This window comes from Pocillopora damicornis, chromosome 13 (assembly GCF_964200805.1).
Source record: "Pocillopora damicornis chromosome 13, jaPocDami1.2, whole genome shotgun sequence".
Classification (NCBI taxonomy): Eukaryota; Metazoa; Cnidaria; class Anthozoa; order Scleractinia; family Pocilloporidae; genus Pocillopora; species Pocillopora damicornis.
Window position 1 is genome coordinate 16,490,085 of NC_142682.1, and position 65,663 is coordinate 16,555,747.

General features: G+C 38.9%; 8 protein-coding genes and 2 pseudogenes across 11 annotated transcripts in view; 6 read left to right on the forward strand and 4 right to left on the reverse strand.

Moving 5' to 3' along the window:
• Nucleotides 1-11,243, forward strand: part of LOC113681080 (cyclic nucleotide-binding domain-containing protein 2) — a 12,138-nt gene extending 895 nt beyond the window's left edge. The window contains exons 1-17 of the mRNA XM_089192197.1: nt 1-651; nt 2,189-2,259; nt 2,804-2,978; nt 3,418-3,492; nt 3,907-3,995; nt 4,318-4,391; nt 4,993-5,075; nt 5,808-5,891; nt 5,997-6,064; nt 6,474-6,551; nt 7,355-7,415; nt 7,889-8,075; nt 8,784-8,836; nt 9,030-9,125; nt 9,234-9,299; nt 9,882-9,971; nt 11,024-11,243. The exon at nt 1-651 is cut by the window's left edge and continues 895 nt beyond it. Of these exons, the coding sequence (XP_089048323.1) occupies nt 280-651; nt 2,189-2,259; nt 2,804-2,978; nt 3,418-3,492; nt 3,907-3,995; nt 4,318-4,391; nt 4,993-5,075; nt 5,808-5,891; nt 5,997-6,064; nt 6,474-6,551; nt 7,355-7,415; nt 7,889-8,075; nt 8,784-8,836; nt 9,030-9,125; nt 9,234-9,299; nt 9,882-9,971; nt 11,024-11,128 (1,827 nt within the window). The 5' untranslated portion in view covers nt 1-279 and the 3' untranslated portion in view covers nt 11,129-11,243. The remainder of the gene's footprint in view (nt 652-2,188; nt 2,260-2,803; nt 2,979-3,417; nt 3,493-3,906; nt 3,996-4,317; nt 4,392-4,992; nt 5,076-5,807; nt 5,892-5,996; nt 6,065-6,473; nt 6,552-7,354; nt 7,416-7,888; nt 8,076-8,783; nt 8,837-9,029; nt 9,126-9,233; nt 9,300-9,881; nt 9,972-11,023) is intronic.
• Nucleotides 11,244-15,966: 4,723 nt separating this feature from the next.
• LOC113681100 (TBC1 domain family member 19) lies at nt 15,967-33,850 on the forward strand. Its single transcript, XM_027198169.2, has 23 exons — nt 15,967-16,142; nt 16,833-16,951; nt 17,454-17,529; nt 17,875-17,949; nt 18,272-18,341; nt 18,531-18,577; nt 19,144-19,196; nt 19,540-19,600; nt 19,814-19,892; nt 20,540-20,578; nt 21,145-21,257; nt 25,160-25,234; nt 28,419-28,481; nt 28,572-28,656; nt 28,852-28,896; nt 29,217-29,249; nt 29,798-29,867; nt 30,058-30,097; nt 30,433-30,524; nt 30,622-30,682; nt 31,787-31,841; nt 32,479-32,549; nt 33,131-33,850. Exons 1-23 carry the CDS (start codon nt 16,047-16,049, stop codon nt 33,197-33,199), a joined length of 1,587 nt encoding a protein of 528 aa, XP_027053970.2. The 5' UTR covers nt 15,967-16,046; the 3' UTR covers nt 33,200-33,850.
• Nucleotides 22,859-24,519, reverse strand: LOC149035719 (uncharacterized; annotated as a pseudogene).
• Nucleotides 25,547-27,440, reverse strand: LOC149035720 (uncharacterized). The gene is made up of 2 exons (XM_089192201.1): nt 27,289-27,440; nt 25,547-26,535 (listed from the first exon to the last, which is right to left on the reverse strand). The coding sequence occupies exon 2, from the start codon at nt 26,517-26,519 to the stop codon at nt 25,983-25,985; it is 537 nt and encodes a 178-aa protein (XP_089048327.1). The 5' UTR covers nt 26,520-26,535; nt 27,289-27,440; the 3' UTR covers nt 25,547-25,982.
• Nucleotides 33,851-34,407: 557 nt separating the features above from the next.
• On the forward strand, nt 34,408-36,839 carry LOC149035721 (uncharacterized). Of its 2 annotated transcripts, none has more exons than XM_089192202.1 (5): nt 34,408-34,711; nt 35,380-35,491; nt 35,868-36,048; nt 36,376-36,523; nt 36,679-36,839. In XM_089192202.1, the coding sequence occupies exons 1-5, from the start codon at nt 34,684-34,686 to the stop codon at nt 36,732-36,734; spliced, it is 525 nt and encodes a 174-aa protein (XP_089048328.1). In that variant the 5' UTR covers nt 34,408-34,683; the 3' UTR covers nt 36,735-36,839. The 2 variants fall into 2 exon arrangements, with proteins under 2 accessions (XP_089048328.1, XP_089048329.1); XM_089192203.1 differs by having other exon boundaries at nt 34,423-34,705.
• Nucleotides 36,840-38,691: 1,852 nt separating this feature from the next.
• Nucleotides 38,692-41,812, forward strand: LOC113681079 (uncharacterized). The gene is made up of 7 exons (XM_089192204.1): nt 38,692-38,782; nt 39,011-39,180; nt 39,645-39,762; nt 40,043-40,135; nt 40,357-40,453; nt 40,784-40,952; nt 41,567-41,812. Exons 3-7 carry the CDS (start codon nt 39,726-39,728, stop codon nt 41,609-41,611), a joined length of 441 nt encoding a protein of 146 aa, XP_089048330.1. The 5' UTR covers nt 38,692-38,782; nt 39,011-39,180; nt 39,645-39,725; the 3' UTR covers nt 41,612-41,812.
• A 4,669-nt stretch (nt 41,813-46,481) lies between these two features.
• Nucleotides 46,482-47,323, reverse strand: LOC149035722 (uncharacterized; annotated as a pseudogene).
• A 3,563-nt stretch (nt 47,324-50,886) lies between these two features.
• LOC113681093 (uncharacterized) lies at nt 50,887-54,557 on the forward strand. Its single transcript, XM_027198159.2, has 5 exons — nt 50,887-51,187; nt 51,330-51,423; nt 52,099-52,231; nt 52,570-52,771; nt 52,920-54,557. The coding sequence occupies exons 1-5, from the start codon at nt 51,118-51,120 to the stop codon at nt 52,988-52,990; spliced, it is 570 nt and encodes a 189-aa protein (XP_027053960.2). The 5' UTR covers nt 50,887-51,117; the 3' UTR covers nt 52,991-54,557.
• LOC113681092 (uncharacterized) lies at nt 54,365-60,742 on the reverse strand. 3 transcript variants are annotated; one of them, XM_027198157.2, is made up of 3 exons: nt 60,602-60,742; nt 58,439-58,936; nt 54,365-56,539 (listed from the first exon to the last, which is right to left on the reverse strand). In XM_027198157.2, exons 2-3 carry the CDS (start codon nt 58,934-58,936, stop codon nt 55,841-55,843), a joined length of 1,197 nt encoding a protein of 398 aa, XP_027053958.2. In that variant the 5' UTR covers nt 60,602-60,742; the 3' UTR covers nt 54,365-55,840. The 3 variants fall into 3 exon arrangements, with proteins under 3 accessions (XP_027053958.2, XP_089048326.1, XP_089048325.1); XM_089192200.1 differs by having other exon boundaries at nt 58,439-58,942; nt 60,602-60,721; XM_089192199.1 differs by lacking the exon at nt 60,602-60,742 and having other exon boundaries at nt 58,439-59,079.
• Nucleotides 60,743-61,675: 933 nt separating this feature from the next.
• Nucleotides 61,676-65,143, forward strand: LOC113681133 (transcription factor AP-4). Its single transcript, XM_027198201.2, has 3 exons — nt 61,676-61,922; nt 62,035-62,191; nt 62,311-65,143. Exons 1-3 carry the CDS (start codon nt 61,846-61,848, stop codon nt 62,857-62,859), a joined length of 783 nt encoding a protein of 260 aa, XP_027054002.2. The 5' UTR covers nt 61,676-61,845; the 3' UTR covers nt 62,860-65,143.
• Nucleotides 65,144-65,663: the final 520 nt, after the last annotated feature.

Consider the following 65,663-nt stretch of genomic DNA (forward strand, 5'->3'; position numbering starts at 1 on the left):
AGTTTCTAATTCAAATTAAAGAAAAGGTTGTTCTCGGTAACTGTTTGTTTTATTTAGATTTGAAACAAATTATTGTTATCACGAAAACACTCAAAAATCGAGAAGGGTTTTTATTGAAGGGTCAAAGGTATTTAACCTCTCTACTCGGATTTCTCTGGCGTGTCAGCTCAAAATTATATCCAAGGCGACATGTGATCCAGTTGATGTACTTGCCTCTTAGTCATATTCCCCCTGTTTTGAGACTTTTCAAGGGTTTATCCTTTCCTTTCAACGACGTCAATGCTTCCATCGTTTGAAAAGAGACCGTATTTGTTTTCAAAGCGAGATACAAATCCGAACTGGCGAGAATTAAGTGCAGTTAAGAACGTCATCAACGTTACAGATTTCGAGTGTTCAGTAACCGAGCGTGAACGCGCTAAAAACACTAAATCGCGATTACATTCTCGATCAAGTCATAGACACGATAGCCTTCCTACGATAAAAGAACCGTCAGCCCCAGATTTAACACGAACTTCGACACCAAGCACAGCAGCGGTAAGCGATGAAGGCGGTCAGTTGCTTGGATCGAAAAACGAAAACGTCCGTTTGTGCATCAAACGATGGAGGAAAATGGGCCTGAGCAGATCGAATGCGTCCACCTTTCATTTCGAGGTAAGTATTCATCAAACAGGCTATAACCGCAAAGATAAGGTTCTAAACAATTTTATTCCGTCGTATTCATTTAATAAGCTTTTTCCTTGTCCTAAAAACAATTGTTATGGCTCATGTCTAATACAACGGCTAGGAGAACGGCTGGGTGTATCAGTATGCCACTTGGAAGTTATCAGGAAATTGAGTTTATCATTGTCAAGGCAATAATTGTTTAAATTTTTAGGTTAAAGGATTTCTCAAGCTCGTAAGTGGTTAACGTAACTGCTTCCTTCTTCAGACGTAAAAAGAGTTTGTCTCGAACGATACGATTAGTTCGCAACAATATATTTAGGCCGGGGTAACAGAAAGCCGTGGCACATGTCAAAACTTAACGATTGCAGTAAAGATCTACCTCAACTCAGGTTTATACGTTGTGTTTGTTTTAATGTCATCTCCTTTCTCGTATTGTCGGTCTCTCATTTCCCAAGTATACTTCGATTTAAAATATTGAAATTATGATATCTTACTAAGGTGCTGAAAATAACGTATAGCGTATGTACGTGCCCCTTGATTTTGAAGCCGAACTAACTGTCAGTCTCGGTGTGAAATGAGGGGAAATGAACTCTGAGGTTGTTGGTGATGATCGCGCCGAAATTTTATAAGCGCTTTGCATTGCCGAAGAGTATTTCCTTTCAAATGAATCAAGAATAATAGAACAGGAAAAGCATGAACGTTAAGCACAGTGTGGATTCATTTTAAAAGCGCTTGGGTCTTAAAGTTTGAAACGGTAAACCGCAGTTGAGTGACTATAATTCAATGTAAAACATGGTGCGACCGAAGAGAAATCAAATGGCGCGGCGACTTTCCGGTTACTACGGTCAGACTGTCTCAGGATATTATCCACCGAATAAGCTGGGAATTTTGAACAAATAGAGAGCGCTCCGGGCCTGAAGCGCTCTTAAAAATAAAGCATGCAAGTAGGGTATGAAGATTACCTCAGTTTTCTTCATTCTCCTAATTTTGGTGTCCCAGCTGCAGCGGCGTGGAGCCCATCCGGGCTCGTTATGCCGAGCAATACGAGTTTATTGGTTATCAAATGCTACATGACGTAGGCCTTTTATTTGCATGGGGCCGATTATTTATCATCAAAGTTTAGCCGTTGTCTAACAAAACGGCGTTCCAAACTATTTTGAATTTAGCCGAATCTTATATCTGAACATTCATTTTTGTAAACAGTGTCAAGCGAGCCAAAGGATAGTAGTGAAAGGAAATTTATTTAGTGAAAAAAACCCTCTTAAGGGGAATACATAGGGCACACTGCTTGCGTAACGCTGCGGTTTCGGTTAGACCTAGTAAAAATAACCGGCCCTTAATGTCCAGGATTTAAATGGTAAACTTACAGTACTTCTTTCAGCACTGACACAGTTAAGTTTGTATCTGGCAAATACTACCGTATTACTACACTTTTTCTGGCAGATGTGCGCACGAAATAATCTCTGATCTGTATGTATATTTAGTCTTTATTCAATTAGTTAAATAGTTTGCTTTATTTCCACAGCCCCTGCAGAGTTTCAAAAAATTAGCAAGAATAGTGTTGATTGTGATTAGACTTGGAAATGCTCTTAAAAGGTGGGTTGCCATTTATTTTCTTTAGGAGAGTCAATCTCGAGGCGTGACATACGATGAATGTACCAAGTAAATCTAAAACAAAACTGAGTGCTATGAAATATCGGCGCTGAGGAGATTTTGTGTATTTTCCGAACGCTGATCTTAAATCCGAAATAACACGGTTACTACTTGCGCGATCTCATTGTTTAATAACATCATTAGCTTTTATTAACAAGCGCATTATTTTTCCATCTAATAATCGAGTGAGAGCAACGCGAGGCAAGCACGGAAACGCGAATGACGCACGACACAAGGAGCAATTTTCTCCTTTTTTTGCCCTCCTTTACCCAGGCGTCGCCCAATCTTCACGCTCTTTTGGAGAACGCATCGTTCTCTCCCCGTTCTCGCCCCTCAATCAACTTGACATGGATTGACAACAATAACAAATGATGCCCGTTTTTCAAGCTATATTATTAGTCTCCTCTCAGTCTTTCGTTGAGCATAGGTGAATATCTGAAGGTATAATATACAGATTAAAATGGATTCATGTGCCTTTTTTGTTCAGTGACCCCAAAGCCATTTTCCGCGAGGATGGAATTTCTAAGTCGTTACTGGAGATCATGGAAGGCTACATGACAACAAGAGAAAAACACTTAAAGGGTGACAATAAACAGAACATTGCTGGTTTATCTACATCTGCTCTTGTGTTTGACCCAAAACAATTCAAGGCCAATAAAGAGGTACACACTAAATGCGCTTTAAATCATTTAGTTTAAATAAGCAAAGATTAATGTTTTATGTCGGACTCCCTCTACAGATGACACCACCCTTCAAGGGACTCAAATTGTTTAACCCCAAATCAAAAAAAGTGTTTAAAAACGATTTTGTATCTATATCATTGAAAAGGGACATCTCTATTCAGGGAACACTTTTTCTATGTCCCCAAGGCGTTCTGTAAATGAAAATTCGCTTTTGATGGTTTGGAAAGAATGCCAGCTATTTAAGAGGCCAATCTCACGCTTCCTCTTTATTCAAACACTATTAATTAAGAATCGACAGGTAATAAATGTAGGCAATGCATTAGAAAATCGCTGTCATTAAAACATCAGCCGATGGTCAAAAGCCGGTGTCCACATTTGCAAGTTTACATTTTCAAGTTTTTACTGGTTTTATTGACAGGTAAAGATTAGCAAGGAAGTCAAACAGTTGTTAACCACCCGGCCAGATGTGCGCACAAGCGACCAACTTCAAACTGTGAGTTACCTTTACATTACTGAAAGTTGAATTGAATCGCTGTTATTCGAGAAGTAGGCTTAGGGGAACACGACCTATTTGAAGGGGATAGAAAAAACATTGAAAAGAATTCAATTGTTTGGATAGACAACGACACATGCAGGGGAAAATGTCTGTCTCAAGAATACTATTGGACTCACCCGCCGAAAAAACAATGGGGTCCCTTAAGAGAGAACTGCAGGGTAACTTGTGTATGCTTCAACTGATGAACTTTACACCGAATCAGTGGGCTCCTACTGAATGTCGAAAACATGTTATCGCTTGTAAGGCGCTTTAAAGTCGCAAATTTAACAAAATAAGTAAAAATGATCTCGTAGTAGGTCACACTTCTTTCCTTAAGACGTTTGTTCATGTCATCTCGGTTTGTTCCAACAGGTGTTGTACGCTCTTCAAACCTTGGAATCTTTCTCTGAGCTCCCTCTCCATATGCAACAAGATGTGTGCAAAGTTGCCTGGTTACAAAGGTATAAAAAAAATCATATAATCGTTTTTTTTCTTCTTTAAAAATGTCGTGGTTCCCTCGTTTTGATTCGTTCAGAAGTCATGTTATTTGAGGTTACATACCGTGAACAACTTGAAGCCTTTGTCGCGGAATAAACAAGGCATTTTGTCGCAATTTCTGTAGCACGCTTTGGAAGTTTTTCGAAACTTGGCGTTAAATCAATGAGAAATTTCTGTGATGGTTAAATTATTTGTTGGCTTTTTTGTTCCTCAGAGCCGTGATCGACTTCTTTCGTTAATAACCAATCCTTTTACATTTGGTTTGTTTTTTTGCTTTCTTTCAAGCCTTCCCCCGAATAAAGTTATCATAAAACAAGATCACGTGGCCGAAAACTTTTATTTCATCATCAATGGAACGGGTAAGTAACTGATGTTAAATCCTCGTAACGCTCTACAAAGTCAGTACACCCACAGCTCATTCTGAAGGTTAACCTCTCGCAGGTTTCATTTCACACTCCTCAGACTGCCTCCATACATCTTACCAAATCTCATACCTATTTTCATTTTACAACCTCGATAAAGATAATTTATGCGTTGCTTTATTGGCCATAACGGCTAAGGAATATTTCACTAGCAGGTTCCTTAAAACATAAAGCTTTGATGGTAGCTCCTCGAGCTCGTTGAGTAATCAATATGGCATGAGTTGAAATCGCATGCGTTGAGGAGAAGATATGTGAGTAATATTTACTTAGTGATCGACTGAGTGGGGGACGGTACTGCTAGCCGGAGTGAAGCTTATTCCGGAAACACAAGAAGAGGTCGTGAGAGAGGAAATGTGAAATCATCGGTAAAGAAGAGATACATAAGACACGATGAAGAGTGTTCTTCAAGGCTTTGCACTTTTGCTCCCTTGGGTGTTTGACTCTCGACAATCATCTCCTCTTGCTTCAGATGCGATTTACCCAAACTCGAATCATTTGTTGTCCTGTTGTGTTTTTTAATTTCCGTATCACAATGTAGTAACTGTGCTATCCGAAAATGATCCAACAAAGGACTCGCCATTTACGTCTTTGGCAACACTGAAGAGAGGATCCAGTTTTGGAGTGAGTAGAAAATTCAGTTTATCTAATTGTCAACAGGTTTTCATCTGAACCAAAACCAGCCATTGTTTGGTTAACACCCCCGTTTCAAAAAATACGACTGCATGTGCATCAAACGTTATTAAGCAAACTGTCTTATCATCCACGTATCCGCTGTCATATAGTGAGGTGTGGAGAAGTGACAACTGTGCTAAGAGCCACTATCTTGCTGAAAAAAATTTACAAACTTTGGTGACCCACCAACCACCACTCAGTACTCATACTGAGGCTTACTTTTTTCATCACCAAAGTGAACTATTGATTTCTTGAGAGCAATTTTTGTGATGCGTCGGCGGGCGTGTAACATTTTCCGATTAACAAATATTTGCAAGCTTGCTATGACCTTCTATTCTAGAAAACTCGCTGTGGCTATGTAATGACCGCAAGTCGCGATCAAGAAACAGCAACTTCACTGCGAATTAAAACAACGCATTACTGCACTGCGAACTGAAACAGTTGCCATCTGCCAAAGTACGTCCCTGTTGCCAGGAGGAAGAGAAGCTAGAGTTGGTGAAAAAAGTGTTGGTATCATTACAGGAGGCTCATCAGATAATTTCCTAGCACTGACCTTTCTGGAGTCCCCTCCAATCAGTGCCGCATTATCACTCTTGTTACCTAAATACTAAGAATTCTACCTACCCTTCCTTTCATGAACACCAACATTAAATATTTCAAGATCATTTCAATTTTTTTTAGGAGACTGCCATTATGAACAACGTCCGCAGGACAGCATCTGTGGTCAGCAACGATCCTGTTCAGCTCTTAGTAATAGGAAAGGAGGTAGAATCTTATTACAAGATCACAGTTACACAGAAAAAAAACCTTATTTAGTTAACAAAGATCAATGGTAGGAAAAAGAAAGTCGGTTTTCGTTGTTTCTTGTAGGATTATAAGAGAATTTTTATGGGTCAGACCAAATCAGGAGAAGAGCCTGCGCATCTCAAATTTTGCAGGTAGGCAAATCTTTTTCATGTAGAACATCATTTCTCATTTCCCTCGATTGGTTTGCTTTTTCCATTTTCGTCCCAGGAGTTCTCTTTCGCTCTTTTGCATCCTTTTTCGAAATGATTCCCCTCCCCCCCCTCTTGAATTCACCAGTAGAAACCTTTTCCTGGGACTTGCTGTCTCAACTCTTTTCCTTCCTTAGATGCCTTCGCCAGTGGAACAATGCCATATGGCGGGAAATCGTAATAAAAGCGCTTGGAGAAGCCCCTCATATTCACACTGGGCACCAATCATCCAAAAAATGGAACTTTTTGTTCACGTCGTTCATTTTGGCGTAAAATCCATAGTATACCACTTGTTAAACGTGCAGTTCTGAAAATATCCACAGATTTCAATCTTTTCATGTTGACTTTTCAGAAATCTAGACTTTCTAGCCGACTGGCCGGTTGATCTACTACTTGCACACCCGGAAAACTGCCTTTTTCATTACTTCAGGTATGCTACGCAAACTGTGTACAGTGGTTACTTGTGAAACAGTCTCTAAGGATAGCTCCTTAATTTTTTTTCACATATATGGATTACAATAACTGAACACACGCCAGCTCCCTGATTGGCTGGCTGACCGAATGACTGCCTGAGCGAGTCACTCACTCAGTCAGTCACCCACTTACTTGCTCTCTGAATCACTGAATGACGTCCCAAATTACGGATTGGCTGGCCTCACTAAGAGACTGAATGCTTGAATGATTAAACTAACGTACGGACTGGTTTGGCAGACTACGAACCGACGGACCATCCGGTTTATCCCTGACTGACTAACTTAGCGACTTGGTGACCATTTGAGTAACTGATCTGACTTACCGACTGGACGAGATCAACTAGCCAATTAACTTATCCATGCACGCGCTGACTCACTGACTAATAAACCGTCAGACCGACCGATGGACTGACGGATCAGCGGACGGACGGAGGAACCGGCTGACTGACCGACTGACTACTTGGTGCACTTTCTATCTGCTTTCTTGCCAGCTTCTTTGATAAATCAGTGACAGTTTGGTGGAGAGCTCGCTTTGTCAACCGATCGATGAAACTGGCCGTTTCTGTGATTGAAACATCGACTATCTTTTCATTTTTTTATGCTGCATTTAAGCTTCGGTTCGTCAATTTTCTTTTACTCCTTTCTGACTAATAGAATTCTTAATCCCATTTTTCTCTGTTACTTTGATTTTTTTTTGTTTGTGCGTCCTGTAATTTTTCCTATATTGTCAACTTACCGACTTTTTTTGTTTCATGAAAAGAAGAGGAACAGTGATTGTAAAAGACAGTAACAAATCTGACTGGCTATACGTCATTGTCTCGGTGAGTCATCGTGGGGGGGGAGGGGGGGGGAACATGTTATGACTGATCTGCAAAATTTTACACCGCCGCAATTATTTTCCTCCAGACGGGAAATTTAAATCGGGTGAACGTCGTATACCCTCATTAACCCTACATTCACAATCATGATGATGCGTCACTGACAGAAGATATCGAGGACAATTTACCCCAACTACGCCATCGGCTAATTTACCGCTTAAGGTTTTCTACTCTTGATATTCGATGGTCGACTGCTAGCGTCATCGATATCCTCTTACAAATTCCTGGAGCTTATGCAGCGAAGCCCCACGGGGGGGGGGGGGGGATGTAAAGAACTACTTGAACGACATTTTGGTAAATGTATGTAGGCATGTACGTTTGGTTTGATGTACGACGAGCCCCAAAAGGTTGCAAAACGTTCCCCCGCCGACAATGAAGGTTGGTTAGCTAGGATCACTATTTGTTTTTGTTTTTAGGGAGTTTGCCAGATTCTTCTGAGACTTGAAATATCCAAACCAAAGTTGTGTGGAAAAAAGCATTATCGATATAGCGAAGACATAACCGCAGCAGAAAAATTGGCGCATTTAACAGAGGAACGTCACAGGAAAACTAATTACTCCGCTTCCAGATTAAGAAGAATGCCAAAGAACATGAACAAACTAGGTGGGTGGAACGGTGAGAGATATGAGGCAAAATTCCATGCTACCTCTTACAGTCATCATCATTGTTCCCTTCTCTTCTTAGGAGGGGAAGATAGTGCTGCCTCCACTCTATCTCCAGGGTTCCCCCCTCTGTCTCCAGACTGTTCGTTCTTTCCCCTTGGGAGGGGGGAGGAGGAGATGGTGCTGCCTCCTCTCTATCTCCAGGATCCTCCCTCTGTCTCCTATTTGTCTAGACTTCTCTTTCTATGTCTTTAGGCTTCCCCTCTCCGTCTCCAGACTGCTTTTTCTTTCCCCGCTGCTGCTTGCTCTTTATACCTTAGGCTGCTCCCTTTCTCTCCCCAAGATGCTTCCTCCCTGTCTCCAGGCTGCTCTTCTTCTGTCTTTAGGCTGTTCGCTCGCTCTCTTCAGGTTTCCCTATTCCCTGCATCTGAGCCTTGCTACTTCTACTGCTCAATCTCCTCTTGAACCCGTTCATGCCTATTTCTCATTTTAGAACGGCATGATAGTACAGGGCTTTGTATGGTGTCCGCTTGAAAAAGATTTTAGTGCGATCAGCCAGATATAACTTCTGCTTGAGTTTTGTTTTGTTTTAAGTCAGGTCACAGTCGCACACCAAGCAAGAGTCTAAAGCAGTGATGTGAGAGAGATGACAAGCTTAAAGAAAAATTGATTTTTAGTGTAGTAATTTGGTTTTTTTTCTTATCACCAGCTTTTTCAAGATACCATGTGGAAGGACGTCGCACAAAATCCCTTCCACCTGTGGTATGAAAAAGACTTCATAACTCCATGCAGGCGCACGTTTTTTGAAATGATGTTTGCAGATTAAGAGAGAAACTAGAGACTGAAAAAATGTCATTTCCCAATTCTAATGAGCACATGTTTAAACGAATTCAAAGGCAGCTATGTCTGTTATCTTGTTTATGACATTTTCGCTTTGCTTCTTTTATATCAACAGTTCCCCGTCACTGAAGTGTCGTCCACTAACAACAGTCAACTTAGAAAACAAACAGCCTTTGTCCAGTTGGGTCTTCTTCATCCTAGGAGTGTTTTCGTGAGTATTGTCATTTCCAAACTGCTGACTGATGGATCCCTTCCTTTACTCATATGCCCTCTTATTCCACTAAAACGTATTTGTGTTTGTTCGTGTTCCTGTTTCAAGGGTTTATCGACGCTTCCTAATTTTGATGAAGACTCTCAACTCCTTCAACAAGCCAGTGTCAGCCTTGTGAGTAGCTATGACATAGTTTGTAATTATTGGCCAATCTATGGGTGAATATTAACAAACAAACATTCTGGTAGATCCTTCCTCCACCTCTGTCTTAAATTTCTTAATTCTCAAAAGCTGAGAGAGGAATAGAATTAGTCGCTTGTTGATGATGAACTTTGCCGAAATTTCTAATCAAAATTTTCGTTTCCGCAACTAAACTTCGCCTGCGAGGCGAGTCACAGAATTCGAACTATTCAGAGTAATGAAACGGTGATGGCAAGGAAATGAGAAAATGAGCCGGAAAGACCTGTTTTGGAAACAGTCCACTGATCAGTAAGACTTGCCACAACAACTGACCGCCCACTATGACTGAGTAGCACATGATAAGTATCATGATTATATTCCTCCACTCAACTCCTTTTTTTCCAATTGCAATGCATGGCAATTATAATTCCTCCCCTACCTCACTGATATGCTCCCTAACAAGCTTTCCAAGCCCAGGGTTTGATACTGGAATGGAACATTAAAAGCACTTCTTAGTTTTCATTCTGCGAACTCAAACAGAAAATTGTAGACAATACTTTCTGTCTCTGATTTCAGGTCAGTCGAGGAGCTGAATGTGTTATGATTTCTAAGAAGTTCTTCATAAGCCAAGCAAGCGAGCTAACCAAAAAATGGATCCGACATAATGTAATTATAGACTACTATTTTACCTTTATCTTCAAACGTCGTCTATCTAATTATCACTCCCGTTGGAACCTTAAATGGTGGAGTATCTTACGTGCCTCGGTCGAGTCTCAAAATAAAAAATCCACAGTAAACGTGACCTTTCAAACTAAAGGTTTACAACTCTGAGGCCATTAAAACTGAGCTCACTGTAAGATTGTATAACCTGCCTTAATCCTTTAACTCCCAGAAGTGATTGACATGTTACTTCTCCCTGTAATATTCATACGTTATCCAGCATACAGTTAATGAGAATTTTCAAACTTATCAAGTAGAAGTCGATATCGTGATCTAACACCAAATTCTCAAAACTGAATTACAAGGAAATGTGTAACAGCTAGAGGAAAGAATAAGCTGTGATAGGATGTTGGGAATGAAAAGGTTTAAAGCCGAAGAGGCACCAAAGACTGGGACTGAAATGATGGCGGAGGTTTTCTAAACCAAGGACAGAGTACATTTCGGCAAAATTGGTGTAATCCTGGATCTAATCTCGTACCCACATCCTACCGTGTAATTTAACTGGAGTGTTTAGCCATGGAGGGTCTGGGTATGAGATTATCCCGCATCACCTTTCGACTCTGAGATCAAAAATGCCTTTGAAGACAAGTTTTGTTCTAAGATAGAAATTCCGAAACATTGGTTGTCATTGGTGTTAATTCTGCAGTTCTGATTATGAAATGAACAGATCTAATATCTTAAGCATTAAAGGACTATCACTTACTTCGTAAACTTCAGTTTTAAGAAGGGAGTAAATTTCTAAAGAAATCGTGGTGTTGCGTCGGTGGGAGAGTATAAGAAGATAATTTGGTATTTTCAACTGAGTTGATAACGTAAATTGGCCATCGTAGAGAGTTTTAGCTGACGATTCGAGCGTTATCCCTTCGTCTGAGCGAATGACGAAGGGCTAACGCTCGAAACATCAGCTTTGAAACTCTTTACAGGGGCAAATTGGCATTATCAACTTAGTTTATAATACTAAATTACCCTGTACGCTTTTTTACTTTGTCTCATTTAAGGTGCGTTCTTACCCGTCAAGAGAGACGCTTCAAAGAAATCTTCAAGAAAGGATCAACTGGGATGCTTACAAACAAGACGTGATACAAACTGTTATAGCTAGATGATATTCATTTTGGATATGGAAGATCATTGTGAGCCTACCCAGTTACAGAAAATCTTGTAATCTTCAAAAATTGTTCCATTTTTAGTTTCAAAAAACGAAATGTTGACCTCCTTCAATTTGTTTTGATCTGTTTCGTTTTTAATTACGGCAGTATTATTATTTCTCTTAGTTAGAGCGTGCGCTTTTATTGGCCAATTTAGCGCGCCGAATTTCACTGTAGGGTCCACTAAATTCAAAGGTTTGTCTGAATTCAAATCCTCCCCCTCCATTTGAACTTTACAGGTATAGTTAATACTTTACTACCCTAGTTTATCGGTCCGTACTGTAAGTTACGGAACCTCATATTTTCCGCTTGGATTTATGGCCCTAGCGCTTCGCGCGCGGGCCATGAATACGTGCGGAAAAAAACTCGGTCCGCAACTTACAGTTTGGTTACTCTGTTAGTTAGAGGTATGTTTGATATACTTGACTTCGCCTTATCTTCGAATTCTCACGCAGGATTGGTTCTTAGTTTTGGCTGAGTCGTGCTTGACGCTTTGAGTTTTAAAATAGCTCTGTAGCATACTTTGTTCCTGAATGATCTCTTCTTAAAATTATGGCTAGAAGCAAAACAAACAAAGCGACCGTCCGTTTTCATAAGATTACATTTTATTCAAGCCGAATGTTAACTGAATGATGAGCTTAATAGTGCTGAAACACACTGTTACCATGACACCCCATGAGACACAACGAAAATACTTGTGCACACAATTACAATTACTTCGATCGCCTTGAAATTATCGTTCCTTTTCATCGAAAAGCATCAAAAATAGCGGACGTTGGCAGCACTGTGAGAAAAAGAAAAATGACGAAAATCAACGTAAAAAAAAATTGATTTCATTGTTTGTTCCATATCATAAAAACCCCTTCCCCATCTCTCCTCCCCATCCCCACTCCCCACCCCCCAACTTGGATTCAGGGGTAAGCGTCTCATTGATAAATTAACCCTTTACACCCTAACACCAGTATACATTTCACCACACTGTTCTCTACACATTCCCTCTGATACTGACAAGGATAATTTTTTTGACAATCGGGAGCTTCTTGAATCAATGATCGTTTCATGACCTTTTGCGTTGGATTCAAGAGTGAAACTGAAAGGAGAAATTAGAAGTTGGTCACTCTTGGGGATTAAAGGGTTAATTTCGTGTGTCATATATGCATTATGCTAGGCCAGCGGTATCTCTTCGAGGACGATGTTGTCCAAAGACTTTGCGTGTAGAAGCAAGTGCGCGTACTTTCACTCTTGGGGATTAAAGGGTTAATTTCGTATACAATAATGCTGAAAAGGACGTTATTGTAATAGAACTTAACGGAAAGATGACGTCATATGCAAATATTCTATCTCTCATCTGTTATTCTCAAAACGTAAAGCGCGTTTATATTACTTAACTACCTTTGACAAATCAGTCCTCTTCCTTGTTCAAGATGCCACTGTAGACTCGGCGTTGTTCTTTTCCCTCTGTTTCCTCTTCTTTTTCTTCATCCACCGGCACTGCCACAATTGGTTGATAGCAAAAGTTGTTATAACTGTTAAAAAATGGGAAAAAGCAATATGAAATTAAACTTTTGATCATATGATTCCGCACTGAGCTGCAAATATCAACAGCGCTTGCTCAAATGGCCCTAGAGATTCTGTTTTGAAGCATGAAGCTAACTTAAACCATCAAACAACCCTGGCATGCAATCCATTTGCCTAGTCCACAGGTGTTTTACATTCGCCAAAACCCGAACCCAAGCAGGGAGCATGACCTTATTCAGAGAGACCTGTCGAGAACGTCCAGTCCCCATCCATACTTTAGGCGGACAACGAGGTACGAGGTGAGAAAGAATGCTGCCAATCTACAAGTGGCGGATAGCAGTCGTTGTTATAACTGTCGATAAATGAAAATAGCTCTTTTGATTCTAATTTTCAATCATATGATTCCCTGGAGAACTGATAGCAACTGTTTTTTTTTTTTCGCAACTAACCAAGTGCCTGGGTCGCAACACTCTCCTGATCCACAGCTCTCGCAGTTACCACGTTTCTGAGGATTTGAAATTTTTGGAGAATACTTTAAACACCATGACTTAACGGAAAATTCCCATTGTGATTGGCCTTTTATAAGTCACAAAGTTTGTGTCGGGTAGGGGATATTGTCTAAGGTCAGGGGAAATTTGACAAAATCATAGCTCAGCCATATTAAAAAAAAAAACACTATTCAAAGGTTACAAATGTGCATCTTCTCCACCGCTCGATCAGCTAATACGTTCCTGAAGATTTATAATGTACAGAAAATAGTCTTAAGACTATGGCAAAATTGAATTATCTTTGACATGCCTTTATGTTAGAGAAGTGAAGCTAGGTGGATCATGTTGATCGCATGATTATCTTAGGATTGATTGTCTAGGGTCGACATTAAGGTGACATCGAAGCTTCAACATCCCCCGGGCAACCCAAGGGCATTTAAACGCCTTACGTGTCCAATGAGTTGGGGAATTTGAACCTTGCCGTGGTGTGGTGGGGCATTTGAACTTGAAGTGTAAAGTCTTTACAGCGTAACACACGTGGTGTAATGGAGTAATTTTACGGAAAAGAATCTGCTTTCGTGAGAGAGACAATTTTCACATCATAGAATGATACTTACAAGCGAAAAATCCAGCAGCAGCACATGTACAAAAAACTGAAATTTGGCTTCGCTAAATTCCACAGCATTCGTTGACCAACAAGAATCTTTCAATATTAGGAGGGGCATTTGAACGCAATTATGGCTCGGAGGAAGCGGGCAGGAATTTGAACCAGCCAGTCCTCAATCCTCAAAAGGTCAAATACCCGAGTGAAGGGATGTTAAAGCTTCGAACTGATCGATGCATACTAGACAAGATAGATCCTCATAAGGCGACAAAAAAAACCGTGATACACAGAAGAGAGTTTTGAAAGTGAGATACATTTGTGATTCATGTTAGTTATTTCACCTAAAAAAGTATAGAAATATAACGCAGGATTTATGTAAACAAACGACAAAACATATGCAAAAAAACATTAAGAGTTGTTACGTTGTAAACCGGCCGATCCTCGTCATTGACGTGACGATGTAATTTACGCGGAGACAAAGCCATTGTCATGGTAACCAGAATGGCCAAAATAAGTAGCAAACACACGTTCATCCTGCCGGAAGAAAAGATCGAAAATTTGTCAAACATCTTCCCAAATTGAAGCGTCTCTCAATATATACTCTTCCCTATTTATCTCCTGAGGTACTGACAAGGAGAATTTTTTTAGCAATCAAGATCTTCTTCAGTTCGGGATCGTTACCTTTATTCTCCTGACCATGATGTGTGAGGGGGAGGGGATATTATAGGGAGAAATGAGATACTGATCACTCTTATTCATTAATAACTGAAGAAGATCTTGATTGCTAAAAAAATTCTCCTGATGATGATGATAACAATAATAGCGCTGATATACTATTGCGTTCGACGTTTGAACGGATACTATTTGTGTTGCTTCTTTCTTTCAGTCAGGGTTTGGGCGCCATCTTGGACTGAGTGACCACTCGCTTCGACTTCATGCGAGGGCTTTAAATCCCTCAAAATGTGTCACAACCCGCTTTGTATAACTACTCTATCCGGTGGATAACTCTCTACGTGTTGCTATCACTTATCCGCCGGATAACGATTCATCCGTTGGATAGCGTTATCCGCCCTTTACACAACTGGGCCCAGTTGATTATTGTACAAAGAAAATGAACTATTCTTTTGAGAAAAAGAATGCCAAAAGAAACTCCGTCACAGGAGAGAGAATGAAGAGGCAGAAGCGAGATAAACCGATTGAAAAGAAGGAAGATGAAATGCAGTGTCAGAAGAGCGTAATCTTTTGCTCAGGTGAAAGAGTTCAAACAGGAACGAAATAAATTAAGTTTTCAGAGAAATATTGAGACGTTCAGAAACTTTCTGGAGTCAGTCTGCAGTCTGTTACACTCGAGTGATAAATGACTCATTTATTCAAGATACGAATTGAAAACACTAATTTACCCACGGTTTCATTCACATGAAAATCTCTTTGTTCAAACTGGAACCTCCCACCAGAAATACATTCCTTAATGACCTTGCTATTGTTTCGTTCACTTCATTTATTAATTGAGAAGGCTGTTGTTGCTCTTTCGTGGAACAGGGACAAAATGACTTAGGAGAGGTATTGAGACGTTCAGAAACTTTCTGGAGTCAGTCTGCAGTCTGTTTCACTCGAGTTATAAATGACTCGTTTGTCATCATAAATGACTCGTTCAAGACACGTATTTAAAACACCAATTTAACAACGGTTTCATTCATATGTGAAATTTAAAAATCTCTTTGTCCAATCTGGAACCTCTCGCAAAAAATACATTCTCTAATAAAAAAAGGGGATAAGTGTCTAAAGAAACTGTGGTGCTGCGTCGGTGGGAGAGTATAACAGGGTAATTTAGTGTTAACAACTGAGTTGAAAACATGAATTGGCCACCGAAAAGAGTTTAAAGGCCGTGGCATTTCGAGCGTTAACCCTTCGTCAATCGCTTTGACGGAGGGCTAACACTCGAAACGTCAGTCTTTGAACTCTTTACGGTGGCCAATTTACGTTTTCAACTCAGTTGATAGTACATGTAGGACGTGTGAACCACTCACACTGCACAAAAATCCAATTTTTTCCTTGCACTGGAATGCTCGTAAATCTGGGAAGATCCAAACGGTGTCCGATCCTTGGTTCAAATTTTTCCAACTTGACCTTCAATCGCAGGCTCAGCATCCTCGATAATAAAATGTGAATGTGTATATGTCACAGCATTCTGTCTACAGTCGCGCGAAATGGCGGACAGCTTCCTCAATCAAGTAGTGTCAAGAACGTAACCCCGGAATATTTCAGAATGATAAAGGAAGAAGATAAGAATGAAGTTTTGGGCAGAATCATCGAAAAGCTGCAAAATAGCCCGCTTTTTCTGGACATGAAAGCAGATCTGCAGGTAGGCTTTAATTATTGGTTCAGTTATCTAACCCAAATCACAGCGGCTGCTAAGGGAATGGGGGAAACTGGCCAGTTTAGGGTGTTAAAGAGAGTAGTTTTACTCTTTTTTTTTTTTTTTTTTACCAAGGGCAGAGCATTTTCAAGTTATGATGAATTTCTTACGGCATAGCAATTGCATGTAGTAACATATAATATACTCATGCTCACATATTTTATTTACGAGGAAACAAAAAATAGTGTGACACACTGGAGTAAAATGTAAACCAAAACAACCATCGAGTGAGGTAGCGAGAGCCTGCCAGTTTGTCATATGTTACTTGTAGTCTCACAGATATTTTATTGTCTTGTTTGTGAAATAAAGCCTCTTGAATGCAGAGGTCTACTCCCGCCTGTAAGATCAGACCTCTTACCGCGGTCTGTTTGGCCTTCGAGCAGGCTGTCGTGTTTGGGTTCCTTGGAGTCCCTTTCCGTGCATAGCCACCAACAACACCATCGGCAGCTTCTAATGGAAAAAATTACTGAAACTCCTAATTAAAGGATTCCTTGCATGATTCGCCTCACCAATTCTCAGGCGGTGATAAACAGGCTGTTGTGAAGATGTTGTAATTATAAACATGCATGATTTAATTCATCCTGACCGATGTTTCACTGATAATTATTGTTTTGATTTGATTTGATGATGATACAGAAGGAGGTCGCAAAACCTCACATCCATGTGACCGACATGAAGAAGAGCATTCAAAATTATTTGAAAGACTCAGGGTGGGAGGTCAAGCTACAGAATGCAGTTTATTTTCAGCTAAAGAGGTAAGGAAGACAGACTTTTTTGCTGCTGATGTAAACAAAAATGCAAGTTTGCAAAGAAGAGAAACTTCTATGCAGCTTCTGTGGGCAAGGCAAACAATGTCAAACTGTCATTGCTTCTATAAAACTCACTGCCAAAGTGAATTGAGAAAATGATGTCCAAATATATTGCAAAACTTTTCCTCCATAATCAATCCAATGCTTAAATGGCCTGGAAGTTTTTGGGTTGCTTTCCACTTGTTTCTTGAAATTTTTTTTGTTCAAAAGGTTTGTATTTGCTTTTTACATCAAGTCGAAATGTTTCCTTTTTTTTCCTTTAACTCAGTGTGCCATACTGCTTTCTGTCTGATGACATTATTGACACAAGCAACAACATCCAACTGTTGGCTTCAGTTTAGCTCAGATATTTTGTTTTTAGATTCTGATACATAATAGTCTTTATTTAAAAGGTATAATACCTTTTAAAGTGCACAAAGTAAGTTTTTTAAATGATATTTCTTTGTAGTTTATCAATGTCCTCAATACAAGGCATTCCTCAGAACCAAGTGAAAGAACCATTAGCATTCATTCGTAAGGCACAGGTATTTATTTATTTAATTTTTTTTTGAGATTGGACATGGAACTTTATCTGAAGGTAACCTGCATTTAGGGCAACTGAGAAATTTTATATTCTTGACACATTTAATGACTTGCTGAAAATGCATTTTGTTTGGACATTAGTTAGATTATATAGCTAGGATTAGACCAATGAGATCAAGAGCTGTCAAAAATTTTATCTTATTAGATGATTTGGTGTTAATTATTGCTGAGTATTTTTGTGAATCACACAGCCTTTTTGACAACCCCCTTGTACATGTACATGTTAAATTACATTTATATTTAGTTTCCCTTCTCATACATTGTATGAATATGATTTTTTTTAATAGATGAACTGGGAGAAGAGAATTGTCAAGAGTATAAACAGCATGTGCACAGAGCTATCACTTCCTCTGGCAAGAAAAGTAAAGTATTTACTACCCTAAGCATTCTATGAGGCAAAATAGTGTGGTATATAGTGCCAAACTAAACATGTTAAGAAATGGTCCGAAACTGGCATAGGATTGAATTGTAAACTGTCTTTTTGCCTCAACTTTGCAGTGGGTACTTAGTGATAGACAGAGAGACACTGTTACTAGTCAAACAGTTCTTGATGTAATTCTTCCCAATAATACAATAATCAAAAGGGAAGATGTAGTACATTAGAATGTAGATACATGGGAGAGTCGTTTGTTAACCTTAATAGACATACCTTATTCTTCAAAATATCAACTTTCTTTCATTCAGAGGTCAGCAGCAGACCAGAGTGTCATGTCATCAAAGTTTGAAGTTTTAGGTGGTGAACTGGATGAAAAACGTAAGTTAATTGAACATGGCTCGGTAAGCTCATTTTTTGCATTGGTACTGTTTTGTGTATAAAGTAGTCAACAGAAATACAATGATTAGGTGCTCTTTTTTGTAATCCATCTTCAATGCAGTATAATGTCATACATGCTCTGTGACTCCAGCTTTTGTAAGATGTTACCTTTTTCTCTTTTGACCACAGAAATGGAAAAGATCAAACCAGTCTATGCTCCAAAGGACTTCTTTGAGGTGAGGTCTCAGGTGAATAAGGATAAGGTATATCCATATCCAGTCAGAAATCTTTTTAAGATCTTATCAAGATTCTTAAAAGGTTCTTACGGGGATTCTTATTTAGATTCTTAGTTGAGATTATTGTGAGATCTTGCAAGATCTTGTCACAGGATTCTTACCATATTCTTAAAAAATCTTACAAGATCTTGTAAGATTCTGCAATTGTAAAGTATATATATAGGATTCCTGTGAGATTCTTTCAAAATCCCTAAAGTATATATCACAAGATCTTGTAAGACTGTATTCACAAGATGCCAACAAAATTTTGAAAGATCTTACAAGATCCCCTGACAAGAGTCACTACAGGATCTAATCCACTTGAATAGGTTTATCATATATGGTATTAAGTTGGCATACAAGACTGATTTGCAAAGCAATCAGAGCTTTTCCAGAATTCAGTACACTAAATGCCAGAGTCACCACATCCCCTATAATGATTGTTTATTCAATTTATAAAAATTTTTTAACAAGCTTTGCTAGAAAATTTGTGCACTTTTTATTGCAATCATTGTTCTGCCTTTCAGGCCCTGATAAGTATAGAAAATCCAAGCTTTACACCACTTCGTAAGATCCCCAGGTATGAAAGATTTGAATTGGAGTGCTCAGTATAACCTCTGTAATTTATTAAATATGGTCCATGATTACAGCTTTCTTTGATAAAAGCTCTATATCTAAAAGTACTAATGCATTTTGAAACATGTAATGTATTTTGAATTGCTATTTAAAATTCTGAAAATCAGATTAAACTGGTGTGTTTAACAATCAGGTCTTAGGAGTTGAAGGGTTAATGTGGCTGAAATATTGTTCGTTGCAACAGTCAGTTAGATTCATATCTGAAATAATGTTTATGTGACTCCATGTTTGAATCTTTGAATTGGTTTTTGACAGTTTATATTTTATCCTTTATTTTTTGACTACAGGTCAATCAAAGGATGGGGTTTAATGAAGGTTCAGCTTTACACCAAATCCCTTCAAGATATGGTGTGTTCTTTCAACTTGTCATCAACATCATTGTTAACATTTTCACCAGTCTTTATTGTCTATAGAAGGTTGTTAATTTTTTTTCATAAGGCCAGTTGTTCAGTGAATAGACTACTAGTCACTTCAAAACAGTTTCAAGTTGATTGGAATTACCTAATTTATTTGTAATGGGTAGCTGTATAGTTTACTTATGAAATCTTTTTTGTTTTCCAGAAAGTTGTCTACAAAGAACTGGACCCAGGAAATTCTCACAGTGGAGTGGATGACACCTTACTTGAAAGTACCTCGTGTGGTAAGTTGTTTTAAATTTTTAGATTTGCACCCTCTCCTTCCTCTCCTCTCCCCTTTCCATCTGATGCCCACTTTCTCTCTCTCTTCCTGATTGTCATACTTATCATTATTCTCTTTTGCAATATGTATCATTATTCTCTTTAGCAGTATGCAGTCAAAACATTGTGATCTACATCACATGTGACTACATTGTGAGACAAACAAAAAACTTAGCTTTTTATTGTTATTCACTATGATGAATAACCACAACCTTTTCTACGAAATTATTCTCTTTGCTCCCAAATTTTATTTTCTTTCTTATCCTCAGCCCTCATCCTCTCATTCCTCTTGCTTCCTAGCACATGACTCTTAAGAGTACTGCAAGCCTGTATATATAGATGCTACTGACTACACTTTTAAGTGACTATCATCTAATTTTTCCCCACAGTATCATCCCTGAATCACATATTTAGGTCACAAGAATTAAGGAAATGATTACCAACTAAAGAAGCTCTTGATTGTTGAACAAATTCTCCTTGTCAGCACCTTAAGAAATGTATCTAGGACAGAGTGGAGAAAATGAATACTGATGTTAGGTTGTAAAGGGTTAATTCATTCTTACTTACCTTACTTTTTCTTACTTATTCCTTGTAATGATTTGTCTTCTAGAATCATTTTCAACTGATTGGAACAAGATTGGAAGGAAAGGTTTGCAAGCATTTTCTTTTGGATTGCATTGTAAATGGGTTAATTCACCAAGCTTCAAACATTGCCAGGCATTCTTGCCACTGATTTTTGCTAATTTACTACAGTCAACTGATTTATCTATAAGCTTCATCTTTATCTAGGTCTTGATTAAATCAGAGCTATTAATTTTTTCATAGAAAGACTCATAATTATCCTCTCATCCTAGAAGTTTGACGATATGACATTTGAGACACTGGCAACAACTCTTTAAAGATGTCTTTCAAATTTTTGAGGGCAATCTTCATCACATACACTTAAAAAAAGTCAATACATACAACATTAGTCCTGAAAGATTCACCATGATTTAAAAACTTGGAAACCTTTGAGTTCATTTGCATCAACATTTCTTCAGATAACTCAGAGTTCTGCACAAGCTCCAGTATAGCTATACATGATTGTGAGCTCAACTTGTTTGTGCAGATGCAATTTCACTGCCTTAAAACCATGTATGTTGTCCATAACTGTGCCACACAGCATAAAATTATTACTGAAAGTTAATCTTCAACATGGTTTTTTTTTTTTAACAGTAATTCAACATGGAAGTGCTCCAGTTACCCGACAGTATGCCAAGTATGGCTGCCCTCCCGGGCTGAGGAGGGAGGTCTGGTGTCTTATACTGGGGCTGGAGGTTGATGATGTGGTATGTCACTCTCATGGTCTCATTAATAATTCTCCTGACTATTTGCCATACAATTCTTATGATGTTGCAATGTAGTTCAGAGAATTTGATATTGGATCAATTTATAATCCCTTAATTTATTATTTCTTTGGTCTCATTGCTTGTCTGCTTGATATTGTAAGGAGAGGTTCTATCTTGGTCACTCACAGGAGTTGAAGGGTTACAGTACATGTAAATAATTAATTATAAATGCTAATGACAGGCAAACTTCAATGAATAGACCTCTCGTGGTGTGTATCGCTCAATGTATTGGTTTGGTGTCACTAAGATTGCAGATGTCATTTTGATGTCTGCAATGATTCTTTTGACCTAACCATGCCATAGTAGGGTCTAGAAGTCCATACCTGTGGTTACTGTCCTGGACTTATCTTTGCTCTCTGTAATATGAAGTGACTAGTGTTGCATCTCCTTTATGGGATGTTTATACTTGTCATATTGTCTCTAAACCATTTGTGACCCTCCACGGGAAAACGGACACTAACGCTTTTCCGTTTAAGCTGCAAAACCGTTTACTATCCGTTTATATCCGTTTAAACGGTTCATGAAAGCGTTTAAGCGGTTTGCTCATCCGTTTAAAAAAATTTGCATCCGTTTAACACTTTAGCTAAAACGTTTAAGCGGTTTGCTCATCCGTTTAAAAAAATTTGCATCCGTTTAATGCTTTTGCCAAAACGTTTAAGCGGTTTGCTCATCCGTTTAAAAAAATTTGCATCCGTTGAAAAAAATTTGCATCCGTTCAACGCTCTAGCAGAAACATTTAAACGGTTTGCTTACCCGTTTAAAAAAAAAAAGCTATCCGTTTAAAGTTCCACGGAAAGCTTTGGACTGTTTGCCTATCATTCTGTTATAGGCAGTTCGAAGTATCAATGTTACGTTCGCTCGATACTCGCCGGTTCTTGAAATACAGAAAGACCGTATCTTATTTTGGTTTTATCTTTTGCGCGATCATAGTAAGCGAGTTTCCGTCGCATCCTTTGACAAACAAGTTAAGTTGAAATATCCGTTTGTAAAAACCAAGAGCATCGAGCTAATTGCAATGAAGCCATTCATTTGACCATGACCCTGCCATCGACTTTGTTCGATCAGAACAGTGCGCCTGAGTGATCTTGACTACAGATTTATTGAAATCGAGATAATCCTCTCTTGGTTCCCGTCTCATAGTTTTAAATCGTTCCTCATTGACAATTAAATTTTATTTAGCTAAGAAATTTAGGCCATCGCGTGGTAGGATTGAGAAGGGCTAGAACCAGATCACTCAGTCGAAAGACAGGAAGATACGCAATTCAAAATCCGAAGTAAATAGAACAAAAATTTCGTTCATGTATATGTTGCTTCTTCTGTTTTCTTATTAAAGAAAAAAGTCCCTGTTTTGCATCAGAGTTTCTATTTTGCCAACCGAGAATTCAGAAACCGAACATGCAAGTTTTTGTGAGTTCGGATCGATTACTGAAATAATCTGTTCTATTTCGCTCTGCTTCCTACCCGAATTATGTTCGTCAATTGAGCAGTTGGCCGAACTTGAGGACAAGAATGGAACTGTTGTAAGCAGGACCGCTAGGAAATTTTTCAGGCGAACTTCATTATTTTATTTCATCAGTAAACAATGGTGTATGCACAATAATTACCTAAGTATCATTACAGCGTTAAGGGTTGAATTTCATAGAAAGAAAAATAAACATCCAATTTACTACGATAGCATTCATGTTCAAAACAGTGATTAGCTCATGGAACTGGTGCAACTAAATCTTCAGTTCCAGGCTTACAAAACTGCCTTATTTCTCGATGCAAATAGTTTCTGCGTTCGTCACTTAATCCTTCTGGATTAATCTTCTGCGGAAGGACTGAAACTGGTGGGATTACAGCACCATCCTTAAGTAACACACAGGCTTGTTCCGGAGATGTCAAATATTCTCGGCAGTAAACGACACTTGGTTCATCCTTGGAAAATCTGAAGTGATGGTATTTTTTTATGTTCGTGATTTTTTTGAAATATTGTCCCAGAAAAGTACACCAGTCATATACAGGCACTATGACTCAGCCATCGTGCGTCGATACTAGTTGGGCTTTGTTCACTCCTGTGTTACTTGAGGTTTCCACCACTCGAGCAAGTTCATAAATCGACGAAACGAAATTGACCTTGTACGACTTTTTCAGGATTCCAAAACAACGATCCGGGCCAAATTTAGTATGTCCAGCAATTAGGAAAGAGTACTTGATGGACTGGTGAAGTTCAGAAGCAATCCTCCATGCTAAATACCATAAAAAGTAATTGTTTTTATTTTGCCCGGCGCAATTGTCAGCATGTAAATGAACGTCTGTTTCCCCAAGGCCGTGACGCGTGAAATAGTGGTGAACTGCTAAATCGGGTACTCTCTTTCTGTTTATATCATCTTGATTCATCTTTCTTGGTTTTATTGACAATCATTTTAACGGCCCCGCTTGGTGCGTGACACCGATTCGACCTTTTATTTGCAATTGAACTTCATTGCGTTATTTGACCTTGAAACGTCTCGGCTTCAGACAAGGTGGCGGCATTGCATATGCAAATTTGTTTCGCGAAACTTCCGAACAGGAAAAAATGAAGTTCATTTTCAATAATAATAAGAATAAACAAAGGAGAAGAATATGAGTCTCTCGCGGTAGTCGCTCAGGATATTCGGCAGCGAAACTATTCTCAGTAAATTGCGCTTATTTCATGAATGTCACACGAAAGCGGCAGTAATTAACCCAGAAATAAAATGCGCAAGTATATGCTAGTTATTACTTTTCAAATTATCATGCTCAATATTTTCGCTTTAAAGGATAATTATCCGTTGTCACTCTGAAAGTTTTTCCGCAGAAGATCTCGTCGGCTCCTCGTTTGTCGATTTTAGTCAACCGTTTCTCGGTTTAAGCTATCCGTTTTTGGACTTTGGTCAACTGTTTAACGTTTCGGGCTGACCGTTTTTATTTTTGGTCAACCGTTTGACAGTGTGAGTCATCCGTTTTTGAACTTTGGTCAACCGTTTAACGTTTCGTGCTATCCGTTTTTATTTTTGGTCAACCGTTTGAAGGCCTAAGCTATCCGTTTTTGGACTTTGGTCAACCGTTTAAATTTTTTGCCATCCGTTTAAGCGGTTATGGCATCCGTTTAAACGCTCGAGTTAGCCGTTTACTATCCGTTTACAACCGTTTTTCGAGACCGTTTAACAGAAAAGCGTTAGTGTCCGTTTTCCCGTGGAGGGTCACATTTGTTAGGCTTCGCAGACCAGTTTTAAATACCCATTTAGGATATATAGGATATGCTGAATTATTACACGCGTTTTTGACTGGTTCTTACTGATGATCTGTCGGAGGACAAATGCATAGGTGACGTCATTATTCACAACATGTCGCCTTTGTAGATCACAGATGACGTCAAAATGTGTTAAGAAGATCAGTGACACACTTGGCTGCACCTCGTGTGTTCTTATTACATTTTAACGTCATTTGTGATCTATTGCTCACCAGAAGAGACGCACAGCAACATGGAACATATTTGTTAATTATACTCCTGGGTGTAGAAGAGAAGTGGGGGAGTAAAGTGTTTTGCCTGAGAATGCCACGGTAAAAAAAACAGGCCTTGTTGTTCGAAAGGTGTATAACGCTATCCACTGGATAAATCTCTATCCGGTGGGTAGCGCAGTAAGTTTTGTTAACACTCATCCGCTTGACAGTGATTTATCCGTAGGATAGCTTTATGCGTCCTTTGAACGACTGGACTCAGAGCTTTTGATCCGGAGCCCAGAGTTCTATTTGCTAGTCCCAAGGCCATCACGAGATTAGTATTAGTTCAGTTGTTTGTTTTGTTTTCGTCTGTTTAATGTGTTTATTTTTGTTTGTAGGACCTGTTATATTTCCAGCAGTTGAAACAATATGTTATCGAGTATGATATGCTGGTTGACAGCCTGATAACGAAGGTAACATGATCGTAAACCTCATTCAATGACAATGCCTTTTGTTTATGTGTCACTAATAGTGTATTTGTTGTTTCCTACACACATCGAGCATTGTTTCTGCCAAGCGTAGGATTTGTTAAGTCAATGCATTCAGAAATAAGGAAATAACCTTGTGTCTAGTGCTGGAGCTGACAAGTGGGCTCGCGAAAAACAGTTGGGGTTACCTAGCCGTTTCTCTGCAGCCGCTAGTTCTTTCTCGTCTGCCCATAAGCTTATCTAGGCTGACTTAGAGCTTGTAGCTGATTACGAAGAAGTGAATGGAAAAGTGCCGCACTCGTTATACACAAATTTTTATTCATTACATCAACTGAAAAAAGAGCTTTTTGCATTAAAGTTTTCATCGAAGAGTGAATGCCCTCATTGTACATTTCACCTTTTCACAAATTTTTTAACTACTTTTTTGCTTTTTGTTGGTTTTTGTAGCTTTTTAATTCAGCTGGGTACATGTATTTTACTCGAATATATTTGATAGGAAATATTCTTGCAATGTGTTGAGAATAGTGTCCTGATTGATATTTAAAGATATGTTAATCAATTATCAGAAAGTTGTTGCACACTTTATAATTGTTTTTCTTATTTTGTTTTTGAACTTTTTTAAGATTTTTTTTGTCTAATGAGAAAGTATAACGTTGTAGGTCAAAGCATTGCACAGAGAGCAATGATACTTATCTAAACTGAGAGTCATTTAAAATCACTATATACACGATAATTATTCTGAATCTGAGCCATAATAAAATTCTTCGTCGAATAATTCTTCGTCTGTGGGAACGATGTCCTCGTAGAAATCAACTTTCTCCGATACAGGTGGGCCTGTTCCAAACCGTAGCGACATCACCATTTTTTTCCATCGCGGTACAACTTGAAGTATCTTAACGAAAGAACGGTATATAAAGTAGGTAAAAACGACTGCAGTGCCTCCGAAGGTGAGAATCGGAATCAGAATTGAAAGGAACGGGATCGTAGACACCAAGATGACTCCAAGGAATACTGCTGAGGCAGTAGTGAATATGACGATCAGCGAGACGGAAAGAAACGTCAGGAAAACGAACATTGGTAAGAAACCAAGAACTAATACAATTGCCAAGAACATTGCAATGACTGGGTGTCTTTCGGCAAAATCTTTGATTCGCCGAATTCTTCCCAAGACTTGGCATTGAAGTTCCTCTGCGCGTTTTTCCACAGCTCGAAGACTGGCAGAAGGGAACCAATTTGGCAAGAGGAAGTCAACATTCTCGACTTCAATCATTGCGAGTGAGCCACCCCTGTTGAAAATAATAAGAGACACCGTTAGAGTGTTAATGTTTAAGGACCCTTGACGTTTTTCGAGGAACTACGTATTTCGATGGCTGACAGCTATTTTTCCCTGGAGCGCCTTTCTACTAAATGTCATATGTCATGTCAGCATACTGTTCACCATTTACTGCGTAAATTACATGTAGCACTCAGGCGTGGATCATTCTTCATTTATCAGCAAACCGTAGAAAGCACCGGGAAAACGCGAGGGATTTTGTCGCGAATGCTTATTTTCAGCTTTGTGGGTAGAGCACGTTTTTGTCATAGATCGTGAAGCGTAGCCTAACAAGGTACAATCATTTATCAACAACTGCCTGAGAAGAATTCTGAAACTGATAACATGGTTAGACAGACTGAAAAAAAGAGAAGATATGGGAAAGATCAGGTCAGGTAACCATTCAAATACAAATCAGTCAGTGGAAGTAAAGATGGATAGGCTACATCTTGAGGAAACATCTTGACAGTGTTACCAGACAACCCTTGAAATAGAATCCCTAGTGAAAACAGAAACGAAGGCGCGCAAAAATACCTAGCGACGAGATGTTCAGGCTGAGATGAAGAATTGGGGCCAAACCTGGAACACACAAGATAGCCCAGGGGCCAAACCTGGACCACACTTGAAAGCTAGCCCAGGATAGGATGAATCGGAGGAGAGAGATCATCCATGGCCTATACTTCAGGAGGCGCCAAGGGCATAACTGACTAGCGTAGTAAAACCTTACCTGCGCTTGGGAACCACAATTAAATTGGCTTACAATATGCGAAAAAAATCTGTTTCCTACTGGCTCTATTCAGCACGCGAAAAAATCTAACTATTAGTTTGAAGTCTTTCTTGTTAAACCTTCGAACGGTAAACAATGACTTAGTTATAATTGTTACGTGTATATTACAATTCAGACCGTCAGGCCTTGCGTTGCGCACGCGTCGATTTGTCTTCGATATTATGCTCTTTGTCGTACAGTCTCTAAGGTAAATCTGCTCATGAAAAAGCGCACTGTTAAGAACAAAGTATCGGACTGGCGTGTTGTGAAATTAGCGCGCGCGCGCGCTGAGACATTTAACGTTAATCAGTTCGTAAGTAAGTTACGCGTACGATTTCTCGCGTGTGTGTTTTCGCAGTTTTAGTCGCATTTGGGAGATTTTCGTTATCGCTTGTGTTTTTTCAGTTTAAGTCCCATTTAAGAGATTTTCGTTATCGCTTCCGAACACGCACAAATATTTCAAGTTCTCTCTTGCTCATTAAAATTCACGCATTGGGTTCTTATACGTTTGATCCTAAAATACTTTTTACACCAGTTACAAATAAGCTCAGTTCTCGCCCTCCTCGCCTTTTTCGTGCCTGATTACTAATTTTTCCGCCCCGCACTTGCTGCTGGTTAAACGTTTTGACTCCACGGCGTGTTCTGGTTTTCCGAATGGCATAATCCCCCATCTCCATTCATTTAGACCACGAGCAGTCCCTCTTTCTTCACACAGTGCAGCGCGCGAGTCAAAGAACAAAAAAGGAAAAAATGTGAAAAATAAAAAGAGATGTTAGTGCGCTGCTCGTAACTCGTAGTCTCGTAGTCTACCCTTCATTATGTGCCAGTTGCGTGTTTCATCACATGCAGCGCCGGTAGTTATTGGTTATTCTGTAAACTTTGTTTTCGTGGTTTTCTTGATCTTGTTCTTGTGGTACAAAAAAAATTTCAAACGTTAAGGTCGTGAGAATTAAGTAAAATGATCACGAACTTATACAGCTCTTGATCGTCAAACAAATTCTGTTTGTCAATCAAGAGCTGTATTCACTGAAGGGCGAATATGTAGTTTGAAATATTTACTCAGTCTTTATTACTGTTCCTTATCTTTACAGGACATCAAGCTCACGTCCTCGAACGATGATAACTACTTTGTGTTTGAAGATGTTCTGTGCCAAGTGAGTGTAGTATTTGAAAATGCACAATTGTGTCGATGTTGAGATTTCAGGCGAGCTGTTGATTTGATGAAACTGAATTTTTTTTTTCAGGCTCTTCTTGTTTTTAGTCGAGATACGTCCATCTTGGAGCATTTCGAGCATTCCAGTGCCACGCCCCCAAAATCTTACATTCGAGGTAATTTGTTCGTCGAGCGTAGATTTCTAGGAGAAAAAATTGACGGGCTTAATTTTGTTGGAGTTTGTCCTGGTTTCCTCGAACATGAAACCACAAAAAGTGTTCCTTCTTCCCTATGATAGGATGCTTGAAGATCGCTTTGCTATAACAACAATTCTCGTGTAAAAAAAACATCTGTGCTTTCTTTTCTTCCAGGCAAACTTGGTGTTCAAGACTATGCTGTCGTTTATCCCCCAAATGGTAGGTGTAACTTTACAAAAATGCTGCAAGGCTCAAAGAGAAAGAGCTACAATCTTACAAAATTAAGTTAACGTATCGAGTTGATCGTGAAGATTTGCCACAGGCATCCTTTTTAGACAGGGAGTGGTGTCCTGTGCGAACGTCTGCGTGTGAGCTCGAATACTTTTTTGTTACTGTGTTAAGGAGCGAGACCGTTTCACTGATTTTTTTTATATTTCATGTTTTCTCGTTGCAAAATGGAAAAAATATTCTTCATAACGCCACATGACTACACTACAAGTACCACGTTTTTCATTACCTTCTTGTTTCTCTATCAACAGGTATCATACCCTTCCACGGCTTTTCTATGTATGGTGAGCTTATTACTTCTTTTTTCTTAACGAAAAAAAAACCTAAAACTTCAAAGAAAAATTCAAAACTTATCCCGCTTTCCGTTGCACGAAGCAATTTGGAGCATTGCTATTCTACCTAGATCTATGACGATTCGTCGATAATCATTCATACTCCTGGATGGAGAGAGTCTCGGTGAGAGTAAACTGGCTTACCTAACAACGCAACACAACGACCTGGCCATGGCTCAAACCCAGGCCTTTTGATCTAAAGGTCAGTGCGCTGATAGGGCCGCTGACCAGAGGGTCGCTGCGTCTATCTCTTCCAGTGATCTGTATGGAAAGTACTAAGTAACATTGCTTCAAACCACGTGAGCCCCTAACGTTCTAATTCCTAACCCAAACCGCCGGAATATCGCGGGTTCACATGGTTTATAGCAATATTACGTAGTGCTTTCCAATCCATTCGAACAAAAATGAAGCTTTTTTTTCTCAAACCTTAATCGTTGGTACTTGGAATTAAACGATTTACTTCCTGGCACCGTTGACCTGCTCTTTATTTTATTTCATAGCGTCTCCTTTAGGTTATATTTGTGCTGAAGCTCCACAACTTTACTTTCTCTTTCGACGAATTTACACCAGGTGAGAATTGATTTTATCTCGATGGAGGACTTGTGGGTATGTTTTGATTTAGATTTGGAATTTTATGGCACCTGTTTGAAAATCATAGTTTTTTTTTTGTACTTGAGATGAAATTTCCCTCGTGCGAACTTAATATTAATAGTTTCGTACAAGTTCAAGTTTACCGAAACGTTTTATAATTTTTTTGTAGATACTTTTTTCGTCTTCACGGCATGTCCTCGCACCCTCAGGTAATGTAGTGTGTGTAATCTGTTACAACCGATGTAATAAAGCAACTATGTGATGCTGTAGCACTAACTGCATAGTCAATAGTTATCAGGGGTATACCGTGAAGCATATCAAATTAATGCTCTCCTTGAAGGACAGCTTACGTGGCTAATTTGCGCGGGAAATACTGATCTGAAGTTTTGACATACGCAACCCTTTTTGATGTGAAATATAGCTATATCAAGTACTTAGTTCGCAATTGCTGCACAGCCTTTTGATTGGATGGTATGTTTCTGAAATACGAAAGATAATTTCTGCAATTTAGTAGGTTTTAATCTCTTCTTTTATTATTTTACAGGGAATTATGTCACTGTGTGTGTTGTTTGAAAATCTTCTTCAAACTCACGAGCCTGCCCTGTTTTACCATTTAAAAGAAGTTGGTGCTCACCCGTAAGTACAGAGCCATGTCAGGTTTTCTTATCTTTTTTTCTTTTTAATAAACCACCGGAATAGTTGTGATTTTCAGTCTCTGTTTGGTTTGTTTCAGGCTCCGTTTAGTCTTTAACTGGTTAATATACGCATTTGCTGGTTATTTGGAGACAGAGCAGGTACAAAATGGAAACAATCATTTTTATCTGTTATCGTATTAGTGATTGTTGTTTTTGTTGTTTTTATTTTTGTTCCTGTTGTTGTTTTTTACGTTGTACTTGTTGACTGTTTTCTTGTTGTTGATGTTGTTGTTTTTGTTTTTTTTTTCGTGGTGGCTATCAGTGATATCAATGATGCCCTCAAACTCCTAAGAGTGACTAGTATCTAATTTCTCCCACAGGCGGCCCAAGCTCACATCTCGAGAAAAAGCCAACGATGAATTCATGAACGCGTCACGCGTTGTGTGACTTGGTGTTAAGTTACGGGAGGAACCTTGAAAATTTGAACACGTTATAAGGAATAGTGTGGGGAACGAAATATGGTCGATTTACAACAATAAATATTTCGAAATATGAATATTTTACACGTAAAATCAATAAAACTTACTCATGCCCCGTGTATCCGTCGTAGTTTCTGGCGATTTCTGCTGTTTTAAGCTTTTAAGCGTCTTTTGACATGGATAACAGTGATGGTAAAGCAAGCTTAAAACGGCAGAAATCGCCAGAAACTACGACGGATACACGGAGCATGAGTAAGTTTTATTGATTTTACGTGTAAAATATTCATATTTCGAAATATTTATCGTTGTAAATCGACCATATTTCGTTCCCCATACTATTCCTTATAACGTGTTCAAATTTTCAACGGTTCCTCCCGTAACTTAACACCGAGTCACACAACGCGTGACGCGTTCATGAATTCATCGTTGGCTTTTTCTCGAGACGTGAGCTTGGGCCGCCTGTGATTTATCCATGCAATATCACCCCTGGATTAAAACGTTAAGGTTGCGACAATGAAAAAAAGAAGCTCTTGATTACTAAACAAATTCTACTTTTCGTCAGCACCATTTCATGATGTTTTGATGTGATTATATTACACAGCAACATTAGCAACTATGTCTTATAAAGATTCAAAGTTTTAAACCTAACGCTAAATTAGCTCAGGAATTTTGGCTTTTCTGCACAATTTGAATGCATTTGACATCACTTTTGTTACATTTTTGTGCTGGAATTCAAATTGTGACCGTCAATAAACAAGTGGTTCATCTGTGGTCTTGTCAACAGCTGCTCCTTTTGTGGGACAGGATATTTGCTTACGACTCAATGGAGTTATTAGCAGGTATGGCGACTTCTTAAAACACAGTATAGCAGTGCTGTAGTTTAGTTACTAAAGAGGAATTGTGAGCCTCAAGAATCCTATAGATTAAAACAATTAGGTGAATGGCGGCGGACATGAAAATGCTTTAGCACGACTAAAAGTCAGTCTAGCCCGAGCCGCTGGGCTAGGATTAAAATGACTCTGAGAAGGGCCCAAACATATTTATGCCCAATGGCATGAATTATATTACTATCATTGACATTTTTGTGGGAATTAAGAAAATACACTGAAAAAATGACAACTAAACATTCTGAACTATCACGCGAGCACTTGCGGGCTTAAAGCCAAAATCTCCTCCATTTTAGCCCCCAAAGTGCGCCACGACCCCCGGAAAAGTGATGATAATTGTGGTTGAGACGGCCCATGGTTTGAAACGCTTAGAAATGGGGGAGGTGGAAGGCTATTTGTGATAGGCTTAGATGAGCAGTACTCCATGTCCTTTCCTGCTTCAGAGATCGGGATACACAACGGCGTGAATGAGCCACTATTCCCGTTTAAGCTGACAAACGCAGAAACGACAGAACACGTTTAAAACCTCTTCGCAAGTTGTGGGAGAAATTACTGGGAACCTCTAAATCTTTGTTTGATTTCCTTTCAGTTCTCGCCATGGCAGTCCTGTCCTATCGTCGCGCAAATCTCTTGGAAGTCACCAGCCTACAGGCAGCTCAGGTTTGTATGCTCATATTGTGAACTCTCTCCACTAAATGACTTACATCTCGTTGACATGAGAATTTTAAAGTACGACGTGTTTTCTATATTTCTGTAAAGAAATTTTGTGATAACAGATTTGTTCATCGGCGAAGGTAGGGCACACGGAAATCTGGAACATAAGATAGCGGAGGGAAAATAGAGTTGGGGAGGCAAGAGATCACAGAGTAGAAGTGAAATTGCTCCCAAGATCTGTTTGTTAATTCTCCTCTCTAAATGGCACACATTTCCCTCTAAATTAGCTACGAGAATTTGGTGTTGGATCAAGATAGCAAGTTCTACCTGATACGTTTGAGCATTCTCATTATCTGTTTACTGGATAATGTATGGATGTTATAGGGAGAAGATACATGTTTATCATTTTTGGGAGCTTAGAATTATTCTTCACTCATTCCAGCACTCAAACTGGAACTTCAGGAACGCTCGAAACTGTTCGTAAACGATTGACAAGTTCTATTAACGGTGTGGACTATTAATAGTTGTATAAGGTGGTTTAATGATGATGCATTTTGTATTTATTCTTTCTTCGTTTCTCGTTACAGACGGTGCTAGCTGATATTTCCACGTTAAACTCCATTGCTTTACTGCAATACGTGTTATTTCTTAAATAATAACTCAATACTGCTCCTTGACTATCGAGATTATAGACAATGCGGAAGCTTGTAAACCTAGATGGTAAACCGCTTGTTGTCCGTAGCGTGCCGCCTTCTCAGAACTGGTCCTTTCCTAACAACCTAGGAAACCTCGCTCGTCGTGTTACTGTTAATGTTTGCTGGGAAACTCTTCCCACCGCCTCACCAGCTTGTAGTCTTTTCCCACCAAAAATTGCCCCATCCGTCACAGTTCTGATCAGGCCTATCTCTAAGTCCCAGGACTCCTCCTGTTTTGAGAGAAGTTCAGCGATCTTCTGGGCTCTTGTAAATGACGTTTAAAGTGTAGAAGCGAGTGAACTGCGTTGCATCATCATCCAAGTAGGACCTCTTGAACGTTCTACATTCCTTTCTAGCTTATGACGATGACGTTTCTTTCCATATTTCATAATACATTGTATATAAACAAGGGAAATACTATTTTCTCTTTATATAAATTATTGTTGATAATGCAGTTCAAGAAGAAAACAACTCGAACTCGTTCGTAAAAGTACTTTTTAAACTGTACATTACAACCCGTTTGTAAATTGAATGTGTATTTATATCTTCGTTTCATTGATTGAAACGTTTAATGAACCTTTATTTTCGCGATATTAAAGGGTCTCTTTTTTATCTTCCTACTGCTTTTAAGACGAAAACTGACGGCCACGTAAATGGGAAGTTCATTTATAAATTTATCTGTGCAAGAGAAATTAATCATTTCCTAACCACAAACTAAGAGCACTTTTTAGCATACTCTTCCTGTTAAAATTTACATGTCCAGGTGAATGCTAGAATATAATTGAACTTTTACCACGAACGCTCTAATAAGCTCTTAAGGGACATGGTTAGCTATAGAGCATCTAGACTGGGGAGCTGATAGTGTAGGCGCTTATTAAAAAGGGGACGGGAAAGATTTATTAGAGCGTTCTTGGTAAATCTTCTGGGGAGATAAAATGTGTGAAGGGTTCCCTAAAAATAAGGATTGATTGAAAATTCATTTCTTCTCCTTTAATGAAAGCCTCGCGTTACTTGATTAGGATTTTTTTAAACACATTGTTTACACGGCGCGAGTGTTTTTGTTCCTTAGGTAAATCAAAAACAAAGAGTTAATCCAGGTTCTGTTTCAACTGTTTGTTTCTCTTGTAAAAGGTTGAGGGGTCAATATTGTATTTCAATACTTGACAACCAATTCTGTGTGGGCATAGATACTGAACGCATAGCAACACAATTTCAGATTTTTCGTCGTGCGCCTCAGACTTCTGTATTTCCAGCAAAAGAGCAATTCTTTTCATCACAAACGCGTTGAATTCTTGGTAGAAGGAGGTATTATTTTACCACCTAGAGGATCTTTGGATCGTCAACATTTTGAGCTACAAAGAATCACAAAGTGCGAGGAATTAGCATTCCTATCGATTGAATCATTTGATTGAGTCTGGCGTGTGTCTGTTCCTGCTAACGCCGCTATGAGTAGTGTGACGACACCAGGTGCGGGTAAGTTCGGTGTTGTTGGATAGTAACTTCGCCTATTATTTTCAGGGACCCAAAAAATGAGGGAATCACCAAACGAGTGAAATCTTGCCCGAGCGTGAAAGAGATGACCGTCAACAGATTAATTTTTAAGTCAGGCCATTTCTCTGAGTGGAATTAACATGTTTTCATATTTTACTTGCCACCAATTTGTTCGAAAGAAAGGAAATTTGTATTTAAGTGCTAAGATGTAACTTGCTTTGGTTTCCAAAGAGTTAATTTGTTATTTCGCATTAATCAAGTATGACACGATATAAACAGTCAACCAAAATTTCTATTTAACCCTTTGCTCTCTAGCATAAGTATTTATATTCTCCCAACTTTTCTCCATATTTCCTTTGGTACTGACAAGAAGAATTTGAGTGAAAATCAGGGGCTTCTTGAATCGGTGACTAATTCTTTTATCTTCATGCCCTTTACATTTGATCAGGGTGATAATTTAAAGAGAAAGAGAAGTCAGTCACTCTTAAGAGTTAAGGTTTAATTCTAATTTTCTAAGCAATGCAAATTTGCCCATCGAATCTAAAAGCCGTCAAGATTGAGCAATTTTATTCAGTACAATCACACCAAAGAGATCCAGTTCACACTCATGTAAAGGAATTGTAATACTTTGTTGTCTATATGCATTATAGAATCATCATTTGAAAGTTCCAAGGACAGCTCACGTTCTCTTCCATCCGCCTTTTTATCAACATACAACAGGGAATATAAAGGTTCTTTTGGTCCACCAGCGCCAGATGCAAGGTAAAATTTTCCTGATGGCGGCATGCACAACACAGATCGTTTGGTTATAAATCACTTAACTAGCAGCCCATAGGCGTTTTGCACAAAACAAATTAAAGTCATAAGTGGCTTCTATTTATTCCCTCTTCAAAAGTAAACGAAAGGGAAAATGGAAATTTCTTTAAATTAACTTCTCCAGTTTCCTCTCTCTCGCCAAGTCTGACTTGCTGTAAGTACATTAGTCTTGTTTGCATATTGTTTCGACAAATGAAAGTTACAGAAAATTCCTCTGGCTTTGATCTCTTAGTTATTAAGTTTCTGTTCTCATTTATTCTCCTCATCCATTTTAATTTTGAACCTTTTTATTGATGAAAATTCTTTTCTCACAACTTTTTAGAGTGCGAACTTCGCGTTTCTACCCTCCAGGACAACCATCAGTTGACTCCACGTATAGGACCGATTTCCTAAGTCACCAGGGAAAACCTACAATTAAAGTGCCTTATGAGACATCCTCTGGAGACAGGAGCAATAACCCTCACCCTCATAATATGGAGCAGGTGTTCGCACATCCGATTAAAGTAAGTAAAGTAAACTGAAAGCAAATTTGATGAATTATTCCCTATGATTGGTCTCGTAAACTTACATTGTTCCCTCGAACAGTCAGATGCAAAATCCAAAACCTATCGCTACCAGGTCACTCTCTTTTTCCCTTGATAGAGGACGGTTGTATGGGTAAACTAAGAATTATCATGCATTCCAAATAAATCTTTGACTTGTTTATTCAAAGGAATTTTGTGTTCAGCTTGTCTCACTTCTATTCTACTGCATCAAAAAACATGAATGAATAAAAGAGATTAAAGTTTAAGATATTAAAATGACTTCGTACGTTCTCTTCAATTTCAAAGGATTATTTCGTGTGGTCCCATTACCGAAAGCTTCCCCCAGTTAATTCTAAAGGGACAGAATCCTCCACTAGTTCTGAGCTCCTTAAAAAAGTGTGCCAGGACAAGACTCGGTCGACTTATCAACAGGATTATGTCCCTCATATTCAAGGTAGGGTGAAGTTCCTTTAAAGTGTTGTGAGTACGATCAAAAGGAACCAATCGAACGTTTTTCTCTGAGCAGTGACAGGCACCATTTCGCTTTACAGTTCAAATATTTTTTTAATCAAATTCATTAATTTGTCTATTTTTTTGTTAAATTTTTAGATCTTCCCTCTACAAACAATGGCTCTGAAGGCCAAGGATTATATCAAGAGAGATAACACGCTGAAAAGTTTTGATCGCCATGAAATTAAGAAATATTCATTTGAAAATGCAAATATTATGGTAAAAGAGAAATATGTACTTTAATAAAAGAAAAAAATTGACATGCCTTTGTCCTTTCCTTCTAAATTTTGCTGAAACTCCGTTAAGTTAACGGAGTTCCAGTAAAACTGAGACTAACAAGTCTTTCTGTGATCAGAATGCCCGACTCAACTGTGTACTGAAACAAAAGAAATACTAACGTGCATTTGAAACGGTTCTTTTACAGGCAACACACCATACTTATATTTTGGTAAACAGTTGTATCAGACTCTTTTTTTTTTTAACTCTTTTTCGTTTTGTCAACAAATACATCTTTTTTATACACCATTAAACACGATATTGGTAGTTTTCAATGCGTTCAAGCCGGAGCCATGACATGTTGTACCGTAGATTCCCATTGGTGATCAAAACACAAATTGCACAGGGTCATGACTCACCTTTCATGCTGAGTCGTTTTTCAAAAAGGATCATTTTCAGTAACAGCTTTGTTATGAACTAGACCCTGTTAGCAGGGTAACTGGGATACCTGGATGGTACTGGATCCTTGGAATCGAGTGTAGTGATACTACGGGTGTCGGATTAGTATACTGAAATAGTGAGCTCAAGTCTGGCTAAGGGCATACACCTATTTCAAAACTTAGGCATGCTATGCATGCAAGAGTTATTTTTTGTAGGGTGGGTGGATTACTTGTGGTCTACATTCTTACAAAAGGAAAGAAGAGTATTAACGTGGAAAAGAACGAAAATGTCGAATTACCTCACATACAGGTATTTTGTGGTAGATTATGTGTTTTGTGCGAATAAATGTAACCAAAAATAAACTGTATTGGTGTCACAGATACCTGTTAGTACAAAATGCAGTCAGCAGACCGGATACAAAATATAGACTGGAGACTGCAGAGTGGGTACAAAATGCAGACTAAGAATCTGAAGAGTTTTTACGTCTGGTAAATAATAACATGTCATCTTACAGCTTACCGAGCGTCACGCAATCGCTTTTCCTCGATCAGCCTTCACGATTATTTGCACTATTGTGGAAAATTCCTGGCCCATTTCTTGATGAAAATCGATCGTAATATAATTTCAAGCCTTCAATATACTCTTCTTACTTTGTGTGCGAGTTGGTTTGTGTGATGTCTGTACAGATTTTATCAACGTAACAAAAGTAGATGATGTGAATAACAGTGATGGTAAAGCAAGCTTAAAACGGCAGAAATCACCAGAAACTACAACGGATACACAGTTCGCGACTCAGTCCGGTCCAAAATTACCGCTCAATAACATTTTTTAGTGTGGATTGGCCGCGAACAATACGACTTGTGTATGCGTCTGTAAGTATTTCGAGCGTTTGCGCTATAATGCTTCAGGTGATCATAATCAGAACACGTTGAAATACAAAACGACCGACAAAAGAGTTTTCTAAGCAAAAATCTCGTGTTCGTCATGTGACCCGGACCTGTCCGTGCATGACAACGTCAATCATCATCACGATAACACGTGATCAGCATGTGAACACCTTCACCCTCATTGGATCACAGTTAGTTGTCATGGTGTTGAGGGCCCAATGACCTCTGGGTACTATTGCGCAATTTTTCCATTTTGTGGCGGAGGAAAAAAAAAAAAAAAAAAAAAAAAAGACGACAAAAAAACAAAGGCATTTTATGACTGGGCTACCACAGGTATCCCAGTAATTACATTTGAGTATGAATCATCATATGTTGAATTTGTTCAGGTCTTTAAACAATGACGTAAAACAGAGCTGTCAAGGACGATAATAGAGCCTTTTGTCTCTTCAGTTGAATATGAAATAAAGCAAACGAACTTACAAAATATTTGTGGTTGTTTGTTTGACTGTTTTCTCTTGGGAATTTGTAAAAATGGGGTCTTACAAACTAATTAAGTGAGTGAAGATTTTAGATATATGAAAATTCACATATTTGCACTGCGGTGGAAAGATGAAATTAGAAGATCCTCGCAGCTGAGAACACTACTGAAACTAGTAGTCGTAAGTAGGACCTGAAAGAAAAAAAAAAAAAATTAAGTGAGCGTTATTACTCTGAAAGTAAATACGGCGATATCTGATACCGCTTGATGCGCTTATAACTCAAGTTTATGTAGACAACACATAATTACATTTTTGTATAAGGAACTGATAGTCGCACAAAAAAGATAATTCAAACATTGTGATAGCTTTGTTGATGATCTTCTGATTAACTGTTTGATTTCGTGGCAGCGAGCACACTCTTGAAATAATGAATGGTCATCTTTGTGGAGCTGTGCAGCCAATCACAGTTATGCAGTTATCAGGGGAATACATTCAGTTGTGGAAACCGTGGAAACACATCATTGCCAAACTGCAACTTTGCGCTTGAAAACATTTTCCATTTGAATCTTTCTTTCATGGTAAGTAATGGAAAATTGTTCCTTCTTCAAGAGAGATTTGACTTCCAAATAGTAGCTTTTATCATGGTGCGATTCTGTTGAAATTGTTTGACTTAGATAACCACGTCTATTAAACAAAAGAAGAAGTAGTGTACATTATAGTTAAGTTTCTCTAAACACTGCATTAGTACTGTTTTTCGCTTAGGAGTTTTCTGTTTATTGTTTTCATGACAGATTGAATCACTAGTGTACTTGAAACGAGGATTTCATCGCAAAAACAGTTTTTTTTCAATGCTTTACACGCAGAGGTCACTAAAGTGGTCGAAAAGTATGCATGAGGAATCATAACATTTTATGCAATAACTTTAGACGCCAAACGAACATCTTTTATATTTTTTATGGCAGATCCGTTTTTCTTAGTAATTAGTCAGCCAGTACAGATGAGACTAATTAATTAAATGTTTACTGACTAATTTTTCATGTAGGAACGACGAAGATCGTCATGAGAAGTAGTTAAATTTTTGACAAACTGATTTGGGTTGGCTTGCATTCAGTTGTCAATTGCCATGCCATACCAAGGCGGGAGATATCTACCTCCCATAGGTAAATAAATCTTATTATTTACTTACTTTTGTTCGTTGTTTTTGGAGATGTGTCGTAGGTAAAGATACTCGCGAAGGGTTACTTTGCAGGCAACATTTTGATCATGCTTTTCCAGACTGGTGCATGAAAGAAGTGCAATGAAAGCTCGATAAATCTTTCTGTGAATCTTCAGTAACAACTACGAACATTTAAACATTTGGGTAGAGCATTTGTTTCATCTCTCTCTCCTTCTTTCTCTGTGTCTCTTAGCCCTACTTTTCTGTATCTTATCATTTTTTAGCAACTCCAATTCAGACAACATATCAGAAGGACTACGTCAGTCAGTCAGTGGAACCCCCAAAATCCTTTAAATTCAGATCTATCAGCAACTTACGTGAGTATAACCGGATACGCTTTATTTTTGAAAAAACAATTTTTTATGAAGCTATTTTTTTGGAAGGAATAGTGAGGTATAGTTGCAAAATTCAAACAAAAAGGCTACATCAGTCGTTTGTTATAAGATCTAGCGATTTTACAGTTGCACCATTAACTTTTTACGAGCTCAACGAAAACTGTCAACGTTACTGAATTAAAATGTATTTATTTGTTTTTCAGCTCCGATTAACTATTCAAATTATCGTAATGTAAGCAAATCAACGAAGTACAGGGACGAGTACCGAGGAACTTTTGGGCCAGCAGCTCCGAGCGCCAAGTAATTTTCATAACAAATTTTATGGCATTCATCTTTATCTCTTAATCTCATTTACTTGGCTGTCGCTTTCTATTTGTCTGAAATGGCCGGTCAGTGCCTGAACCAACTGTTGTAAGATTATCAAACAAAGAATGAGTACTTGAATACTGATATGAATGCTTTGTTTTTCTTCTTCTTCTTCTTCGTTTGTCCTTTTCTAGTCTTTTATTTATTTATTTCTTTTTTGTCTGTTGCAATTTTTTTTGCAACATTTGAGAGATAATTTCTTATTCTCCATTTTGGCAAAAAAAGTTGTGGTTTAAACATTCTGATTTTTTTTCTTTTCCCCAGGCCACCCCCATACGACTACCCTTCAGAGGACCCTATTGGGGTATCGACTTACAAAGCGAATTTTAGAGAGACTAACTTTCCAAGACAAGGTCCTCACCCCACTTCACCACTGCGGAAAAACAATCCACACCCAAAAACCATGATCAATGCGTTTAATTACCCGAACAGGGTAAGTTTTTCTCTAGCTGAAACGGAGGATTTCTTTCTCTTGGGGTGGAGAGAGGGGAATTACATGGTTTTTAGAGGGGAAGGATGGGGGGAACAGTCGAGGCCAACAGAGTAGAGGTGCAACATTAGAAAATTGACTGCAAATTAACTGCCATTAAGGAGAGGGGGATCATTAGAACATTACTGAGATAGTATAACCAGTTTATACTCTCTTGATATTACTTAGTTTTATGGGGGATCAAGTAAATTTTATCCTGACCCAACCAAAATCTTCCGACCTGGCCCTACCCCCACTCCCCCCCCCCCCCCCCACTCCTAAACTAATATCTATCATACGATGTAAAGAGTAATGGGCTATCAAGGCTATTTCTTTTTTTTTTTGGAGGGTTAAGAAGCTAGGTATTTCATTTTTCTACATCATATATCAGCAGGGTCAATGTAGGCCATATTTACCATGATCGGTCACTTTCAACCTACTTTTTTAGCAGAGAGACGCCACTGACTGAATTAACCTAACTCTTTTTTTCTCCTATTCTGTCATCCCGAAACACAAAGCCCTCTTAATTGTGCCTTAAATTAAATTATAGTTTTAATGAATTTTTTTCTGCTTTTCAGGGTTATTGGGTATGGCCACACAGGCTGCAACCAATAAAATTTTAATAACTCTGACTGATGATCACAGCTAATAAAGTAACCTCAAGATGTGTTTTGAAGAGTTATGATTAGGAATACGTCACTCCACCTTGAGCCATTTTAATTTAAGCGCCACAGAGAATTAACGAGTAAATAAGCCTTAAAATAATCATCCGTTTTCCAGGGTTGGTAGGCAAACGCTAAAAAATAAAAGGTAAACGAGAAAGAGGAAGTTGTGCTGGTTTTCATTTGCAGCAGCTCCTCGGAGTATCATGTTACACTCCCTCCTCATTCCCCCTGGGGAGCATTTGCGTGATACCCCTGAGAACAGCGAACAGCTACGAAGGAGACTGAGGCGGTAAGGAATAAAGAAGGTTGACAGGGAAACCAACAAGGGTGTAACCAGAATTTTTCCTGGGGGGAGAGGAGTTTACAGTCACGAGTTTCCGTGCGTCTAACCGTAGTTCTGCCTTGTTTGTCAGCGAGCTTGTATTCATTTGGCAAGAGGGAAAAGCAAATGAAGAATTAAGCATTGGAAAAGATTCATGCCCTTGAGATTCTTCGGATTTGTGCGTTTTCGCAAACCTGAAGTATATTACTTGTTTGCCACTGACTTAACGAAATAACGAAAGAAATTTAAAGCAATTTTCTTTCAAGCTAAAAGCCCGCGACCAAGACTCTTTTAACTAAGTTATATCAGTCTCTTATAGTCGTATATCAATGATATCTAGAGCAAGGTAAAGTAGAATAAACTGGCGAGAGAAAACCGTAAAGTTAACTTAAAGGGCATGTAAACCCAAAAAACGTTCATTTTCTTTTCACATAGATGTTTAGTAAATATATCAAGTACACCAAAGGTACCATTCGTTTATTCTCAAAAGTCCATTTTCACTTTGTAAAAGCTCTTCCAAATTCGAAACATTCGCCATCTTGAATGGCGCCATCTTTCCTGTGACGTCACGGGTGGATCCTCCAAAGTCTCGTTTTATAATCGCGTGAGGCACGAAGGAGTCTCTTCTACAGCCGTTGTTTGCTGGTCTCGTCATGATTTTTTTACGTACAGTTTGCTTCAATATAATCAATTTTTTCGTAATGGTGAAGCGTTGTGCCGTCCAGTTTTGTACTGATTCAAACAAAACTGGGCATACAATGCAAATATTTCCAAATGACGCAAAATTTTGCCTTCACTACACAACCGAACACACTCAAAGGTTGAGGCATCGGCGCGTTGGTCAGCCAGGCCCAAGATATATTTTAATTGTGACAATGAATTTACAACAAAGTGGATAAGAGATACATCAAGTAACGTCCTACATTCGCCAAAGCCGGACACGTAAACCCCAAAAACCTCTTGTTAGGAAAATAGGGACCGTGTACCCCCGACCAACTGCAGTGGCGCCACCTTTGGGGTTTTAAGGTTGATCTATAAACAATGAAGAGAATGAAGAAAACAAATCATATCAGGCTAATTACACAATAAAAATAAAATAATCTTAAATAGCTTTGTTAGCTTTGTACTGCTCCTCGTTGCTCTTTTTGTTGAAGTGAGGAACGGAATCGCGTTTCAACCTTTTAATCTCTGACATCTTACGCCTGCTTCGTCCATAACTAGGCAAGGAAAAGTGATAAAGGCAAGAAATAAACCTTATGGGAAAGTGCTGGTGGCAAGGCTGACCGTAGAATGCCACAAGTTACTCAACGATCTCTTCTTACAAACATACTACCCATGAGCCTTCGCGTACTACGCTCGCACCCAGTTCTCTGTTCCGTGTCGGCAAAATATTAATTTATGTCAATACCGATTATCACAAATTACATATTTTGCCTTCACTACACAACCGAACACACTCAAAGGTTGAGGCATGGGCGCGTTGGTCAGCCAGGCCCAAGATAGAAAGCTAAAGGTAGGGCTTGAGCTCAGAGAAACAGAGCCTTGGAAACTTCTAGCCTACTGGAAAGAGAATCCTTAACGTAAATGTTCTTCGCTGTGACTGAGGCCCAGCGACCATGGCGCTGAAGATTCCTCTCCGAAATGCCAGAGCTGGCAGCTAAAGTAGCTCCACCTGACCTAGCTGAATGAGTGCTATACTTAGAGATATCTAGTACAATAATCGGGAAAGACTTCTTAAAGGACTGCCTATAGGTAGAATAACAAATCGGCTTGTTTACAGAGATAAGGCGCTTGTGATTGCCCGAAGCTGAAATGGCCCTAAAAAGATACTCGTCTGAATTTTCAGGAATCTGGGCCTTATGCATATACAGCTTAAGTAAAAAAACAGGGACACGTGATAGATGAGGACTCAGCAATAACGACCGACCTGCCCTCCCTCAGTTGGTCCGTCTTGCTTTTCTCTATGCTGATTGTAATGTAACCCTCGTTAAACTGAACATCTCTGCTACGCATAACGCATAACTCGGAACTTCTAAGAAAACCGGAAAATGCGAGAATGAACATAACTAAATTTCGTAATTGTAAAAGGTCTTCTAGATTAGTCTCTGCAGCAAGGACCTTGAGGTGGTGGGCGTCCAGGGGCTCCTTTCTATTGACTATTGGCTGACTGGCAAGGCGAACAGCTCCTTCCTTTACGGCAATAACAGTAGGGTGTAATGTTGGAGAGTCGACGCCTGCAAGAAGATGTACCCACTTGAACGCGTAAAAGGCGCAGTTGATGGAAGCGACGGACTTGGACGACTCGAGGAGGTGTTGCAAGTAGAGGGCACAATCGATTGGACTGACTGGAAACTCCGAGGTACCCAAGACATCACTAGCAAAGGGTCACGACTTGTTAAACGCCCTCAAGTAATTTGCGAATGTCCCAGATGCTCTGGAAGCAAGCACGGTAGATTTTAGATTCTCCATTAGCTGATCCACTCTCGGGGAATTTTGGGCCTCTGAAGACCAGAAAACGGAAGTGAAGATATCTAAGGATAAAAAAAAAAAAAAAAGAAAAAAGGTACAAATATCAATGAGACAGGCAGCAATGCACACAATGCTGAATTACATTCAACTCACTGTCTTCACTCAGGAAGACCACTTTGCCGATCAGGCAATACACTTCTGCGTAAAACGATACAAGAGAAAAAACCATGCTATTCTAGTGAACGTACCCCTCTAGGGCGTTTGCACAATGCCAACAGAAAATACCCCTCTAGGGTACAAAATGAAAATACATATGACAAATCGCCCCTCTAGGGCCTCTCCTGGATGCCTCTCTAAGGCCTAACACGTTTAACTTAGAAAATGATTATCAACAAATAATAAGTACTTCGCGCAAATATAAGACGCCTTATCGGTACATAGTGGAGACAGCAGCGAACTCTAGCCCGAATGGAATCAAACACAAGGAGCTAGAAAACTTTTACGAGATAACTCGGAATCTAATCAGGGAATGATGCTAAAGACAAGACGTAGAGCTAACGAAACCAAAGCCAATGGCTTGCTACCAAAAATAGAGTTCTCGGCTTTTCCTCTAATGAACAAATTAGGAAAGTTAGGCAGGATAACCCAGTCATGGATAAATGCACTCCAATGGAAACCATCCGAACACAGGATGGGCCAGAAGTGGGCTGACTTCCTAAGGGGAACGATCAGAGTTCCTTGAGCACAGCACAGCTCCAAATGCTTAATAACTTTACAAGTTAAATACACAGGGGGACACAGCCAGTTATTATGATGAGACCAATCCTGAGAAAACGCATTAACGCCACTCGAACCAGGCTGGTAAAACCTTGAATTAAAGCATTGGACTTTGGCATTGTTGGAACAAGCGAACCCATCGCAGGTATGTGGACCCCATAAGTCGTCAAGAACACTGAAGACCATATCGTTGATCGTGTAGTCGTCATAATCAATGAAATTGCTTATATCGTCCGCCGCACTATTCAGGTCTCTTGGGATCCATTGCATATCGATGTTAATAGCACTAAGCAATAACTACGATGGATATCCATTGCAAGCTCTTGTAATGCTGGAGTCTTAGACCCTGAATTAACGATCCGGACAACGTTCTGATTATCCGTAAACCACGTGACTGTTTGGGCTCTCAATGACTCCACGAAGGCTTTCACTAATAAACTCTCTGAATGTAGAACTTTGAGCTTTCTCAAAATCTGCCCGGTTTTGATGGAACATCTTCCCCTCGAACTCGATGAAACTGCCGCAAGCTGAGCCAGAAGCATCGGAATAGACGATCTTCGAAGGCTTGTGCCTGACAGGCCAAATAGGTATGCCGTTAAGACTTGCCGCATTAGACTTCCAGAAAACCAGCTCAGCCAGAGCTTCAGACGAAAGACGAACGTAAGAGTTCCAGGTTTGCGCGGTATTGATGACTGCGAATAAATTTCTAGACATAAGCCTAGAGACATTACCAACGCAGGGGCCAAGAGATATTATTTCTCCGCAAACAGAGGCAAGCTTCCGAACTGGATGACAAGACGAGGGAATGGCCAAAAGAGTCGCTAAATCTTCTTGTAAAATGGTAATTCGCTTAGCAGTGGCAGAAATTTCAGAAGTGGAAAAATTGAGAACGGCTCCGAGCCAAGTAATAACCTGAGTGGGCTCCCAAACGCATTTGGTTTCAATAGACAAATCTTCACACCTGAATCGGCATTTGTAAAGGAACTGATTAACGTGGCGAAGGTCTAAAATTAGACGCTTTTCGCCTGATTTTTGAACAAATACGGACAAAGGATTGATGATAACAGGAGCTTCAAACACTTCAGTGACGCAACCGTTGATAAAGAGATCGTTAATGGCACTTTCGACAAAAGGTGCCTGCTCCAAAGCCGAACTGTTATTTTTAGCTGTGAAGGGCGGAGGAATTTGGAGAAGCGGTAATTTATAGCTATAATCAATAACATCCAGGATAAATTGAGGGGCGTGAATGTCGTTCCAGAATGCGAGGGCTCCACGTAGCCGTCCTTTAACGGACGAGTAATCATCGCCGGATTTAACCTTGAAAGAATTTCCATTGACACGAAGAAAAATTAATTCATCGCTATCCTCATGAACAAGGCCATGTTCCAAATCGACGTCCGAAGTGAGTCATTTGGGATTCTGACCGGTATTAGAAGGAACATCAAACCGCAAATTAGGGCAGAAAGCCCTCCAATGCCCGGGTTTGCCACAAGCAAAGCACAAACCAGAAGACGATCTCTGGGACGAAAGCTGCGGGTTTACACGCGAAAACAAATTGGGTAGCTGTGAGGCGGAAAACTGCGGAGTTGTTGAAGTCGATGTAACATTACTTCTTTGCCGGGTCGAGCGAGATGTGAAACGCTTCGTGGACCTAGCTGCTCTGGATTCGGCCCTGTATATCTTTTTCTCATCTTATTCGTCGTCTGCGAGATCAAGGTGCTTGCATTCGAGGACCGTCTTCCACTCGTGCTGTGATTTATCAGCCAGTAAAATTAATTTTTGACGCTCTTGAAGCAGCTCCATACCTTTATCCAAGGCTTGTTTGATCTTCTCGACGCCGTCCCTTTCGAGGGCAATCTGGGCGTCTTCAACAGCATCTTAAATAGCTTTGTTAGCTTTGTACTGCTCCTCGTTGCTCTTTTTGTTGAAGTGAGGAACGGAATCGCGTTTCAACCTTTTAATCTCTGACATCTTACGCCTGCTTCGTCCATAACTAGGCAAGGAAAAGTGATAAAGGCAAGAAATAAACCTTATGGGAAAGTGCTAGTGGCAAGGCTGACCGTAGAATGCCACAAGTTACTCAACGATCTCTTCTTACAAACATACTACCCATGAGCCTTCGCGTACTACGCTCGCACCCAGTTCTCTGTTCCGTGTCGGCAAAATATTAATTTATGTCAATACCGATTATCACAAATTACATTTTGAAGCGACAATTTGTGAAATTTGTTCAAGTGAAAATAGCCGATTTCGTCGAGCCGTTCGAACGTTCTGTTGTTTGTAGCAGTCATTTTTATTCCTGGTGCTGTACCGACGATTCAGGCCTCACCAGAAGCAAATTATTCGGAAGACGAAAAACGACCCATACAGTCGGCAGACGACGAGGATTCGGAAGTGGCTGACCAAACTGAGAAAGAAGTTGAGCTCTTCAAAAGTTAGAGGTCAACAGAGAAAGTACAAAATCGATTTACATGAGAACGTTTCGTTAATTAAACAACAATAGCTTTATTGGTTCTCTAAAAACACCTTTTTTCTCATTTAATGAAAGATTATGGGGAAGCCAGTTGTTTGGGAGCCAGCGCTGAGCCCGTAAAAGACACTGACATGTCTGAACCTTTGCCTGTCGAAACACGTATCAAAGAAAGAGAATTCGTTGATATCAGTGTGTTATAACGTGATCTGGAATTTTGTCGGTTCTATACAGAGAATTCTATACAGGATCCCATAATCAACCCTTATGTTCTATAAGAAAATCCATGCCAGCCCCACTTAGTGCTTCCTTTGAGAAACCCTGCAGAGAAACAGCAGAAGAATTTGTGTCACGGTTTTCACAGCAGTGAAAATACATTCATAGGTCAGTAGGATAATATTCATCATTTTGAGTTCAACTTAAAAGATCCTGATTTCAGCTTGCAAAACTATCTTTTCAATAATGCAAATCGAAGCAAACACAAACAGGGTTGGATAATTATGAAGGCCACACAAGGAAATGCACATGATACAACTTGTTTTATCGATGGAAATGCTTCTGAGATGAAGGATATTGTTTACCGCACAAGATAGCACAGCGACCCTAAAGTGTTTGCTGAGATGTCCCCAACACCAACGAACAAGCTATCTGTAGGCAATTTAGCGAAATTTCCTGCCAGGAAAGAAGCGAAAAACAACTAGCTCTAGTATTGTAGTATTAAATCAATGGCAGAAACAACTCAAGTAAATCGATCTCAAAATGTAACAAAACAGATGAAACAGAAAATATTTAGCTTAGTCGTTTCTGGTGTGATTATCTGTGCTTTACTGCTGCCTGTAAGCGTACTTGGCCGTCTCCAGCACCCAGAAATCGAGGCAAATTGACTGAAACCTGGATGCTCAGTGATACAACTTATCTGGGTTTCAGGCCATTTTGCCACAATTGCCCGATTTCCGTACAACAAACACTTTCATGAGTTTTCGGCATTGGTTGACAAGTTCCACACTCGCACCTTTGATAATTTTATATAAAACACTCTCAGAAGCTCAAGTTTAAAAAAATTCTGTTGCATTCCTTTAGATTGTACCCTCGCTGTATTGCATTTTCATGTCAAATACAAATAAATCACACAGTAAATTAAATACCAGTCTGAGTTTCCGAGACGGTCGCATCGCTGTCGACATGTTCTGTACTGTCTTCGTGCGGATCGCTTCGGTGAACCCTACGCGGCGGACGTGGCCCAGACTCTCCTAAAGATTCTGGATTATCCCCAGCGCTGTCATGTACTAAGCTTAAGGCATTCGAGTCGCTACCTTCTGAAAAAACATCTTCCGAACTACCGCTACTTACACGAACTCCCACACCAGTTCTACTGGGAAATATGTGTTGCGCAATATTTTGGTTCCACCGCTTACGTCACGACTTCTCGCCCGAAATGGAATTTCAGTTGATAATGCCGATTTTCTTCTAAAATAAGTCGAATTGGACAAAACTAATTTCAAATTCGTTTTCTACGCCACTTTTTACATAGTATAAGAAAAACATGTATTTTTGGGTTTACATGCCCTTTAACATCTTCTTAGAGGATCGTGAGAGTTATCTAGAATTATTTCACCGCATCTAAGCCACTAAGCACAAGTGTAGTATTTACAATAAATGCCAAAAAAAAGAGTCAATACTTGTATTATGACACTTATTGTGTATTTTTTATGCGCAAGAGATTTATTTCTTCTCGATATGCTATTGATTAAGAAACAGATCCGAACAAAAAAGGAAGCTTTAAATTATGAATAACACAGAGGAAACAAGTCATTTTCGTTTCTAAGTTAAGGTTGTCAAAAAGGATGGTCACTATTGAAACATTCTATCCTAATTATGTATAAGTCAAACAATTAAAGAAAAGAGAATTCAGAGCTGTGCTTACTTATCTGTTGCCCAATATCAAAGTACCTGATGGTCCTATTACCCCTATGCGAATAGACTTGCTGTCAACAAAGGCAACTGGCCCTTGCGTTAGCAAGAGCACGGTTGAAAAGAAGTAATCAATTAAGTCAAATTATCGGAAAGGTAAGGAGGTTTTTGAAGTTTACTGACTTTTAAATAAGAGAATGGAATATGTTCTGAAACCACTGAAGCCTCTATAACCAATATTCTACAAATTTGGATTGCATTGTCTTACCGAAAACAATACCTTTACGTCTGGATGAAACTTTGCAATCTATAGAGCCATAAGGGAGCTTACTTTAAGCCTGGTACGGGTTCTTTGTGCAGATTAATTCTGAAAGGAATGGAATTTTTCGTCCACCGTCGGTGGTTTGGTTATTATGACCTTCAATTACCTCCTATGACCTTAGGACAAGCAGCGGCTCCATTCCAGTCTCCCAGCGGATCCATTCATCTACTTTGATCGTCATCCTCAACCATGGCCAGGATCAGGAGCTGGTACCGACCGAAGCGTGAACTGAGTCGCCTGTTTCATGATACTTCTAAGATGGCTTTCATTCAATATATAACATTTTTCACTAATTCATTCCTACGCTCGACCTTGCATTAGGTTAATTAAGCCGTGTATGCTATGTGACGAAGCGTAAATGAAGAAGAAAAGGTGCCGCAAATATGTTCTAATCCTTGAATAATCTGATCAGGCTTTGCATTTGATTTTAAAAGCAAATTACAGTGGTAGTAACTTTAGGTACCATGTTCAACTTTACTTCCAAGCCTGTCTTGTGAGTCTCGCGCGCACTTTTGGGCATCGTGCAATTTGATTTCAGCTGCCCGGATAAAAGAGATATTAACACCACCTTGAATAGAGTGTTTGTGTAGGTTTGAAGCATTTTAATCTACATGCAAATAAACCACTGGTTTCTCAAAAGACTGTTAAGATGCGATAAATATTGAATTATTCATTATTACCCGGTAAACAGTTACTCGCCACTTCATTACCAACTCAAATACGAGACGTTGAATAAGTGCTACGCAAAATATCATGATTTATGGACTGGCGCTTATTAACCGATCAAGCTTTTAAGAACTATTTTCACGGAAAGAATCCAGCGATTCGAGCTGGAATGTTAATTTCTGTGTCCAACAAAGGGTAACCAGACCGTGGTGAGAGCTAATTTACTTCTTTCATGAAAGCGTTAATCCCTCTGACAATGGCTCTTGCAGATGTCCTTATCTGTTAAACAAATACTTAGACTCAAGTGCCAAACGCGCGGTTGAGTTTGTGTGTCTTGCATGCAAGTTTTCCTATGGTCGTAAGGCCTTGCCAAATATTCTTACGCAAGCTGACATTGACAAAGCACGAAAAAAAAATTCATATTTTCATCTTACAAGAGGTGGTCTCAGTTCGGAAGTCGGTCTAGGTTTTTGCACAGAAACAATTTTTTGCCGGTCTTAGTGCACTCGCTACCAAACTTCAAGAGAATGAGAGATGAAATTCCTGTATCAAAGAGCAGTGGTAGAAGCATACCCTACAAAGACTGGGCAACTACAGGTTGGAGAAGCCGTTTTCTAAGTACTTCCTTATTTTTTCGGCTCTTTTAGTCACAGTTAATAATACATTTACGCGAATGTAAAATTTCTACTAATTTGTTCTTTACTCTTTACAATGATCCTTGTTTAAATATTTTTGGTAGTGAAGGATGCCAGAGCGCGTCAAATTTCTGTTAGTTTACCGCCAAATTTGAAGAACTACTTCGAGAATGCTTTGAAGAAACCTACGATCTTCGGGTAAGTCTTTTTTCACGATAAAAGCCAACATCTTCTTCCAGTTCTTCCCGTGAAATCTTAAACAATAGTGCTGTACGTCCCTCATAGCAACAAAGCTTGTGTTGTACTTAGGTTCTGTCCACTGCTAAGACAGGCATCTGGTTAGAATTTTCGGTTACAATGAGTATTTAAAGGAATCTTTGACGTTCTTCGCCACAAAAAATAAGACTTTCCGTTCTCTATCAGTTTTCTTTTTATGTCGATATTATATTTATCCTTAATTTCCAGTTTTCAACAAGAGGTACCCTAACGAAGTTTTAGGTCATGGTATAGAAAGACGCGATAGCACGGAAAAGAAAAGCTGGCGTTGCAAAGTAGAAAAGGAAGGAAAATACCTCTTAGAGGCAAAAGTGATTAATTTTCATCATTATTTCAAGTAAAAAAAAACAAAAATAAAAAGGTGAAGTAGAATGGTCATAGGAAAAGGATTTTAAATTGGGATAAAGAATCGAGCGCTGAAAGATCCATTGTTTTTCGTTTTTCTTGGAAACAGCTCATGATTCTGAAAATCAAACTCAAACGGAATATTTCGATGGAGACGTAAAGATTTCTCTGATACTCCCTTTCCCTTCAAAGTTTCGTAAAAGCTTACATAATACATCAATCTTACATCAATTATGTTTTCTACCTGAACAGCGGAGATCCCGCTGAGGCCCATGCGCGCCGGAAGTCTCAGAACGCCGGAATGGAAAGGAGGACTATTTTAAGTCACGTGAACAGAAACAAACCTCATCCAAGGATATTCTTTCCGTTTCAAACTGGTGATAGGGTAAGAAACAAAAAAATAATTAAAGATAAATATTTTTATACTTTGATTTAATAAGCGACCATGGCAACCGAACTGTAAAGCCCTAAGAAGAGAGTAGGGGTGGGGTAGTTAAGGAAACATTCTGTTATTAATTTGGTCCTATTGGGTAGGTTCCGCTAAACAGGGTATGCCGGGTATCCAGGGTCTTTCATCTTACACAGGGTGTAAAAATGTTTTTAGTTAAGGTCTTGAACTGGGTGTCTTTCTGTGGAACGGTAGCATTGTGTGTGTAAACTGACGTGTACTTAAAGGGAGTCTGAATGTATGTAAGCGTCATGGTTGTTCTTGTTTCCCTTCAGCTTCAAACATACATGGTTTGGATACCAGAAGACCAAACTTCCAGTTGTTCTCTCCCACCCGTCCCTCAGAGACGTATTGACCGCACCCCTCCCTCAAGAAAATGCAATTCAAGAATGAACGGAAACTTTGGTCAATTCATCGGTCTCAACCAGACCACTTATCAAGAAGAAATTTCACAGACACCTTTTCGGCATAGACCTGGTAAGGAATTGTTTTCAAAACGATCAGTCTTTGTTACCAAATTAATATAAGACATAAGATCATAAAGAATTTGCTCAAAATAAGCCACATCATTAAAATGACGTTTACCGTTCTATGCCTAAATTGACTTTCTCTTTCTTTTTTGTAGTCAATATGGTGGATCACTTCCCCTCAAGCAACAGTAACAAAACCACTTTACATCGTTTGAAAGTCTGGTAATATCGTTAATCCGACAGATCAGAGGTCGCCTGGGTATGAAAGTTACGAAGACAGCAATGAGACAGAGGAACTTTTAAAACACTGCTGGGGATCGATATCGGTTCAGCAAAATGGCGAACTTTCGACTTATTTTTTTCTGTGTGCTTGGAATACTTTTTTCTGCGGTTATTTGTAACAATACGAAATTTGTACATTTTCTTTGAGTGATTTTCAGTTGATTGCCGTGAAACCAAAACTAGTGCTAAAGTAAAAAAGAGAAACAGCCAATCAGGGCACAGAAAAATACCACAAGGAGCCAATGAGAACTCAATGTAAAAGCAAGCAAACTGTCTAAAGCGCGGTAGACCGCGATTGATCAAGTCGGATTGGTTTTAGAGGATGGTGCGAGTCTCCTGGACCAATAACAGAGCTAAGAAAAAAAAAACAATAAAATTCCGGATTACTTTCTATACTCAATTTTTAAGTGCTTTACCGAAACTTCCAAAATGGAAAACGGAAAACTGACCCCCTTAAGTGCATGGAACATCTTTTCAGGGGGTATTTGTGCGTCTCTCCCGAAGTTTACTGTGAATAGATGTGTTCTCCAAATGGAAGAAATGCAAAAAATTGCGTGGGACCAAAGTTTATGTTCCTTCAATGGAGTTGTATATTAGATTTAGCAGTCTCATTGAAATAGACCGTTCACTGTATGGCACATGCGTTATGCCTTCAGTCCGCAAAGTTTTAATGGCAGGATTATTTAAAACAATTGGAACAGAAAAAAAAACATAGAAAGGTTAAATATTTCTAAAAGTAATTGTAAGTGCCAAATCGGTTACCCTCTCAGAGTAAAACCTAGAGTTTTTCAAGTAGGTATTTTAAAAAGAAATCCGCAGCAGGTAACCAATTTATCAGAACCCTCTCACTGTATTAACTGAAGAATCATAGGCAGCATGAAAACTTCAGTTTAAATTACCCGAACAAGATTAATCGGAACCCATCCAACTTTTGTAATACATAATTTCCTAGATTTACAGATATCTGTCTGAAGTGGGAGGGGATCGACTTAGTAATTCTGAACTATACGAAATCCGACTGTATCGTCCGGAACAATATGGAACCATCTAAAACTGGACATGAACGTCCGAAATCGGACGGGACCGTCGAAAATTAGATAGAATCCTTCGAAAGGGCTTAACGTTCCGAAATCAGACAGTGGATCGTCCGAAATCGATCGGAATCGTACATAATTGTAGTAAGTCGGACGTAGCTGCGCAAATTTGGACGTAACTGTGTGTTTTAGGATGGACTTTAGTTTTAGGACTGGACGCTGGAATTTGAGCGAACGAGACTATCTTTAAATTTCAGGTGCACACAAACACTCTAATAAATACATATCAATCGGTAAACTTTTATTACCCTTTCAATTTTCTTTACCAATATCTTTCAAATATACACTTGTACATTCAGTTAAATTCCACTAACATTCTATCTCAAATGCTGCCATCTGATCGAATAAGCTGCACGCTATCTATTTCGCGATAGTTACAAAGCGTGAGATTGTAAATAAAGTAAAATGAAATCCCAAGCCTGTCTTTTCTCTGAGTTTTGAACGAATAGTAGCTTTAGAGCTCTTTTTGATTGAGTGTCATGAAACCGAAACCGAGGTAATTACATCGGCCAATCAGAAGAAGGGAACATTTTCTGGAGAGCCAATGAGAACTCAAGGTAAAAACTAGCAAACTGCCCAAAGCGCGGGAAACGCGGCCGACCAACTCGTGATTGGTGTTAGTTTGGCATTTGATTGGTTGAAAGAGTGGCGCGAGTTTCTTGGACCAATCACATTGTGAAATAAAGTAAAATCAATGCAATTCCGGGTTACTTTCGACACTCAATCGAAAATTGCTTTACTCTTAAACAATTAGATTATTTGCTCTCGTTTTTTATACGTAATAGTTAATTCGAGCATAACTCCATCGATTGCGACACAAATATCGTGCTCCTAATAGAACTGTTAACAATATTTCTAATTCAATCAATCAAAATTAAATCGTCTGATTCATCTTTGTTACATCGAAATATGTACCAGCAATCGAAACTAACACATAAGAACGCCTTGAGCATGGAAACGTGACTTGACGTGACTTGAAAGTTTGTGACAAGCCCAACGTCTTCGTTGCCATGGCATTGAAGAAACCTACGTTTTGATTGACAACCCAGTAAACAGGCTGAAATTAGAACAAATTACCGCATGGAAAAAAATTTTCCACTCAACCGAAAAAAAAAATGCACCTAAACCTCGTTTCCCGAAACTCCTGGTAACCTAACGAGCCCGAAGCCTTATTTTAAAATCAGAGTTTAAAGAATCGAGGAGTAGGTTCTAGAACCCTAACCAGCTCATTTCTGTTTTGAATCCCGTATCTTAAACCAAACGAACCCGTTAGGTTATTTGGGGACTTCGAGAAACGAGCTCCAGGCCCAAATTGCAAGATAAAAAGGAAAATTTCACTTCATTACCCCTAGAAATATGGGAAAAAAAAAATTATATTTAAATATCATATACCTTTAACTGTGCTTCTCTCGCTGGTTGTCTCAAATCTAGGACAACATTTTCTCGCTTGCATCAAACAACAGCTCCCTGGTTGAAACTTTGTACGGGTGCTAAATTGAAGTGTGTTGTTTAGGTATTCCCAAATCATTCCCCGCCAGATTTTTTTTCACACGACAATAAGTGGTTTCATTTTTCAGCTGCTATTTCAAGAGGGTTCTGTCCAAAACACAGTCGTTCAAAAATTGTGGAAAAAATATATTAAGAGAGTAGAAAAAAAGTACGATGCAATCTAACTGTAATTATAAGTGGGTCATCATTCATTAATCTTGCTCTTCACTAATTATATCTTTCCCGTGGATCGTTTTGTAATGTTTTCTCAATGAACTCGGATCTGTGTACCTTTTGTAACAGTTGGCCACTTTGCAGTGGTAAGGTTTGGTCTCTGAGTGAGTCCGTGTGTGTTTGTACCTATCACTTGAATTGGAGTACCGCTTATTACAACCCGCCACGGGACAAACGTACGGTTTTTCTCCCGTATGAGACCTGGTGTGTATTTTTAAATTCTCGAGCCGTGAGAAGCTCTTTCCGCAAGAGTCATGATTACAACGGTGGGGCCTTTCTCCGGTATGTGTTCTCATATGTATCAACATTTTGTACCGGGCATTGAAGCCCTTTCCGTTGCGCGCGCAGCCCTGCCAAAGGCAGCTATATTCACTTGCTTCAGTTCTAATGTGGTATTCATTGACATGCGCAACCAAATCCTCTAGAGACAAGAAATGTTCGCAGCAGTTGTCCCATTTGCACTGGTGAAGTTCCGGTAAGGTCGGCGACAGAGGTGATGTAATGCCATGAGGCAAGACGGATACAATTTGACCCTGTGGACTAACTTGGTCCTGTTCAAAGATCTGCCGCAGATAGGTCAAGCTAGATGGGTGTGCTGTGACTACAACATCTGTTGCTGAGGAGGAGCTGAGTGATTCTGAAGCACTGGTGCTCTGCAATGCTTCTGATGTTGTAAACTAAATAAAGAAAAGAACAAAAACTTAGAAAATGAGAAAAAGAAATATGAACGAAGGGAACAGTCATCATTGATGGTCTGGGGAGGGGGGGAGGGAAAAAAATCAGAGGATTTTTGGGGGATCACATGGTTTTCAGGGGTAATAGAGGGGGGGTCAGTTGTACAAAGCAGGGGTCCCTATAAAAAATTGACTGCTAATTAACTGCAATGAGGTGGTGGTGGTGGTGGATGTGGTGGTGGTGGTGGTAGTGGGGAGGGGGGGGGGGGAAGGGGAATTCTCGAGAATATTATAGAGCCTTATGGGTAGATCAAGTAAATATGAAATTGTGACACAAACAAAATCATCTTATTCCCTTCTCTGGTCAGGTCCCTTAGTATAAAAATACTGTCTGTGATTGCCTTGCCTTTGTTCAGTCTGACCTCCAATTGAATCCTTGTAATATTTTTCCATTGCTTCTGAGTGATTATTATGTTAGGTTACAACAATTCAAAAAAAAAAAACCCTCTGAATTTGTACCCACTGCATTAACCATAAAAAGTTACATTTAGCAAATCAAATCCTAAGTGAATGTAATGTAAAGTGCACTACTGCACTTTGCAATCTCATGAGTCAATTAGCAAAGTTTTCAGAGGAATTTACCACAGTGAGGTACTTGTAGTCATCAAACACAAAGTTTGTGTTCAATATTAGTTCTCTGATAAGATAAAGTTGTTATTGGGCCATAACAGAGTGCTAAGAATGCAACTAGCCACTCTTTCCTAGTCATGACTGTTGTGCAAGTGGAAAGAAATTAAGGAAAAAAATTTTTGGCTTATCTCTTTAAACTTCAGCATCCAATCAATCATATTTATTTAATATTTTCACTTGTTTACTTTATTCGATTAATCTGAAGTATTTACTTGCTGTGACTGCAAACTTTGGTGGTGTTTTTGTAGTTTTCCTCAAGAAGTTTTAAAATTCTAGAGGATGACAATTCAAACAAATAAGGTATTCAGTTCCTTTGGTGATTGAAAACAACTGGCTTCTAAGTTCTAAATAATGGTGAGCTCCTAAGTGTTCCAGGTCTCAAATTTAATCCTTGAACTACCATGAGTGATCATGACAGAATTTCCCCTACCAATATCAGTACAGAGAAAGATGTTTTTTGTCTTTGTCACAAGCATGCGACAAAGAAAAAATTCCCCATGAGGAATTAAACCTCAGCCTCATATAGAATGCATGAGGCTATCAACATAGCCAATCCAAGCAGTATGCAGGACTCTTGTCATATATGATATTTGTAATGGGCCTTGCCCACCATAGAGTCTCTGTGGCTCAGTGGTAGAGCATCAGAGCAAGGAATCCAAAGGCCTGATGTTCAATTCCTCATGGAATCCTAAACCTAAACCTAAGCCCTAACCCTAAGCAAAAACATCTTTCTCTATTTCTTAACCAAACTCAAAACTTACCATCTTTCTTATTCTATTTAATATCAGTACAATATCCAGCAGACAAGTAATGAGAATAAAGAAAAATATAAATTACAGAATTATCATTTGATCCAATACTGACTTCTACAAACTAGGATCATAAGAATAAAGGGGAGAATTTTTTATTTGCTGTGTTGGTTTGGGGCTCACAAACAAGATAATTTGGTTTTAACAACATAGTTGATAATATAAATTTCCAAAGCCAACTTTCTAGGAATTGTAGGGCAGATGGTGATAAGAATTACTGATGAGATCTGGGGAGTGAAAGGGTTAAATGAACTAAATTCTCTTCCATACTCATAATCATGTTCTGGTTACCTACAAAAACTATCTAAGGAAGCAAATATATTAAAGACAACTATCATTATAGGTATTTAAATTCACATTCACAAATTGGATATGATTCCTTTTGACCTTTAAAAGGACTTACCACAACACAAGGTTCCAGGACCTCTCTGTCGTCCCTTTTTACCATTAACAGTTCCTCCTGAGCCTCCCCTCTCTCTTGTAGTTCACCAGCAAGGAGCTCTGAAGTTCCTTGCACATGAGTCAGCACACATGGCAACACAGACGACGTCAACACAACAGGCTGTTGTAGTAGCCCTACAGTTGAGTTTATGACTGAAGAGTCTGAAAGCAAATCTGCTGAAACTGGCGTATCTGAGAGGCAGGGAGAACTTTCCAAGTCACTAGAAGAAGCAATTGCTTCTGTTTCATTAAGAACTGATGACCCATGCAGAACAGAATCCTCTGCTGAAAGATCTGTCATGACTGACGTTACATCCCCCTGATCTAGCATTTCTGAGACAGTAGATACCACAGTTAAGTCACTGGTGCATTTGTCTAGCTGCAAGTTGCCATGAACTTCCTTTTGTGCATCCTCTTTTAGATGTAATTTTGAACTTTCCTGATCATTTTCCTCTGACATCTATTACTCAAGGGAGAAAGAATGTTATATTTAATGAGTAGTTATTAGGATTTTCAGTGCAAGTCTTAGATGCAGTTATGAAAGCTGAGAAGTGAATAACCCCTTGCACAAATGATTTAGCTTAGAATTATTTCATCTCCAAATGAAATCAAACTGGTTTGGTCTGTGATTTTCAATGTTTCAGGATTATGGTGATGTAACTGGGATATAGTACAATACTGATCAAACTGGTCTAAAACCATTTTGATTTGAAATCCATTGAAATTTAACATCTATTCAGTACTGCTCACTCTAGAGATTTCAACCCTTGCAGAGAGACCTACTCTTTTCTTTCATTTCTGGTCTCAAGTTTTCATACAACATTCTCCTTGTTGAAACCTTCCTCTAGAAAAGGAGTAAAAGTGCTTTCCTTCTTTCAACAGTCTTTTTAATGTGATTCTCTATCATCTTTCTGTGCCACCGTAAGATTTTTAACTTTTGCACAAAGGAGCATACTGGAATAAGTCTGTGCTTTGGTCTATGCTATGGATTACCTCCACTTCATACAAGGGTGAACTCAAAATACAGGAAATGAAATCTTGGAGGCCTTTGTTGACAAAATTTTCATCGGAAATGCCAGATGACATTTCTATGTTTTCCTCCCTTTAGTCCTTAAGGCTGCAGCTTTGCAAAACGAAAAACCTGCCTTTTTACTTTCCTAAAGTTAAAATCTCTGTCACTCACTCACTCACTGGAGTGTCAGTTACTAAGGCTAACCACCAGGTGAATGTCAAATAACTTTAAGGCCAAAGGATTCCAAAGAAGACATTTGACATAAGGAGCTGAATTATCGTTTACATGGATACATTCTTTGAATTATATCCTAAATTTCACCAGAAAATTTGACCACGGAAATTTTTTTGGCTATCTGAGGGGCTCTTTAGGAAAATCAATTTGTAAAGATAAGTACAATACTGCAGCTAAATGAGATCTATGATTGGAAAAGACATTGGTTTTCAACAAAATGAGCAAGATGCAGACCATGATTTTGTGTGTCAAGTCTGTGTGCTGTTTAAAAGCCATAATGGATAGTGATTGAGAAGAAATTGTCTCATCTGATGAAGCAGAGCTGAAAAGAAGTATGTATTAGCATCAGAGACGCATCAAAACAACACGAAATCAGACGTTCTGTCAATACTTACAGTAGGCATCTCATTAAGATCAAATCGCTACAGTATAAATTCAACAAAACATAACACTGCAAACCTTTTAAAGTAATTGTATGAGACGCAATTAAATTTAACTTCACGGATATTTCGAACAAATTTTGAAGTTCGTGATTATGTTTACAACACACAATCCTAACCATTTCACAGTTATTGGCCTTGCGGTGATAATAAAGGTCTGAAAGTTCTTCGCTCTGTCTTTCTCTCCAACAGACTCGACTTAAGCGATTGAAATTTTTAAGATTACTTGTTACTAAAGTTAGAAGTATTGTACAAAACAGTCCGCGGAGAATTTGTTATCGAATCAAACATACGAAATTCATCTAATGAAATGTATCACATGATGCTGTGGATGTGTACGACTTGATCACGCTCGACAAGATGTTCAAAAAAGGGGTAACTTTGAACCCTACTGTAAACATAATACTTAAGATAGTCTTTAGCGAGAAAAAAGACTTACTTCTTGAGGATTTCTTCCGGTAGATACTTGAAGTATGGTCCTTCGCTTGAATAATCGAAGTCGAAGAACTCATCATTGTGAAGTCTGTGGCTTGGCAACCGCGCCTCGATAAAATCACGTGCGGGCTTCCCACGCAACTGTTTTGGATGTCCTCGCAATGCGTGTTTGTTCAATCGCGTTACGATGTTGAGCGGAAGCAAGTAATACCCTGAAAAAAGAGACGCCTAAGAGGAGGTAGCATACAAGAATATGACTGTATTGTTTCTGCTTCATGCCATTAACTCGAGGATCCACCCCTACTCTCCACAATCAAGAGAGTGGTAATCTGGCAAAATGATACAGGGGGTTTTCTTCTTTCTTATTTCATTTTTTATTTCTTCCACAAAATATTGATCTTAAGAAAAAAACGAATTGTTCCAACCGGCAACCTCCACTTCCCTCTTTCCTCAATTTATACTGCATCATCATTTATGAACTAACTTAAGATTGGAATAGGCAAGAAATTATGTAGATGCAATTGAGATCTCTAGTTTTGCATTACGAGTTCAGCTGTCTTGTAATGAAACTTGTAAATATGAAATGTTTCATCTTCGAAATAACAGGATTTGGCTGCTTTGCTGAAGCAAAGAACGAAAACCAGCTGATTATATCCCTCATCCCCAGCTGATGATGCCCTTTGGAAACCAATGAAATTTTGAGGGAAAGTTGTTTTTCGGTCCCGGCTGAATGATTATGTATACTTGTAGATATTGTATTTTGAAGTTAGCCCTGATTGGTCAGGGAGTGTTGCGCATTGTTTCAAAGACTTAACAAGAAATTCTTTTCAATTTCAGAGTCTGTGTGGATTTAATACTTACATTATTCGTATGAGGTACTTCTGAAAAATTGGAAATAAAGTGACAGTAAGTCTGTTGTGGGAAAATACTTATTTTTATCAGAACCTTGGTTTGTTGGCTTGTAAATTAAAACTTTTGAAAATGTAATTATGATCAAACAATATCTTCTTAATAGCTTATCAAATGGCATTCCTCTGCTGTGCCGCATTCAAATTTTCTGCTTTAGGTCTCGGTCACCTGATCACTAAAGCCAGCTGTTTCCCGCCGATTTGGTGGTCTTCTAAGACTCATACTCGTTCGCTTGTTTGGCTTGAATTGCAGAAAAGCTTCACGCTTTTCTCAATCCTCGGCTTCAGCTTTAGAGACTAGGTCGTCATCTAAATTGCGTGCTTTTGAGAGGTCAATGCGATGTCATTTTATGCGCGAACGACAGAGAAACGTAAATCTTACGAGGTGGACGAGCTATACGAGGATGACGATAACAGGTAAAAATATTGGAAATTCAGCTGATGTATTTCATGATCTGTGTGTTTTATTTTCACATCAAATAGCTCATGCCATTTCATTTTGCACCTTCGTTGTCTTAATTTGTTGCAGATTTAAAGTTGAAGTGGTTGATAATCGTGAGCGGGAGCGAAAACTGCGGCGGGAAATTGCAAACTCAAACGAAAGACGACGTATGCAAAGCATTAACTCCGGTTTCCAAGCACTGAGATTGCTGATTCCACACAGCGAAGGCGAAAAACTAAGCAAGGTATTTCCTGTTACATTTATGTTGCATTCATTTTAGTGATTGAGTTAAGCTGGTTTGAAATCCCTGCAAGAAGTGAAGTCCTCGCACTGACCTCTAATACTCACTGATTTTACGAACAGGCCGCGATACTTCAACAAACAGCTGAGCATATTTTTGCTTTGGAGCAAGACAAGACCCGTCTTTTGCAACAGAACACGACTCTAAAGCGAATATTGAGCCAGTGCGATCGAGAGGGAACGAACAGCTCGGATCTGAAGAGATCTCCGCCGAAAAAGTCTAAAATTGATCAAGAAGCACGTGCACAGGAACATAGCAAGGACGATGAAAACAACAACGTTTTACAAAGTGATGATTACGTCGAGGAAATACAAAAGGAGCTCATTGAACTAAGGTGCCAACTAGAACGTGAAAGGAGACTACGGATCAGCGTGGAGGAGAAGAAGAGACAGCTCGAATTAGATCTAGTGGACGCTAGGTCGAAGTCAAACGACAAATCGCCAAAATCACTGACGACTTCTCGTCAAAATTTGGATACGATCGTTCAGGCAATCAAACATTTAGAAGGGGACAAACCTGAACTTCTCGAAACCCCTACAAAGTGTAAAACTGAAGCTGTCACGAACGGCCCTTCTAGTGCGGAAAACGCTTCGAGAAGGCTCATAGTTTGAAATCTTGTTTGAAAGTTTACTCGGATGTTGAACAGCCCAGGAACAGCTGATTGGCGTGGCTGTGGTTGATGTATGCAAATTTCCCATGTTTGCGAAACCCATGGAATTCATGCATGGTAATTTGTTTACATAGAGATTTGTAGAACACGTATAAATTACGTTTCTTTTCTTTACCCGTTCTCATCCGCTTCGTAAGTGGCGTTGTGAAGTTTTTCATTAGATTCGATCGGGAACTCAGAGCGTGCCGGATTCACGAGTTTTCCGGAAATCTAAAATTTTACAGCATGCCGATTTCAATGCGATGTTGATCATCTTTTGCAAGGTTGGTAGGTGACGTCTTCATGTGAATATGTATATAATTTTTAGAATCCAGTCAACACATGTAGGTTTCCTGTGGGGTTAACTTTGCATTGGTTAGGGGGGCTGAGTGGGGAGGGGGTTTCCTTTAGCATTGCCTTGCGTTAAAACTAGACAGTGAATCGAGTATTTCTCAGAATTGTGCTTGCAAGGTGTTTTGCCTCGAAGTTTGAAGACATTTCAGAACTGAAAAACTTATTGAAGAATCATCAAACTAAAATTGCATGTTTACTGCCTCAAAAATAAAAAGGCTAGGAAAGAAAAAAAAATAATGACAAAACCACTTGGTGGTGGAAGATTGAAATTGTCGAAAAAGGTCTTTTTGTTATTTGTTGTTTTGATGATGAGGAAAAAATAAGAGATTCAACCATTGGCCTCTCAATTTAAAATCATGATCAATAACAGAGACAAACCTTTAACTGAAGAGTGCAACAGTAAGACTGATATACTGCTAATTCTTGCTAGGTAACAGTGTATCAGTCAGACCTCACAATCTTCAATCAATAGTACAGCTGTGCAATTTATAAATCTAAATCAGGAGACAAATGAATCCATGTTGATTTATTATTGAGGATTGATGTTGGCCAAACACTTTGCTAGCCTGATATTGTTGTTTTGCTTTTATATCACAAAATAGCAATTGTAGGTACCATTTCTCTGAGATAGCCTTTTTGAATAGTGTCCTTTTTCCCCCTTTTTTCACATTTTAGGTCCACCAGAGCTAATTTATTTTATTATTATTATTTTATTTTACTGCTGGCAGTTTCATTTTACAGAATTGGGCAATGATATAATTAACAGAAATTATTATGTATACAGCTTTTTAGAAAATTCTTTTTCTATGAAAACATGGCCTCTGGTGCAGTATTTATATGTTTAATGGAAGAAGCACTTTGATCCAATGTGTATATTGCATAAGAATTTTTAAGTTTTCCCTTTGGAAGGATGTTTTGAAGCCATGAAAATGTTTTATTTTCACATATCAATCAAGAACAGATTCAAAAGTAGTTAGTCAAACTTTTAGGGCTCGTAAAACACCACATGGTGACTGATTTCCTGCAGTTGAGAAAATAACCTTTTACACTCTAACATCAATATCGATATTTCTATACTCTTCACAATACATTTACTTTGGTATTGACAAGGAGAATTTATCCAACACCTTCACTACCAGATCTCATCAATAATTCTCCTCACTTTCTGCCATACAACTCTTATAATGTTAGTTTGGAGAATTAAATATTTGATATATTAATAATCCCCTGTTGATATATTTCTTTATTCTCATCACTCGTCTGATTTATATATTATTGATATTGTAAAGAGAAATTCTGACTTGGTCACTCACGGGAGTTAAAGGGTTAACAATCAAAGCTTCTTCGGTTGGTGGTCATTACCCTTATTGTCATTAACTTGATGAAAGATTTAAAAGTATTACTGAAAAAAGAAATTAGATACTGGTTTCTCTTAGGGTTTAAAAGGTTAAATGCTTGTTGCATAGGCAGAAAAATTGCAGCTATTACAATACTCTACTTCCCATATGTCTTGGAAAGTCAGAAGGGATTCCTGATTTGATATATGTTGATTATTTCTTAAAACTTTGTATATTACAGTATGATATGTACATCTTGCAATTATTTTGTAAACAGCTGAATATTTATATGATCTAACAATTAAGTATTTCTGCCTGTTAGCCTGTGTGTGAAATGGAATACATCTGGATGATAAACACTGATATGTTTTTGTAATTGATGAAAAATTCCTTACAAAATCTTCTTGCAATTAACTTTTATATGGTGTTTTTCATCTGTAATCATTCATAGTTATTGTAATTACTGAGCATCTGAAGGGTGTTGAGAGAAGCATTTCTAATATTTATATGTCACATGCCCTTAAAAAAAAGAATTAAATATATGATGAGTTGTTATGTGCATGTGATTCATTTCCTATTTTATAAATGTGGTACAATAGAGATACTTATTCATCACTGATAACCACCTTCCCCCCTCCCGTCTCAAGCTAATATTTTGTCAGTTTACTGGTACTTGTTCATACACCTCAAAGAGCGGGGATGTTTGGGATGCCAGGCTTTTACCAATTACACCTCCTTTGATCCCCTCAGTATTTTTTCAGTTAACTGGTCAGTTTGTCATGGTCACTTTTTCTCTGGGGCCCAGTCAGTGCAGTTGTTCAAAGGAGGGACTCTGCAGTACAATGGATAAATTGCTATCCAGTGGATAAGTGGTAAAGAATCATTCAGTGGTATCCACAAGAGAGAGATTTCTCTAGTAGATAGTATTATCCAACTTCTACAATCTAGGCCAGAGTGAAGGGAGGCAATTGTGAGAGTGATATATCTTCCTTGAGACCACAACACAATGACTTGGCTGTGGCTCTTGCTTACTGGTAGATATTGCCATGTAGAGGAGAGAGTGTCAACCAGCTGG

What these genes read in the sequence shown, in the direction of transcription:
- LOC113681100 (XM_027198169.2), top strand. Translation starts at nt 16,047, where the DNA reads ATGATAAAGGAAGAAGATAAGAATGAAGTTTTGGGCAGAATCATCGAA. An exon ending in CTCCAAAGGACTTCTTTGAG is followed by an intron (nt 18,578 to 19,143) that starts GTGAGGTCTCAG and finishes TCTGCCTTTCAG; the next exon opens with GCCCTGATAAGTATAGAAAA. An exon ending in CCCAAAATCTTACATTCGAG is followed by an intron (nt 28,657 to 28,851) that starts GTAATTTGTTCG and finishes CTTTTCTTCCAG; the next exon opens with GCAAACTTGGTGTTCAAGAC.
- LOC149035720 (XM_089192201.1), bottom strand. Translation starts at nt 26,519, where the DNA reads ATGATTGAAGTCGAGAATGTTGACTTCCTCTTGCCAAATTGGTTCCCT.
- LOC149035721 (XM_089192202.1), top strand. Translation starts at nt 34,684, where the DNA reads ATGAGTAGTGTGACGACACCAGGTGCGG. An exon ending in TGTGACGACACCAGGTGCGG is followed by an intron (nt 34,712 to 35,379) that starts GTAAGTTCGGTG and finishes TATGCATTATAG; the next exon opens with AATCATCATTTGAAAGTTCC. An exon ending in TTATGTCCCTCATATTCAAG is followed by an intron (nt 36,524 to 36,678) that starts GTAGGGTGAAGT and finishes TTAAATTTTTAG; the next exon opens with ATCTTCCCTCTACAAACAAT.
- LOC113681079 (XM_089192204.1), top strand. Translation starts at nt 39,726, where the DNA reads ATGCCATACCAAGGCGGGAGATATCTACCTCCCATAG. An exon ending in CAGATCTATCAGCAACTTAC is followed by an intron (nt 40,136 to 40,356) that starts GTGAGTATAACC and finishes TTTGTTTTTCAG; the next exon opens with CTCCGATTAACTATTCAAAT. An exon ending in CCAGCAGCTCCGAGCGCCAA is followed by an intron (nt 40,454 to 40,783) that starts GTAATTTTCATA and finishes TCTTTTCCCCAG; the next exon opens with GCCACCCCCATACGACTACC.
- LOC113681093 (XM_027198159.2), top strand. Translation starts at nt 51,118, where the DNA reads ATGAGAGATGAAATTCCTGTATCAAAGAGCAGTGGTAGAAGCATACCC. An exon ending in AAGAAACCTACGATCTTCGG is followed by an intron (nt 51,424 to 52,098) that starts GTAAGTCTTTTT and finishes CTACCTGAACAG; the next exon opens with CGGAGATCCCGCTGAGGCCC. An exon ending in CGTTTCAAACTGGTGATAGG is followed by an intron (nt 52,232 to 52,569) that starts GTAAGAAACAAA and finishes GTTTCCCTTCAG; the next exon opens with CTTCAAACATACATGGTTTG.
- LOC113681092 (XM_027198157.2), bottom strand. Translation starts at nt 58,936, where the DNA reads ATGTCAGAGGAAAATGATCAGGAAAGTTCAAAATTACATCTAAAAGAG. An exon ending in TCCTGGAACCTTGTGTTGTG is followed by an intron (nt 56,540 to 58,438) that starts GTAAGTCCTTTT and finishes TTCTTTATTTAG; the next exon opens with TTTACAACATCAGAAGCATT.
- LOC113681133 (XM_027198201.2), top strand. Translation starts at nt 61,846, where the DNA reads ATGTCATTTTATGCGCGAACGACAGAGAAACGTAAATCTTACGAGGTG. An exon ending in TACGAGGATGACGATAACAG is followed by an intron (nt 61,923 to 62,034) that starts GTAAAAATATTG and finishes AATTTGTTGCAG; the next exon opens with ATTTAAAGTTGAAGTGGTTG. An exon ending in AAGGCGAAAAACTAAGCAAG is followed by an intron (nt 62,192 to 62,310) that starts GTATTTCCTGTT and finishes TTTTACGAACAG; the next exon opens with GCCGCGATACTTCAACAAAC.